Source organism: Oryza brachyantha, chromosome 6 (genome assembly GCF_000231095.2).
Source record: "Oryza brachyantha chromosome 6, ObraRS2, whole genome shotgun sequence".
Classification (NCBI taxonomy): domain Eukaryota; kingdom Viridiplantae; phylum Streptophyta; class Magnoliopsida; order Poales; family Poaceae; genus Oryza; species Oryza brachyantha.
Window position 1 is genome coordinate 10,822,423 of NC_023168.2, and position 68,462 is coordinate 10,890,884.

The window sequence follows — 68,462 nt, forward strand, 5'->3', positions numbered from 1 at the left end:
TGGGCCTATAATGTTACATATAGATTTAGGAATAATCAGAGTCCTTGTAATTTAATAATTTAATTTTATCTATTAGTTAGAGTTAGTTTAGATTTTTCCTTTATCTTTAAGAGAGTTAGAGTCCAATCCGGACTTGTGTGTTAGAGATAGAGTCCAAATAGGAGTTTGTTATTTCTTTTTATCTATTAGGAGTTGTATGTCATGTCCAACACGGCCTACCCTCCACCCGAGAGTATAAATATGTATGCCGGGGTCATTGTAAATCATCTACACATCAATAGAACAACTACTTTTGGTGCATCACCACCCTCCTAACCGAGGTTTCAACTCCGGTGGAACTTGGCACTTGACGCGGGGCTTCATCGTCTCGATCTCCGGCAGAGGGGTAAGTCCTACTTTCCGCTGGGCCAAGGTAATCGTATCGGCTAGATTAGAACTGTCTTGATTTGGTTCGATCTTCTAATCTGGTTGTGCGATTACTAGTCATCGTATCAGTTTCAGCGTAGATCACTTTCATGTTTTGAATTGATCTGGTCGACCACCATGGGCGATCTACGTTGGTTTGATATTTGCTATTTGACATATTCAATCTAATACTGTCTCGGTTCGGTCCGATCTAGTAGATTGCGTTTATCAGATGGTTTATATCAGATCAATGTATTTTGTTCATTGTTTTATCGGAGTACCAGCCGATAAGTTATCAGTCATCGGCTCACTAGCTTGATAGCAATCTATATTTGTTTAGTATCTAGTCTGACATTGCTAGGCATAAACTTGAACTGTCTCGGTTGGGTCCGATCTTCTATGATTATTCTTAGCAATCTGGGCTTGATATTTTATAGATCTTGGTCATTTGTCAGTCATTTATAGCCGATGATCTTTGTCGATCTACATGTTCATTATATTACATCTAGCCGATTGCCTTACAGCATTATTTTTACACCGGTCGACTTGATTTACTTAGATTGGCATTTATTCTGTGTTGCATCGGCTTATGAGAATCACACGCAAATTGGTTTTAGCCGATCGTAGCAAAGCATTCACTGTTTATTTATTCCAAGTAATTTATCGGTTTATTTATTAGCCTTATCGATCTTCATGTTTCCTATAATCATATCATGCTCGATTGCATACTGTCTTGGTTAAGTCTGATCTATGTATGTTTGGTTCGATTTGGTTATAGGGGCTCGTCCGATCGACTAAGATTAATACGTAACTTGGCGGATTACGTTGGTCTAATATTTAATTCAAGTCTATTTCTATCAAGTTTCTAGCCAATCCAAGCCTCCAACAGTCTGTCGTTCATCCTATCGGCTAGATTTTTTGTTACCTATCGGCTCGATATCCGATCGGCTTGTTTTATTGTCTATCTTGTCAGTTGCAGGATCAAACTAACTGGCACGCCCGCATAATCTAAAAATTTAGGTCCTGCACTGGAGTTGTCTAAGATTGACTCCCTGGCCTTTGTGTATTACACGTCAATGTTCACATTTCGACATCAACAACGACTCTCAAAATCATGCACCCACAGCCTGCCTACCATAAGCAATATTTTAATTGTACTAATCCACATTGGGAAATTAATCATGATCACAACCATTAAAGGTCTATCAAAGTATAAGAATAATTAATTAAAAACATGTTGTAGGATCGAACAAGATCAAACAAACCTACCAGAGAGGGTGAATGGTAGGGAAAACCAAATCCAAAAATCTTTCGCGAAATAAAAGATTACCTCTGTTGAAGAAATTAACGAAAGCTTGATACCCATATTGCGCCACTCCTATGCCACCGATTAGATCGTCGGAATCCAGAAAATCACCAGTAGATGAAAGCCAAAAACGTAGATTGAATGATCTTCACTTTATTTCATCAACTAGAATTTACAAAGCGCATCGACAGCACTCCTCTCAAAATTGTCAATCTAGAATCAACAACTATTCTAAACTCTAATTTTCTAATTCTAAATCTTACATAAAGCACACCGGGGGCAAATCCCTCGGTCTCTATTTATATCAAAAAGTCCATCACTAAATAGGAGTACGACTCCTTATACTAATAGGACACAATCTCTTTATTTCCTAAACTAATTCAATTTACCAAAATTATCTCCAAAGCTCACGGACGCACGTAGTTGTTGCCAAATCAAGAACCAGCCTTCCAACCGTGTACGAGTACAACCCGTAGCGCACGCACTGTAGAGCTCTTTTTTATCTTTTTTTTCTTCATCCGTTAATCTCTAATTTTCTTCAGGCGCTTTCACACACAATCTGTGTAGTCCGTTACGATTCCATCTCACACAGTGCTCCTCCATCATGTACCACCTTGTATTCAACATCGTCACCGGGCATCCTCGATCGTCTGGACCTCAGCTCCTCCCTAAGCCTAGTCACGATACCACCGCGGTTGACCGATATTGATCTTCGAGAATCACGACTTTAGTCCAACCATGTCACATGACATCTCGACCATCCAGACCTCGGTTACTCCCTGAACCTAGTCATGGTTCTCACCATTGACCACAGTTGACCTCAAGCCACCTGCACACATAGAGACAACCACCGTTTCCGGGCACAGATTTTGCAACCTGGCCCACATTAATTACACACACCGACACCAACACTATAACTGTTTCCAAACCAAATTATATCAATTTACAAGCCAATTGTTCATCACAAAATATAGATCATGACAATGATCTTACAATCTCCCCCTTGATAAACACATTTAGCAATAACTCCAAAATGCAAATATGTTTTTGAAAAATAAAAACAAATAAATATTTCAAAAAAACACAAAATCGACTATTTTAAAATCGAAGAAAATATTTTTCCTCCCCCTTTCGAGATGCATTTTGTATATTTCTCCCCCTTTGACAATGATTCATCAAGAATTTCAAAAGGAAAAATATACCAAAAGTATTTCAAGAGCATGTATTGCAATAACAAGGTAGATAAACTGACTACTTAGCTAATAAGCATGCATTCAAGTTTAAACATGAATAATATCTATTACAATTAAGATCAAATCAACATTAAAGATTCATGATTTCAATGATTTATAATGCAACATGTCTACTAGCCTAATAAAGAAGAATGACAATCACATATAGACCAGAAGGTTATAACACTCTTTCTCAATAAGACGTGTTCATTGTCAAGACAAACATATTTCGGGTACGTCCTTGTCGTAAAAATTGTTTCCAAGGATTCGGTACCCATTATTTTTCTCATCTCGGATACGTCCTTGTCGTGATTACTGTTTCCAAGGATTCGGTATCCATTTTTTTCTTTCTCTTTTTTCTCTTTTTTTCACCACTTGAGACATTAAAAGAGCATATGAGGAATGAAAAAACCAACAAGCATATATATGAACGCCAATCATCCAAATTAGTGCTAGTATCAACATTACATATTTACTTAATTCAAGCAAAAGAACTATATGCCACTTAAATGTAAAAGCAATAACTCATATCAAAACTAAAATACATACAAGCGACACTAGTAGCCACAAAACCTAACAAGTATTGCTAGCAAGCACAAGAATATACTTAAAGTATAGAACAAATCAAAATCAAAAGAAGAAAACAAAACATAAACACAACAAAGAACCAAAAACTCCCCCTCAATTGATCCCAAAAAGGATAAATAGCTCCACATTCTCCATGAAAATAGGCAAATCGAAAAGCCTACTACAAAATCAGATGTCAAAGCCTAAGTACTTGGGTTAGACAATAAAAATTTAGGAACCCAGTACTGAGACACACGAGCAGAACCAACAGAAGCAAAACCAGTGGACAATTCAACATGTTTTCGGTTGGAAGAAACTGTTTGAAGCCGGTCATACCGTGGGTGTACATTCGGTCTAACCGGTAGTCGGTCTGACCATTGTTACAATATTGGTCTGATCGTAATTCGATTTGTGCCATTTTGATTTTGCAAAAGCAATTTCTCTTTCCTTTTTCTGTTTCGAGCAAGTCTAAAACAAAAACCAAACAAGTGTCCATCTTTTCCAGAAAAAGGGCATGTATACTTCTCACGATGAGTTGAAGCACAAGATGATATGGCAGTTTTAGCATTAACAACCGATTTAGTACTAAAGACAGGTTTAGAATTCACAATAGATTTAGTGCTAAAAAGAGGTTTAGCATTCACAACATGTTTAGCACTCACAACTTTTGATGAAGAAGCACTCAAGGAAGACATGATGCCAGCAGATTTAAACACAGTGGTCTTAGGTTCAGGTTCAGTCAAAATTTTACCATTCTTAGTAATACATAAAATAGTAGGAGGATGTCGAGGAAAGTGAACATGAGGATCAAAACCTAAACCACGATTTTGTGTGCTAACTTTAGATTGATCAAGAATCATGTTGAGGTTCTTTTTACCATCAAAAAATCTTTGCAACGAATGTTTTAAATAAGAAACCTCTTGAGTTAAACTAGCACAATTTTTGCAAGACATCACTTCATCTCTTTTAACAATTTCCTCCATTTGTTTAACACATTCCAAAGCATGTTTAGCTTTCATCTCATTAACAGGGCATGTCAAGCAAGGTTTAGCACTAGATTGCTTGATTCTTTTAGAGCTAATCAAGTTAAACATAGAGCTAGCAAACAAGGCAACTCGATTTTTGTTTAAAGCCCTCTTAGTCAAAAACAATTCATCAACCAATCTAGTGTTCATGGTAAAGATAAGAGCATGACAAGATTCAAGTTTTCTAGATTTCTTAGTTTCAACATCAAGTTTTTTCCAATTGTTCTAATTAACTTCTCTTACAGCATTCACCTCAACGAATAAAACCTCACAAGATTTGCATTCATCATCATCATAAATAAGAGATTTTAATTTGCTATTTTCAGTATTAAGAGAATCAATAGTAACTTCATGTTTACTAATCTTTTTCTCAAATTTAGAAATCTTGTAACCAAGTCTAGCAATCACTTCTTGAAAGTAATCAACGCTAGGAGTGTGATTTACCTCATTGTCATCTTCAAACTCATCGTTGCTTCGAGCCATAAGACACATACCGGCGATATTATTTGTCTCAATGTCTTCGTCACTTTCGAAATCAATATTGGTTGATCCTTCGATGTCTGCAAAAGCTTGATCAATTGCTTTCTGGTAGAATTTCTTTATCTTCAAGTTCTTGAGCTGCTTCTTATTCAGCTTTGCCTCTTTTGATGCATCTTGAGGTTTAGTTTCTTCTTGTTTACCTCTTCCAAGCTTGGGGCATTGATATATGATATGATTTGGTTGACCACAGCCAAAGCACCGAATTGCTCGTCCTCTTCTCCTGAACCTAATATTACTGATCTCTTCCAGTTGATCATCGGATAAGGTGGTAAAAGCAGAAAAAGCTGCCAAAGAAAAAGACTCGGACGAAGATCTAGATGAGGACACTAAAGCAGTAGATTTCGAATCAGTTCTTTTTGAAAGAATATTCAGCTCATATGTTTTCAATTTGGTATAAATAATATCCAAAGTTAAAGCATTCGTATCAACAGACTCTTGAATTGAATTAACTTTAACATCCCAAAATTTCATATCAAGCCCCTTCATAAAGTGACGAGCGATCTCAGATTGAGAATAATTAGTATCATAAGAAGCATCAATAGATCTAAGATTACTCAAAACTTTATTAAAACGAGCCAGATAGTCATCCAAAGATTCTCCAAGATTCATCTCAAATTTTATGTACTCCTTTTTGAAAACATATTTTCGCAGCTCTTTTATATTTGAAGATCCATTATGAAAATCATTTAAAGCTTTCAAAATCTCATTAGCGTTGCAAGATGCGAAACACGATCAAAATCAGAGCGAGAAATTCCATTGAGAATAATATTGTGTGTTTTGCAATTATTTTCAAAATCTAATTTTAAAGCAGTTGTGCTAATGTGGTCAGGGATCTCATAAGGTTTATGAACTTTATGCCAAATATCATAACCCTGAGATGTAATATAGGATTCCATCTTTTTCTTCCAATAATCAAAATCAGATCCATTACAGATGTGAGGTTTGTTTGAAAACTTTTCAGCCATGGCAAATAAATCTAAAGATTGACAAAGATCGAATAAAAAAACGAGGCTCCGATACCACTTGTATAATCGAACAAGATCAACCAAACCTACCAGAGTGGGTGAATGGTAGGGAAAGCCAAATCCAAAAATCTTTCGCGGAACAAAAGATTACCTCTGTCGAAGAAATCAACGAATGCTTGCTACCTTGATCGCGTCGCTCCTGTGCCGTCGATCCGATCGTCAGCATCCAGAAAATCACTAGTAGATGAAAGCCGAAAACGTAGATTGAATGATCTTGACTTTATTTTATCAACTAGAATTTACGAAGCGCATCGACAACAATCATCTCAAAATTGTCGATCTAAAATCAACAACTATTCTAAATTCTAATTTTCCAATTCTAAATCTCACATGAAGCACACCAGGGGCATATCCCTTGGTCTCTATTTATATCGAAAAGTCCATCACCAAATAGGAGTAGGACTCCTTATAATAATAGGACTCAATCTCTCGATTTCCTAAACTAATTCATTTTACCAAAATTATCTCCAAAGCTCACGGACGCACGTAGTTGTTGCCAAATCAAGAACCTGCCTTCCAACCGTGTACCAAAATTATCTTTTTTTTCTTTTTTTTTCTTGATCCATTAATCTCCAATTTTCTTCCTAATTTCTTCAGGCGCTTTCAGACACAATCTATGTAGCCCATTACGATACTATCCCACACGGTGCTCCTCCACAATGTACCATCTCGTATTCAACATTGTCACCCGACATCCTCGATAGTCTGGACCTCAGCTCCTCCCTGAGCCTGGTCACGATCCCACCGCGGTTGACCGATATTGACCTCCGAGAATCATGACTTTGGTCCAACCATAACGCATGACATTCGACTATCTAGATCTCGGTTCCTCCCTGAACCTAGTCATGGTCCTCATCATTGACCACAGTTGACCTCAAGACACCTGCACACATACAGACAACCAACCGTTTCTGGACACAGATATCGCAACCTGACCCACATTAATTACACACACCGACACCAACACTATAACATTTCCAAACCAAATTTTATCAATTTACAAGCCAATTGTTCATCACAAAATATAGATCATGACTATGATCTTACACATGTGAGCTAGTTGGACTAAGCATGGCTAAGCATTGCCTAAGCCTATTTCTAGTCAAATTAACCCTGGGATGATAATAATAATGAGTGGGAACCAATGGATAAATAAAAGTAAATGCCCAATAGATAAATACAATAAATAGATTTGCATAAACAATGCATGTTTGAATGTAAACCAGTGAAATTTTATAAAACACAGGTCAATATGATCAAACAAGGGTGCTACTTGCCTTGCTCAGATCCACAAGAAACTTCGGTGATGACTTCAAGAACGATTGAGGCTTCGACGGGGTCAAAACCTACAACACACAAGGCAAAGCAAGCAAAAGCAGAGTATAAAACAACTTAAACAAAGAAAGAACCTATTTTTAATGGATTCTTGACATTTTTTTGGATTTAATGAAATTTCAATGGACTAAAACGGAGACTAGATGAATTAGTTATAAATTTTAGAAGTTCAACTGTGTTTTTAAACTAAGCAGAAAATCTTAATGCATTATTGCGCAATTGTTGACGTCAAAATGTGAACATTGCGTGTCACACACGAATGCCTAGGAGTCGATCTTAGACAGCTCAAGTGCAAGACCTAAATTCTTAGAATGCACGGGCGTGCCAGTCAGTTTGATCCTGCAACTGACAAGATGAACAGTAAAACAAGCCGACCAAATATCGAGACGATAGGTAACTAATAATCCAACCGATCAAATGTTGATGTTGCAACGATTAGTCGATGGGATAAACGATCGGTTGTAAAAAGCATGGATCGGCTAGAAACTTGATAAAAATATAGTTAAATATTTAGACTAACGTAATCTGCTAAGTTACTTATTAATCTTAGTCGATCGGACGAGCCCCTATCACCAGATCGAACTAGATGTACACATATTGGACTTAACCAAGACAGTTTGCAGTCGAGCACGATATGATTATAGGAAACATGAAGATCAATAAGGCTAATAAATAAACCAACAAATTACTTGGAATAAACAATGAATCATGTGTTACGATCGGCTAAGCCCAACTTGCATGTAATTCTCATAAGCCGATGCAACATAAATAACTATCGATCTAACTAAATCGAGTCGATTGGTATAGAAATAATGCAGTAAGGCAATCGACTACTCTATGGATGTAAATGTGATAAGCATATAGATCGGCAAAGATCATCGGCTATAGACGGCAGACAAACAACCAAGATCTATAAAATACCTAGCCTAGATTGCTAAGAATAATCATAGAAGAGCGGACTCAACCTAGATAGTTCGAGATTAAACCTAACAATGTCATGATAGATACTAAACGGATCTAGATTACTATCAAGCCAATGAGTCGATGGCTGGTAACTTATCGGCTGGTACTCCGATAAAATAATGAACAAAATACATCGATCTGATATAAACCATCCGACAAACGTAATCTAATAGATTGAATCTAACCGAGACAGTACTAGATTGAATATGTCAAACAGCAAATATCAAACCCACGTAGATCGTCCAAAGTGCTCGACCAGATCAACTCAAGATACAGAAGTAACTCAAGTTGAAACTAATACGATAAGTAGCAATAGCACGACCAAATTAGAAGATCGGACCGAACCGAGACAGTCCTAATCTAGCAGATACGATTACCGTGGCCTGGCGGAACGTAGGACTTACCCCTCCACCGGAGATCGAAGCAATGCAGCCCTACGTCAGGTGCCAAGTTCCACCGGAGTTGAAACCTCGATTAGGAGGGTGGCGATGAGCCGAGAGTAATTGATCTATTGATGTGTAGATAGTTTACAATGACCCCGAGCTTACATATTTATACCCTCGGGTAGAGGCTAGTCCGCGTTGGCCACGGCATACAACTCCTAATAGATAAAAAGAAATAACAAACTCTATCTCTAACACAACACATTGTTTCTAATAGATAAAAGAAAACAAACAAGTCCCGATCAGACTCTAACTCCTTAGAGATAAAATTAAAATCCTAACTAACTTTAATTAACAGATAAATTTACACCGCCAAGCCTTGGTCTTCATGATTTCCTCTTAAATTCGATCTCTTCCAGATAAAATCTCTACGGCGATTGCACCTTTTCTTATCCGAATCCAATACGAAAATTTACCAAATTTTGGTGTTAACACATGCCCCCCAGTTTTGAAATATGAGAACTCATGTTTCAAAATTATCTTCTCGACGCCAGCTTTGGCGACTCCAAAATATTTCCTCTTGTAATCGGCTTTATGAAAGCCGACACCGTTTGAATGAGATGGGCCAAGCTTGCAAACTCATGGCAAAAGAATTTGTCTTTGATAGGCTCCAGCAGCCCTCCGAATGCAAGCTCTACCAACTGTTTATCACTTAAGCTCAATTTATAGCATCGGCTGCGAACATTACGAAACATTTGTATGTATTCCATAGCCAATTCTTCTTCATGCAGCTTAACCAGAATTAAATCTGTAAGTCTCATCTCATCTGTGCCAGCAAAGAAGTGTCTGTGAAACTGTTTCTCCAAATTGGCCTAGCTTCCGATAGAATTTGGAGGTAATGATGCAAACCGTGAGAAAGCCGATCTAGAAAGTGACAGCGAGAACAACCTAACCTTCAAGGAATCATGAGCCGATGCCTCTCCACATTGTGCTAGGAATCGGCTGACATGCTCAATTGTAGAAACATCATCTTGCCCTGAAAATAAGGAGAATTCTGGTATCATATATCGGCGTGGCAATGGAAATCTATCGAACCACTCAGGATACGGTCGCCAATACAAATCTATTTGCTTTTTTGGTCTGATTCCGAATTGTTCCCTCCTTACATCAACAACTCTATCGGCCAACTCATCTTCCCTTGCATTGTCTTCATTGTGCCAATACCGATGAGATTCCTCTGGCCGATGCTGCCCCCCGAGTCAAATTCCTTGAGTGTTGTATTCATTGAATGTTGTCTTGATCAAATCTTGCAACGTATCATCAAAACTCCAGAGTGATCGAACAAGGCATGACAAACCGATTCATCAACTGTATCTTGAAGTGTCTTGACCATCGGCTTGGGGAGTTGAATCTTCTGAACTGGCCCCTCTAGTGTCATGACGAAAGATTGAAGACAACACCATTGAAAATCTGCCACAGATTGCTCCACCAGTTGTTTTTGCTCTTCCGTCAAATCTTCCATAGTGACCAAGTTGTTGACATTGACTTCTTCGAAAGACATCTTCGACTTCTGCTCAGACAATCGCTTGTGAGTAAAATTAGCACGTTGTCCCACTGGGCGTGCCAAAAATGTGTTGACGTCAAAATGTGAACGTTGACGTGTCACACACGAAGGCCTGGGAGTCAATCTTAGACAGCTCCAGTGCAGCACCTAAAATCTTAGAATGCGCGGTCGTGCCAGTCAGTTTGATCCTATAACTGACAAGATGAACAGTAAAACAAGCCGATCGGCTATCGAGCCGATAGGTAACTAATAATCCAACCGATCAGATGTTGATGCTGCAACGGTTAGCCGATGGGATAAACGATCGACTGTAAAAAGCTTGGATCAGCTAGAAACTTGATAGAAATAGAGTTAAATATTAGACCAACGTAATCCGCCAAGTTACTTATTAATCTTAGTCGATCGGACGAGCCCCTATAACCAGATCGAACTAGACGTACAAAGATTGGACTTAACCAAGACAGTATGAAGTCAAGCATGATATGATTATAGAAAACATGAAGATCAATAAGGCTAATAAGCAAACCGACGAATTACTTGGAATAAACAATGAATCGTGTGTTACGATCGGCTAACCCAACTTGCATGTAATTCTCATAAGCTGATGCAACATAAATAACTATCGATCTAACTAAATCGAGTCGATTGGTATAGAAATAATGCAGTAAGGCAATCGACTACTCTATTGCTGTAAATATGATAAGCATATAGATCGGCAAAGTTCATCGGCTATAGACGTCGGACAAACAACCAAGATCTATAAAATACCTAGCCTAGATTGCTAAGAATAATAATAGAAGATCAGACTCAACCGAAACAGTTCGAGATTAAACCTATCAATGTCAGGATACATACTAAACGGATCTAGATTGCTACCAAACCAATAAACCGATGGCTGCTAACTTATCGACTAGTACTCCGATAAAACAATGAGCAAAATACATCGATCTGATATAAACCATCCGACAAACGCAATCTACTAGATCGGACCTAACCGAGACAGTACTAGATTGAATGTGTCAAACAGCAAATATCAAACTCATGTAGATCATCCAAAGTGCTCGACCAGATCAACTCAAGATACAGAAGTAAATCAAGTTGAAACTGATATGATAACTAGCAATCGCATGACCAAATTAGAAGATCGGACCGAGCCGAGACAGTCCTAATCTAGCAGATGCGATTACCGTGGCCCGGCGGAACGTAGGACATACCCCTCCACCAGAGATCGAAGCAATGCAGCCCCGCGTCAGGTGCCAAGTTCCGCCGGAGTTGAAACCTCGATTAGGAGGGTGGCGATGCACCTAGAGTAATTGATTTATTGATGTGTAGATAGTTTACAACAACCCCGGATATACATATTTATACCCTCGGGAAAAGGCTAGTCCGTTTTGGACACGACATACAACTCCTAATAGATAAAAAGAAATAACAAACTATATCTCTAACACGACACATGGTTTCTAATGGATAAAAGAAAACAAACAAGTCCCAATCGGACTCTAACTCCTTAGAGATAAAATAAAAATCCTATCTTACTCTAATTAACAGATAAATTTACGCCGCCAAGCTTTGGTCTTTCACAATTCCCTCTTGAATTCAGTCTCTTCTGGATAAAATCTCTATCGGCGTTTGCACCTTTCCTTATGCAAATCCAATACGGAAATTTACCAAATTTTGATGTTAACAGCAATTAATAGGAGGCGATGACATCAGTGGAGGAAAAGCTGGCGCCGACAGCTTGGTCCCACTTGGTGGTAGGACAGAGAGAATGACAAAGGGGGCTTACTCGGAGAGGGAGGCTGTCACGCCCGGAGTTTTATCCCAAGCCTAAAATCGTAAAAAGAAATTCGTAAATAACAATTGGCTTAATTAACTCAGGAAAAATCCCTCTAAAAGGAATTAATTTAATTAAATCGAGGTCCCAAATCAATTAACTGGATTTAAATTCAAATTGCAGGAGTATAAAATTTGGCCAAACAAATTAATTTAAAATTCGGCAAAAGTGGGGCTTTCCTTTTTCCCTCCTTTTTCCTTTTTTTCCCTTCCTTCTCAAATTGGGCCGAAGTCCAATTTTCCTCCCCTCCTTTTCTTTTTCCTTTTTCTTTTTCCTCTCCTCCTTCCCGCCTTTTTCTTTTTCCTCTCCTCCTTCCCGGGCCGGCCCAGCCGAGCCAGTCCAACCGAGCCGGCCCATCTTCCCCGCTCGGCCGGCCCAGCCGACCGGCCTCCTCTGCCCGCGCGCGCCTCCCCTCCGCCTGGGCCGTCGGCCCAGCTCGCCCGCTCGTGCACCCGCGCCGCGGCGAAGTCCGCCTCGCCTCCTTCCTCTCTTGCGCCACTGACAGGTGGGGCCCACCTGTCAGCGACCGCACCAGCTCGCCCGCGCCCGTGCCGGCCGCGTCCGAGCCGGTCGCCGCGCCGCCGCTGCAACCATCGCCGCAACCGCCGCCGCCGAGTCCTCACCGCGCCTGACTCGGTCTCCACCGGCCATCCCGCCCTAGCCGGCGCCGCCACCCTATAAAATCCCCATGCCTCTGCCCCACCGCCACTTTCCCCCTCTTCGCCCGAAGCTTTCCTTTGTCACCGTCGCCGCACGGTCGCCAAGCCTCCGCTGCCGGCGTCCATCATCGTCTCTCCCTCCCGCCGCTCGTCGCCGCTCCGAGGCACGCAACCCCGTCGCCGTCTCCGCCTCCTCCGCGCCGACTCATCGTCGCCATTCTCGTCGTCATCCCTTCGCCCGTCACCACCTTCTCCTTCGCCGCCGGCCGTCACCACTTCTCCTCGACCCTCGCCGGACCCCGCCACCGTCGCTGGTTGCCGACCGCCGCCGCTCAGCCGCCCTCTCCCTCCTCCGCTCTAGCCGAAGCCGAGTACGCCGTCTCCGTCACGCCGTCGCGCCGCTCGCTGCCAGCCGCGCTCTCCTCCCCCTTTCTGTTTCCCTCTCACTGGCCAGCGGGTCCCACCCGCCAGCCCCTCCCTCCCGGTCGGGCCCGCGTGTCAGCCGCCCACTTCCCCTCTCTCCCACTGACAGGCGGCCCCCACCTGTCAGCCGTCAGCTCCTCTCTCCTCGCTGACGTCAGCAGCCCCATTAATTGCGCAATAAATCAATAAGGTTTTTCTGTTTAGTTAAAAAACCCAGAAAACTTCTAAAATTCATAAGTAATTCATCTAGTCTCCGTTTAGGTCCACTCAAGTTACATTAAATCCAGAAAAATGCCAAGAATCCATTAAAAATAATTTCTTTCTCTGTTTCAGTAGTTTTTTAGCCTGTTTTGTTTGTTTTGCCTTGTTTGTCGTAGGTTTTGACCCCGTCGCAGCGCCGTTCGTTCTCGAAGTCGTCGCCGAAGTTCCTCGTGGGTCTAAGCAAGGCAAGTGGCACCCTTCTTTGATCATATTGAACCTATGTTTATAAAATCCCTCGCTTTACATTCAAACATGCATTGCCTTATGCAAATCTATTTATTATATTTATCTATTGGGCAATTACCTGTATATCCGTTGATCCCCATTTACTATTATTGTCATCACAGGGTTAATTTGACTAGAATTAGGGTTAGTCAATGCTTAGCCTTGCTTAGTTCAACTAGCTCACCAATTCTTATTTGATTATTGATTAAACTTTGATAGACCTTTAATGGTTGTAATCATTATTAATATCCCGTTGAGGATTAATACAACTAAAATATTGCTTATGGTGGGTTGTGGGTGCATGGTTTTGAGAGTCGTGCCCATCGCAGTTAAGGACCGGTTCTCAGGAAACCCTAAAGGTCTTACACGTACTAACCACAAGCCAGAATGGGCAACGGTGAGACTCGTAATCTAGCTTGTCCCTATTGGACGTACCGAGGCAAGGGTAGGCGTGATGGAGTATGGACAGGCAATCGTGGTGTAACGAAAGCCTCTGCTGCTTCCGGATCTACCAAGGCACAAGAGGGGACTGCCCGACTTGGTGTAAAGGAGGGGGTGAAACCTGAAGTGTGGTGCGATTGTCTAGGGAGGGTTAGGTGAAAGGTCTTATCATGGTTTCCGTACTGAGGTATCGTGGTGATACGTTGGGGCATGGTAACATCCTTGGCAGCCATGTCTTGTGGGTAAAGTTGTACACCTCTGCAGAGTAAAACTATTCGAATAGCCGTGCCCGCAGTTATTGGGCGAACTGACAGACTCACTGGGATTAGTTGAACCCCTTTAATAATTTTATTAATCTTGGAACTGGTTTGACCCTGCGTAATGTGGTGTAACGTTGGCAGTGGTTTGGGTCTGTCACAACGTGGTTTAATGTTGGATAGAGGGTTGACCCTGTTGCAGTGTTGTCACGCCCGGAGTTTTATCCCAAGCCTAAATCGTAAAAAGAAATCCGTAAATAACAATTGGCTTAATTAACTCAGGAAAAATCCCTCTAAAAGGAATTAATTCACTTAAATCGAGGCTCGCAAATCGACTAACAGGATTTAAATTTAAATTGCAGAGGTATAAAATTTGGCCAAACAAAATAATTTAAAATTCGGCAAAAGTGGGGTTTTCCTTTTTCCCTCATTTTTCCTTTCTTTTTCCCTTCCTTCTCAAATTGGGCCGAAGTCCAATTTTCCTCCCTTCCTTTTCTTTTTCCTTTTTCTTTTTCCTCTCCTCCTTCCCGGGCCGGCCCAGCCGAGCCAGCCCGTCTTCCCGCTCGGCCGGCCCAGCCGCGCCGGCCGCTCCCTCCGCCCCCCAGCGCGCGCCCGCCTGGGCCGCCGCCCGGCCCAGCTCGCCCGCTCGCTCGCTCGCCCGCGCTCGCCGCGAAGTCCGTCTCGCCTCCCTCCTCTCTCTCGCGCCACTGACAGGTGGGGCCCACCTGTCAGCGAACGAAACCCCGCCTGTCAGCGACCAGGCTTCGCCCGCGCCCGCGCCGCGCCGTGCCAGCCGACTCCGCCGCCGCCCCGAGTCCTCCGCCGCACCACCGCTGCAACCACCGCCGCAACCGCCGCCGCCGAGTTCGCCGCGTCGTCGACTCGGTCTCCACAGGCCGCTCCGCCCTAGCCAGCGCCACCACCTATAAAATCCTCGCGCCGCCGCCCCGCCGCCACTTTCCCCTCTCCGCCCGAAGCTCCCCTCCGTCGCCGTCAGCCGCCGATTTCCCCGTCGGCCGTTGGACGTCGCCGCCCACCCGCGTCACCACCTCCGCCTCGGCTTCGCCGACCTTCCGCCGGCCCTCGTCGCCACCGGTGGTCGCCGAGCGTCGTCGCCGCCCCTTGGTCCCTCCCGCCGCCGTGCCCGTCGTCTCGACGCCGTCGGCCGATCTCGTCACCGCGCGTCGCCAGCCGCCGCGCGTCTGCGTCACCACCTCCGCCTCGCCCTCGCCGACGCGCCGCCTTCATTGTCGCCGCCGGTGAGCGTTTCCCCTCTCCCTCTCCCGTTTCCTCCATCATCGCCTCCGAGCTCACCCCCGCGCCGTCGTCGTCAGACTCCGCCGGTCGCCGGCGGCCCCTGCCAGACCGTCGCCCAGCTCCGCCATTGTCACGTGTCCTCGCGCCACCCGCGCCTTCCCGCATGGCCGCTTCCCGCGCCCGCCCACCGTCGCCGTGCCGCTGTGCCGTCGTCGCCGTGCGCCGCGCTCGGTCGCGCGCCACGCGCTGTAGTCGGACGCCGGTCGTCGTCGTCGCGCCGTCGTCGTCGTCGCGCCGTCGTCGCCGTCGCCGCCCGCTTGTCGCCGCCCGACGTCGTCGCCGACGCCGCCTCCCCGGCTGAATGCCACATCTCATCCCCCTCTCCCTCGCGACGTCGTCGCTGAGCTCCTCCGCCCGCCGCGCTGCTGGCTGACTCACCGCCGCGCCGCCCCGATCCCTCTCCCTCTCGGCCGTGTCTCCACGCCGTCGTTCCCCACTTCGTCGCAATCGTCATCTTTGCGTCGCGTCGCCCCTCCGCCCACCACCACCTTCATCTCTGCCCTTCGTCACCGTCGTCGCACGGTCGCCAAGTCCCGCTGCCGGCGTCCGTCACCGTCTTTCCCTCCCGCCGCTCGTCGCCGCTCCGAGCCGCGCCACCCCATCGCTGTCTCTGCCTCCTCCGCGTCGACTCGTCGTCGCCGTTCTCGTCACCACCTTCGCCATCGCCGCCTTCCCCGTCGCCTCGCGCCAGCGCTCGCCGACGCCGTCGTCGCCCTTCTGTCGCGCCGTCGTCGTCGTCCTCCTCGAGGCGCCGCTGTTCTCCCTTCGGTGTCGCCGCTCCTAGCGCCGTCGCCAGCTCTCGCGTGGCCACCCACTGGGTCGCCGCCGTCCGCCGCATACCCGCCGGTCCGCGTCGCCGTCCGCCGGTCGCCGCCCGCCGCGCCGTCGCGCCGCGAGCCGCGCGCTCTGCTCCCTTCCTCTCTGTTCCTCTCCCGCTGACGAGTGGGCCCCACCCGTCAGTCGCCACCCCGCCAGCCCCTTCCTCTCTCTCCTCCCCGGGCCCGCGTGTCAGCCACCCACTTCCCCTCTCTCCCACTGACAGGTGGTCCCCACCTGTCAGCCGTCAGCCTCCTCTCTCCTCGTTGACGTCAGCAGCCCCATTAATTGCGCAATAATTGATTTAGGACTTTTCTGTTTAGCTAAAAAACCCAGAAAACTTCTAAAATTCATAAGTAATTCATCTAGTCTCCGTTTAGGTCCAGTCAAGTTTCATTAAATCCAGAAAATTGCCAAGAATCCATTAAAAATAGTTTCTTTCTCTGTTTCAGTAGTTTTTTAGCCTGTTTTTCTTGTTTTGCCTTGTTTGTCGTAGGTTTTGACCCCGTCGAAGCGCCGTTCGTTCTCGAAGTCGTCGCCGAAGTTCCTCGTGGGTCTAAGCAAGGCAAGTGGCACCCTTCTTTGATCATATTGAACCTATGATTATAAAATCCCCCGCTTTTACATTCAAACATGCATTATTTTATGCAAATCTATTTACTTTATTTATCTAATGGGCAATTACCTCTATATCCGTTGATTCCCATTTATTATTGTCATCCCAGGGTTAATTTGACTAGAATTAGGGTTAGTCAATGCTTAGCCATGCTTAGTTCAACTAGCTCACCAATTCTTATTTTGATTATTGATTAAACTTTGGTACACCTTCAATGGTTGTTATCATTATTCATTTCCCGAGGTGGATTAATACAACTAAAATATTGCTTATGGTGGGCTGTGGGTGCATGGTTTTGAGAGTCGTGCCCATGGCAATTAAGGACCGGTTCTTAGGAAACCCTGAAGGTCTTACACGTACTAACCACAAGCCAGAATGGGCAACGGTGAGACTCGTAATCTAGCTTGTCCCTATTCGACGTACCCAGGCAAGGGTAGGCGTGATGGAGTATGGACGGGCAATCGTGGTGTAACGAAAGCTTCTCCTGCTTCCGGATCTACCAAGGCACAAGAGGGGACTGCCCGACTTGGTGTAAAGGAGGGGGTGAAACCTGAAGTGTTGTGCGATTGTCTAGGGAGGGCTGGGTGAAAGGTCTTATCATGGTTTCCGTACTGAGGTATCGTGGTGATACGTTGGGGCATGGTAACATGCTTGGCAGCCATGTCTTGTGGGTAAAGTTGTACACCTCTGCAGAGTAAAACTATTCGAATAGCCGTGCCCGCGGTTATTGGGCGAACTGACAGACTCACTGGGATTAGTTGAACCCCTTTAATAATTTCACGAATCTTGGAACTGGTTTGACCCTGCGCGACGTGGTGTAACGTTGGCAGTGGTTTGGGTCTGTCGCAACGTGGTTTAACGTTGGGCAGAGGGTTGACCCTGTCGCTACGTGGTGTAACGTTCGACAGTGGTTTGGGCCTGTTGCAACGTGGTGTAACGTTGGACAGTGGATGTTTATTTTAAATGCTTACTTTACCTTTATTTCACTTTATTTTATTTACTGTTTTGCTAAATTACTACAGCTTTGTGCAATTTAACCTTAGCCTATCCCTTGATTCCCTATTGCATTCATTATTCTTCCTCTCTTGGGTGTTACTTGTTGAGTACGGTGGTTTGTACTCAGCCTTGCTTACTTTTTCCCCCACCAGAGCAAGTGTCAGAGCCTGTGTCAGAAGAAGGTTGTTCCGAAGGTTGAAGTAAGGTTCAGTCCGCCGTCGAGAGTGCCTGTGGTGTGGAGCCGTCTTCGCTAGCTGAAGCTGAAGATTAGATGGTTTAGTTTGTTTTCTTTTTCCGCTGCATTTCGATAGATAATTGTTTTTATTTGTTTTTAAGTCGTGGAACTGTGTATTAATTTATCATAGTGTGTACTCGGGCTGATGCCTGGACCGAGATTTAATACATGCTATTGTTCAGAAATTTGGTGTAAATTTCTGGGCGTGACAAGTGTGGTGTAACGCTAGACAGTGGTTTGGGCCTGTTGCAACGTGGTGTAACATTGGACAGTGGATGATTATTTTAAATGTTTACTTTACTTTTATTTCAGTCTATTTTATCTACTGTTTTGTTAAATTACTGCAACATTGTGCAATTTAACCTTAGCCTATGCTTGATACCCTGTTGCATTCATTATTCTCCCTCTCTCGGGTGTTACATGTTGAGTACGGTGGTTTGTACTCAGCCTTGCTTAATTTTTCCCCCACCAGAGCAAGTGCCAGAGCCTGTGTCAGAAGAAGGTTGTTCTGAAGGTTGAAGTGAGGTTCAGTCCGCTGTCGAGAATGCCTGTGGTGTGGAGCCGTCATCGCCAGCTGAAACTGAAGATTAGATGGTTTATTTTGTTTTCTTTTTCCGCTGCATTTCGATAGATAATTGTTTTTATTTGTTTTTAAGTCGTGTTACTGTGTATTAATTTGTCGTAGTGTGTACTCGGGCTGATTCCTGGACCGAGATTTAATGCATGCTATTGTTCAGAAATTTGGTGTAAATTTCTGGGCGTGACAGAGGCTGGCCATGGGCCCACTGCTCAGTGACAAGGAGAGAGAGGAAAGCCGCTGACGGGCAAGACCAACAAGGAGAGAGCATGACAGAGCGGGCCCACGGGGCAGTGGGACAAAGCAGGGGCGGGGAGCGGACAGCTCTGCCTCGGCCGGAGGGGAGCATGGAGAGGGTGATCGAGCAGCGATGGTTGCGGGGGTGATGGCCAGCGGCAGCGCATGGCTGGCGAAGGCAGTGATGGCGGCATGAGCGGGTGAGCGGCGCATGACGACGCAACGCCACGCGGGACGGGATGCGATGTCAGCGACGGTGACGCGCGATGGGTAGAGGCGGAGTGCGCATGCACGCGTGGTGGCTAAGCTACAGCGTGGCTAGCGGCGGCGAGGCGACAGCGGTGCGTGGCACCGGCGGCGAGGCGACAGCGGTGCGTGGGCGACGGTGGCGCGCAGCACCGGCGGCGACAAAGTGCCGAGAGAGAGGGAGAGGAGGATGGTGCGGGGCAATGGCGCAGGCGGTGGCTTGGCCCGACGTTGGCATGATGACATGCACCGAGAGGGGGAGACGTAGGAGGAAGGTGGTGGCAAGGCGACGGCGACCGGGAAGCGGCGGAAGGCGATGGCGGACGGCAACGGTGCGAGGAAACAGAGGAGGAGAGGAGGAAGGGAGAAGAGGAGGAAGGGAGAAGAGCAGCTCACCGGCAGAGCAGGGAGGAGCAGCGCCTGGTGAAGATCGGCGGTGGCGGCAAATGGCGGTGTCGCTCGGGTTGTGAGAAAAACGGGTGGCAGTGTCGCTCGGGATGTGGGAAAAACGAGTGGCGGGATGTGGGAAAAACGGCACGGGGCAGAGGCGACACAAGGAATACGGAGAGGGCGCGGCGCGACGACACGGCGAGGTGACGTCCTGGCATGACTAGCTTTGGTTTTGGCTTGTTCTCCTCCACTCTTCAGGATTGCATTCCGAATAGTCTTCGGTAGAGGGCCGTCGGATGCCTTCTTCCCAGCAGTATTGAAAGAAGTGGCAATCCTAGCGTTCATCATAGCGAGGCGCTCTTCCCGCTCCTGGCTTCTTTCCTACCGACGATGGTACTTGTCTATCATGAGCGTGCACCATGTTCATTGGGAATAGGTGCCCATCTATCTTCTTTGGCTTCTTGGTTTCCTCACACTTGATTCGGTCATGCTACACAGCCGATTGGACCTACTGCCTGAAGATGTGGCTCTCGCTTGTATGGTGCGATACCAAGTTGTGCCACTTGTAGTACCTCTTCTTTTTTAGCTCTTCAGCCGATGGGATTTTATGCCCAGTGGGCAACTGTATATGTTTCTTCTTGGAGCAGAAGGTCGAATATTTTATTGGCTTTGTTGATGTCGAAGTCGAATTTTTCCTCCTTGCCTCCTTTCACCCATGGGCATGTGACCGGCTTCTTGTTCCATTCCATTCAGCCAGGTCGATCTCAGCTTCATCTAAGTCTGAGTTCGATGAGCCTTCGATGAAGTAAGCCACCCTTCATTGGAATTTCTCCTTCCTGGCTTCATGATATCAAATCTCGTGGGTCGATGCCTTTTTCACCAAGTGAGATGGACTCTCGAACTCTTGAGCCGAGAATTTATCCCATATCTGCCTGAGCAGTCCCTGGAATGCTAACTCGTCTAGTTGTTGATCACTGAGATTCAAGCTATAGCATTAGCTTCGAATGTCCCTGAACCTCTGGATGTAGTCTTGGACCGACTCATCCATCTTCTGTTGGACAGTAGTGAGATCGATCAAGCTCATGTCGTGTACTCCTATGAAGAAGTACTTATGAAATTGCTTCTCCAGATCGGCCCAACTCCTCACTAAGTTTGGAGGCAGTGAAGAAACCAGGTAAAGGCCAATCCGGACATTGGTAGTGGAAAGAACCGCACTTTGAGCGCGTCCTCAGTCGATGCTTCTCCACATTGGGCCAAGAATCGGCTAACATGTTCTATCATGGGAGATGTCGTCTTGCCTAGAGAATTTGGAGAAGTCTGGTACCTTGTAGCGATCTAGCAATGGCACTCTCGCAAACCACTCCGGATATGGGTGCTGATACATCACTGTTTGTTCTTTTGGTCTCAAGCCGAACTGATCTCTCATCACCTCGGCTATACGAATAGTCCAGTCTTCACCCTTGAACTACCCCCCGAGTGCTTGATGCGGTTGAGGAGGCTGATTATAGTGCATGACTCTTCTCTTGTATGTGGCCATATCGGTGGAGCCTGGTATGGGCTGTTGTTATTGTATCAATGTGACTGTTGATACCTTGGTGGGGTCACCTTCCGATAACGTTGCCTTGGTATCTCTAGGGATGCATCATAAGTGTGAACCGGGATTCTAGGTATCGGCTCCTCTTCTCTGACCACGTCTCTTGGGTCTTCATTCCTCACTTGCCTATACTTTAGTGGCTTCCCTCTTGGCAGATATATCGGCCCCTTTGGTGGCTCCTAGTCAGCGGTGCCATCAGCCACCTTCCTGATCAACCTGGCCAGTGTGTTGACAGTACCCCTGATTAGTTATTCAGGGCATGGCGGACAGCCGAGTCAATCATCTCCTACAATGTAGGTTGGTTCTCAGGAGGTGGGTGACTCGGTTGTCCTTCTTCCAGGGACGGCCTCGGTAGCTGAGCTTTCTGGACTGGGCCACCCCTAGTCATGCTGAAGGACTCCAGGCACAACTTTTCATAACTATCAAGGTGTTGCTACACGAGGGCCTTCTGTTCTTCGGTCAGCTTTTCCAATGTGACCGGTATAATGTTGTGAGAGTTGATCTCCTTGGCTGCCATCTTCCAATATGACTTTGATGTCACTGGTTTCTTGACTTGAATTGGGTCTTCTTAGCACAAGTCCCGATGTGACTGGTAAAATCTGTTGATGTAGAAAATGATCTGACGTGTCACACACGAAGCCCTGGGAGTCGTTCTTAGAATACTCCAGTGCAGGACCTAAATCTTAGAAAGCAACCGTGCCTGTCAGTTTAATTTTGTAACTGACAAGATATGAAAAAGACAGGAAAACTATTAAACCTAAAGTCGCTATTGGGCGGATAGCCGATATCTCTTCTGGACCCTAGCCGATACATTATACAATTGGCTTTACAAGAATTTCATGATATCATGTGAAAATATGCCCTATCGGGTAAATTATGGGTAGGATAACCACTAAATAGTTCAACCAACTAACTTATCTTAAAAGATCAAACTAAACCGAGACAGTTTTAAGATTAATCAGCCGATCGGACCAATCTAGCACTTAACACACATGCAGTTAGCAGCCAATACGATGTTAAATGTGTAAATTAAATTAAAACTAGATTGCTATACTAATTACCGGCATAAAACAATAATAAATAATCGCACACATGCTCATGCTAGACTTAGAAGATCAGACTAAACCAAGACAAATATTGTGATATAACCATACATAAAATCAATGCAATATTGTGCTATACAGGCAATTAACTATCAAACCAGCGTTAGATCAGACAAGCTTTTATAAGTCGATCGAACTAAACTTACATAGATCGGACCAAACCGAGACAATATGCAGTCGGATTCGATATAGCCATAAAAAACATGAAGATCAGACTCGAATTACTAAAGATAATGCTGGCTAGAACTCCAGCGATAAGCTCTCACAAGTACTCGATCCGATTTGCTAATACAAACCCAGCTGACTAGATTGATCGGACTAAACCAAGGTAGAATCAAGTTGACCAGATTCATATTGACAAACCGAACAAAGAATTCATGAGATCTTGATCAAGAACCTATCACTACTTTAAATCAAGAACAAATCAAAAGTAACAATAAGCCTTAGGAAAATTGTCAAACAACTAAGCAGGAGATCGAACTAAATCAAGACAGTCCTATCTAGTCGATCGATGAGTTGACAATTACGAACTACATTGTGAAGCTGACAAACCTCGTGCCGAGAGTTTGCTCCTGTCAAAAAGGTTGGCAATGCGTCGAAGATATATGTATTGAATTGCTGATTGATTTTACAAAGCTACGGGATACTCTATTTATATCCCCGGAAATAACTAACTTAACCGGATATGGATCCGTATCTAATAACTAATTTATTACACACGAACTCTAATTAGATATAAAATCCTAAACGAACTCTAATATATAGATAAATTAATTTACACGGACTCTAATTACTTCTGAATCCATCTGCATGATTCTAGGCCTAATCGGACATTGTCTCCCATCCAAGTCAAACTCTATCGGGTGAATCTGAGTCACATTCCAACTAATTTCTGTCTGATTGCCTTGCTTCCTGTCTGATTTGGTCTTTCATCACGGTTTAATCTTCAACGGTAATTATCCAAAATCTGGTGTTAACAGCAGCTCTGTGGGCCCATGAGTCAAAATCCCTAGAAGGGGAGGCCGGGCCCCGGAGAACTGCGTACCCCCAAAGGATCGGGCCCGAAAGATTAACGGGCGGCTGAGCGCCGAAGGGGTTGGGCCACCCCTGAAGCCCTCGGCAAGAGGGCTGCGCATGCGGGGCCCACCATCCGTCAGACGCAACATACCCTCAACACCCAACCACCACATTTATGGCGATGGGAGGGCGCCTAGCGCGCGCCATGCCACACTCATGATGGGCGCAGGCACGCGCTGGGTGTATTAAATGTGGTTGCAGGCACACGCCCAATCTGCGCCCCTCCCCAAGAAAAAGCGATGGGAGGCAGCTATCTCGGACCGTGCAATGACATCCCTGTCACCGCAGGGATGACGTGTCTCCCTCACGTCGTCGTCGCATAAAATGCGACGACCGACCGTGTGAGAGAAGAGGCGGCTTCCCGTTCGGACCGCTAGGTGTAAGGGACACCACCCACTCCTCCACCTACTGATCGATGGGACCCAACAGTGATGCCATGGCGACATGTTGACCAGCGGCAGCCTCCGTAGTAGTCTGAAGAAGGATGATCTCCTGCACGCCGTAGGTGAGAAAAACCATGGCCTTGGTGGTGTCCCCTTACAGTATAAACGGAGACCCTGGCCAATGGAAAGAAGGAGAACATAAGACAAGTAGAACATTCTTGCACAAGCTTGTAATGCATTTACTCTCATAGTGCACAAGCGACAGGAGTAGGGTGTTACGCCTTATGGCAGCCTAAACCTGTATAATTGCTCTGAGGGGCCCTAGCTCGCATTTTATGGCTCTTTGTTTTTACACTCTCTCACGTTGACAAGGCTTTCAGGCCCTAGCTCGCATCCTTGGGCCGAACTCAAAAGGGGTCCCAAGGTCCCCCGCTTGATGAGCTCATGCTCTGGCACACGTGTTCAGATTTACAAATAGGTAATAGTGAGCGTTTTTTTCACAACTCAAGGAATTTCCTTATTTGACATAGGTCGCATTTGGCCACTGCAGTAAGTTATCTAACCCCTCTTATTTTCCACACGCACGCTTCCCGAACTACTAAACGGTGTACCTTTTTACAAAAAAATTCTATAGGAAAGTTGTTTTAAAAATCATTTTAATCTATTTTATTGTTTTTTAATAATTAATAATTAACTAATCATTGTTAACACCAAAAATTGGTAAATTTCCATATTGGATTCGGATAAGGAAAGGTGCAATCGCCGATAGATATTTTATCCAGAAGAGTTCGAATTCATTAGGGAATCGTGAATACCAAGGCTTGACCGCGTAAATTTATCTACTAATTATAGTTACTTAGAATTTTTATTTTATCTCTAAGAGAGTTAGAGTCTGATTGGGACTTGTTTGTTTTCTTTTATTTGTTAGAAACCGTGTCGTGTTAGAGATAGAGTTTGTTATTTCTTTTTATCTATTAGGAGTCGTGTCCAACACAAACTAGCCTCTACCCGAGGGTATAAATATGTATGCACGGGGTCATTGTAAACCATCTACACATCAATTAGATAAATTACCTTTGGCGCATTGCCACCTTCCTAGCCAAGGTTTCAACTCCGGCGGAACTTGGCACCTGACGTGGGGCTACATCGCTTTGATCTCCGGTGGAGAGGTAAGTCCTACGTTCCGCCGAGCCACGGTAATCGCATTTGCTAGATTAGGATTGTCTCGGTTCAGTCCGATCTTCTAATTTGGTTGTGCAATTGCTAGTTATCGTATCAGTTTCAGCTTAAATCACTTTCGTGTTTTGAGTTGATCTGGTCGACCACTTTGGGCGATCTATGTTGGTTTGATATTCGCTGTTTGACATATTCAATCTAGTACTGTCTCGGTTTGGTCCGATCTAGTAGATTGTGTTTATCAGATGGTTTATATTAGATCGATGTATTTTGCTCATCATTTTATCAGAGTACCAGCCAATAACTTATCGGTCATCGGCTCGTTGGCTTGATAGCAATCTAGATTTGTTTATATCTAGCCTAACATTGCTAGGTGTAATCTTGAACTGTCTCGGTTGGGTCCGATCTTCTATGATTATTCTTAGCAATCTGGGCTAGGTATTTTATAGATCTTGGTTGTTTGTTAGTCGTCTATAGCCGATGATCTTTGCCGATCTACATGTTCATTATATTTACATCAATAGAGTAGTCGATTGCCTTACTGCATTATTATTATACCAATCGGCTTGATTTAGTTAGATCGGCAGTTATTTATGTTGCATCGGCTTGTGAGAATCATATGCAAATTTGGTTTAGCCGATCGTAACATATGATTAATTGTTTATTCCAAGTAATTCGTCGGTTTATTTATTAGCCTTATTGATCTTCATGTTTCCTATATCATATCGTGCTCGACTGCATACTGTCTTGGTTGAGTCTAATCTCTGTACGTCTAGTTTGATCTGGTTATAGGGGCTCGTCCGATCGACTAAGATTAATAAAGTAACTTGGCAGATTACATTGGTCTAATATTTAATTTAATTCTATTTCTATCAAGTTTCAAGCCGATCCAAGTTTTTTACAGCCGATCGTTTATCCTATCGGCTAACCGTTGCAGCATCAACATCTGATCGGCTAGATTAATAGTTACTTATTGGCTCGATAGCCGTTCGGTCTGTTTTATCGTTCATCTTGTCAGTTGCAGAATCAAACTAACTAACACGCACGCGCACCTTCTAAGAATTTAGGTCCTGCATTGGAGTTGTCTAAGATTGACTCCCAGGCCTTCATGTGTGACATGTTAGATCACATTTTTGATGTCAACAATCATGTACTAATGTATTACTACGATTTCCATGCCGCATAACTAACCCCTTCCCCCCTTCTACTGAACGCACCCATAAAAGATCGGGTCAACAAGAAATATTTCTAGAAGCCAAATACTAATTCCTATTTAAGAAAGATTTATTTCTAATGTTATTCTTAATGATTTTACAATTAGGGCTTCCTAAGATGGTGAACTATAGAAACTTTAATTCTAAAATGCATGGTCATAGAAACTTTATGATTGAAACGTCTCTACATTTATCTTTATATAAAGTCTCTAACATATAAAAAAAATGTTTGCTTTGTTTTTAGTTGGAAAAATAATTTTTAGCACATGAAAACTCTATAATTCATAAGATCAATTTCTATTTACAGAGTCTTTAATATATATAGAAAGTGTGTGCAATAAGATGGGAGAATTTAACTATTTGCCACTATTAAAAGTGGCAACTCTTAAAATGCCATTCTTACATTTGATCTTACATTTTTGCCATCGGAGAGAGAAAATTGCTTAATATTTTGTCACTTTTGCCTACCTGGCATGCCACATCACAATGCCAACGTGGACATGATGCCTAAAAAGTCCATTTTGCCCATGGTCCCTGTGGAATACCTGTACTAGGGGTATCCATAGACTACATGTATACATACAGTCGTAGGGGTGCCGAATAGGAAGGGGATTATATCTGTATGGTATCAACCGGAGTTTGGTTACGGCTGGGTTTCACGCCACCTATACCGGATCTGAGTTGTAACCGAATTAGGGTAGATCTTAGTCTCGTCAGATTAGGACTCTATCTATAAGCCCTATCCCCCATATAAGGGGATAGGGGCACCCCTTATGGGGACGGTGAGACAGACGGCATATTCAGATCGGCTATCTTTTAGTTGATCTGCCCACAATCCAATACAATCACCAAGTAAGAGTAGGGTATTATCTCGCTAGTCGAGAGCCTAAACCTGGGTAACCTTGTGTCTTCATCCTAACCATTGATCTTTACGCCTCGCTAGCCACCCCATATATATTGCCGACATCCAAATCGTCGACAGTTGGCGCGCCAGGTAGGGGAAGCTACTCCGAGGTCTTCAACGAGATCAATGGACCCAAATTCGAAGATCATGAAGACAAAGTTTGTCTTAGGGCAAACCTTCAAGTTTGGCGGCATCAGATTCATGGCTGATCAGGGTGGCACGCTCTCCTATACGTGTTTAGATTCATCTGGGCCCGAGGAGGAAGTGTATCGCTTCGGACCAGACAACTCGGCGCTGCTTCAAGATGAGATCCAATTTAGATCTCACCACACCGAGCTACAGCCTCCTAAGTCGGCACTTCCGCCACTCGGGATCAGGGTCATTGCAAAGCCGACTACTCAAGTCGTCGCATCAAACACCTACAGCAGCTCAGGAAGCTCCATTTCACCCAAAGGGGTCTTCACCATCACTCGGGCAACAACGAACGAGGCTGAGAAGAAGCGCCAAGAGAAGCAAACAGCCAAGCTGGCTGAAGAACGGCGGCAGGAAGACGAACGCCATCAACTTGAAGACGAAGCCGGACGCCAACGTGAGAATCAACCTCATGAACATCTAACGATCAACTTGAAGACGAAGACAGTCGCATGAAGTGCAGCGCGATCTACTCCACACTCAGGTTGAGGGGCATGCAGTCTTTAAGAATCCTCAACAAAACGTCCAAGCGACGACGGATCTACTCGGCGACGTCGTTCAGCAGCTACTTCAACAAGATCTACCGATGGTTGAAACCATCAACAAGATCAAGGCAATGGTAACAACAGCTGTGATCCAATACTCGTTGTAACGCAACTCGGGAACACCACCGGTACGGTCGGAGGCTCAGTCATCTAGATCACCTCGATCTAGATCGAACGTTTCCAAACGACCATCCGGATCAAGGCCGCCAACTGATAACAGATCGCACCGAGCATCTCCCGACCCTGAGCAGAGGAAAGACACAGCCAGTAAGCAACGCCGCCTCAATGACGAAATCTACCGACTGGATAAACAACGCCAAGACCTTGAGGCCGAGAAGAAGCGTGTCCACCAGGAAGATAGCTTCAACCTCTGTCGAAAGATCAAACGCCAACGTCAATCCTGCCAGGAAGGTCATTGTTGACCGCGAACATCAGAGCCATTGCCGGGGGTCTAGACATCGGTCACCCGAGAGCTCAGACACCGACATGGTCGATGGTGTAGTGGCCTTCACCAAAAACTTGAGCCAGCTTACTTGGCTGACTGGTTTCAGGCCAACTGGTATCAAGAAGTATGACGGCTCCACCGACCCCAAGGCTTGGCTAAAGGTGTACACCATGGCTATCCGAGCAGCCGGCAGCGACACTAAAGCGATGGTCAACTATCTACCAGTCGCTCTGGATGACTCGGCTAGACATTGGTTGCTAGGGCTCCCCAAACAGTCTATTGACTCCCGGGCAGAACTCCACAATTGGTTCGTAGCCAACTTTTAGGGTACTTACGATAGGCCACGGCCCAAATACGACCTATACCAGGTCCAACAGAAGAAGAACGAATCTCTCCGGGCCTATGTCAAACGGTTCTTTGAGGTTCGCAATTCCACCCTCAACGTCAAGGATGATATGGTCATCGCCGTCTTCCGCAAAGGCGTGAAAGATGAGTCATTCATTGCGAAATTCACTCGCAAAGAGCCAACTACGGTCAAGGATCTCTTTGACATGGCTAACTCCTATGCCGCATCGGCGGATGCAGTCTCTGCATCTCGTTCCGACCGGCATGACGACTCGGACGACAAGAATTAGGAAAGTTAAATCTACTGCTCTTGAGCTCTTCATCTGTTTATTGAATCGACGTTTGGATGCGGTTATACGACTTCGTGGCTACACCCTACTTACTGTACTAAACCGGGTAAACAACGGTACGCCCCGCGCTGGCTAAGTCCGCCCGAGGGCTGTCGGGATGGGCACACGCTGCGAAGCCAACTCATCTCACGACTAAGAAACATACAACAGTAAAAGAATACTAACAAACAGATTGCCACCCAACATGATTGAAGTCCGTCGAGTGCTCAAGATGAAACGAGTGGTCATCAATGACCCTAGTTTCCAACAGAAGGTCGTAGGTTCTTCGTCAACTTCGTCATCGCCGAGATTATCGTCGCCGAATGGAGATCACTTCGCCAAGTCGGCCACACCCGACTTCATCCTCGCCGAGTGATGAGATCTCATCACCACACCGAATGCAGGCACCGCCACCGTGTCGGACGCATCAAATTCATCGCCGCTGAGTGGTAATCTATTTACCATGTCAGCCACATCTCCTTTCGACATCAGAATCATCACCACCAAATCGTGATCGCATCCGTATGTCGGCCGTCATCATCGCCATCAACGAGAGAACTCGTGGAATATCGAACAGCTAAGTTCCCTTCATACTTAGTACTTTTTTCTATAAAGGTTTCCTCTTTCTTCATCCGTCGACTGCCCACGCCGAGTGGTTTTCACCCTCAGCAAGCCAGTCGGGGGCTACACCGTATCATGTCATATGATTCTTTTGAAATCTGTTGTTTAAAAGCTCTTTTTCAATCACGAGATCAATATCTGAATAAAGCTAAACAAACTTTGCGGCTACACCCTACTTACCGTACCAAACCGAGTAATACGCTACGCTCTGCGCTGGCTAATTCTACTCGGGGGCTGTCGGGATGGGTACACATCACAAGTTTACATAGCCAATTTCAGATTGCGAGATCTAAATCAGAATAAAGACTTAAAGCAATAGCAAAACAATTTACATTACAGACAAACAAATGTCTTGCAAAAGACAGGTTACTGCTAATGGCCATATTTCCTATTTGCAGGTCAAAGGTCTGAACTATGGAGTCAGCACCGGCTTCAGCCTCCTCCACTAGTGCCAACACCTTCTCCGAGTCGCAATCGGCTATAAAACCTTTGATAGTGGCTAGAAAGACTACCCAGGGGCAAAGGGACTTCATTATGACAAAGGCTTGATGAGCTGCAATAATCGCCATGTCCCTTACCTCCTCGGCCATACGCCCGGGTACCTCTTTAAAGCCTCTCAAGGATTTTACTGGGTGGCACGGAGCTGAAGCTGGTCACCATAGTCTCGAACGACCCAAAGATCACCAAAAGCCGCAACAGCAAACCGGTCCCGAGTAACTTGGACTACATTAAGTTGGGTCTCGAGATCGGTTACTGCGACACGGGTGCTCTATCGCACCAAATCTCCAAAATAGCCAAACTAAAACGGTTCAACGGCTCCAAATCTCCAAAAACGACTAAGTGTTACTATGTCCCTCAGTGGGCCTGGCGGACCGATGCGTAAAACTCGGTGCTGGCATAGTTGACACCATGTCGACGAGAATGTTGCAAGTTTATGTTTTGCCCAAACGGTGACATAAAATTCGTGATTTCTCACAAATCGGGAATCAATGGTACGCCTATGTTATGGGCCCATGGCCGTACTCGGGCAGGCGTCGGTAGATATCGCCCATGGCACTTAATTGTGCTTTTCAGCCTGTGCCTAAACTTTGAGTAAACCTGAATAAACTCGGTACTAACTACTCGGCTGTAACGGTTAAGCTAGTTGGCGTAACCTACCCATGGGCAGAACATAGCCGAAGGCTGTATGTCTGGGGAAACACGGCAGAAAAACCATCTCCAAACCACTCAGGTTCAAATCGCTTGGAGAGAGCAACCAGAGCTGGGTACCACTCGGGTCCGAAAGCACTCAGAACAGTGTTGCTCGAGTCGGAAAACTCAAAAACTTCGAGAAACATCTCTTGGGTAACGGTCTATAGAAGACTCTATGTTTAATTGTTACACATTTAAGCATAGAGTCGAGGGCTACACCTGTTAGGTGCATCAGAGCTTTTTTTATACAGTCTCCAAAAGACTCTGTGTTTAATTGTTACGCATTTAAGCATAGAGCCGGGGGCTACACCTAATAGGTGCATCTTCGCCTTACTTCCATTCGGAGCAATCCACAGCCTCTACAATCATCAGGGTACTCGGGATCACTCGGGAAGTACTCGGGGAGCGCCTGGGAAGCACTCGGATAACGTCAAGCATACTGTGTGAAGATACGCCTGATAATCAATAATCTACATGGATGATTTGCGCGGCTATGTACGACTCCGGGGGCTGCTGTGGAATACCTGTACTAGGGGTATCTGTACACTACATGTATACATACAGTCATAGAGGTACCGAATAGGAAGGGGATTATATCTGTATGGTATCAACCGGAGTTTGGTTACGGCTGGGTTGCACGCCACCTATACCGGATCTGAGTTGTAACTGAATTAGGGTAGATCTTAGTCTCGTCAGATTAGAACTCTATCTGTAAGCCCTATCCCCCACTATATAAGGGGGATAGGGGCACCCCTCATGGGGATGGTGAGATAAACAATATATTCAGATCGGCTATCTTCTAGTTAATTTGACCACATTCCAATACAATCACCAAGTAGTAGCAGGGTATTATCTCGCTAGTCGAGAGCCTGAACCTGGGTAACCTTGTGTCTTCATCCTAATCATTGATCTTTACACATCGCTAGCCACCCCATATATATTGCCGACATCCAAATCGTCAACAGTCCCATATACGTATGCTGTTTGATTTCCCTCTCTCCGTAGTGGCGGATCCAGGATTTTTATTCCGGTGATTCAACTTATATAATTTTTTAATTGTCACAAATATAACATAGAATTATATAATTGTAACATAAAATTGATCAAAAAATTATTTTACATATGTAAATAAGTAATATTTTTATTTTATATTTATTATATATATATGCACTTATGTTAGGAATTTTTGGGTGGTCCCGGTACCACCAGGACCATCCCTTGTCTCTGCCCATGCCTCTCCTCTGTCTTTCTCTTCCTGCATTTCATGGTTATGCATGCCATTGGTATTGATTTTGCACGATTATTAGTGGTGTTTAGCGGTGGCGCGAACGATAAGCTTTGAGAAGGAGTAGTATGGTGCATCCAACAATTTTGCCTCCATGCTGAAAAAAAAACAAGATAGCGAAGGACATGAATCGGGAGAAGAAGGAACCCTGGGCAAAAGGGACTTTTCAAGTATCGTGTCCAAGTTGGCTTTGTGATGTGTCATGTCATGTAGACGAAAGTGGCAAAATATTAAGGCCCTCTTTGTTTCATAGGAATTTTACAGAAATTTTAGAGAAAACAGTTCAATTCCTCCAGTTTTTCTGTAAAAATCCTTTGAGACGAAGATACCCTAAGCAATCTCCTCTCTTCGGTGGCAAAAATATAAGATCAAATTTTAGAGTGGCATTTGAAGAGCTGTGTCACTTTTAAGAGTGGCAAATAGTTAAATTTCCTAATAAGATTTGTAGTCCTTTATTAGAGGGATTTGAAAATGAATGGAGGACATATAAGGAATAAAATCATTTGAACTGTAGCTTGGAAGATCAAGCAAACATGTTCTAAACAGCTTCGATAACTCGCGCTAAACCCTAGTTCCTACAGCCGGCTTGTACGCTGCAGAGGGGAAATACGAGATGTGCGGCAGGGTCCGCTGCACCCTCAGCCCGTCCCAGGCCGCCAGGGCTTTCGGCTTCCCGACCAGGACCTGTGCGGCAGGCAGTACGATTGCTCGCGGCGGCGGCGGAGGAGACGTCATCCCCACGGTGCCAACGCTCCAGATGGACCGGTAGGTGGGAGGTTTGAAGGTATGGGGGTCATCCTGCGCAGCTGTATTTCCCCAATCGTGAGATTTGTAGTTGTGAGATGCAGGTATCGGCCGTCGTACAACGTTTCGCCGGGGGCATACCTGCCGGTGGGAACCATGCGGCCGTTGCCGGCAGGGTGTGATGGTGGAGGGGGCGTCGACAGGGAGGTGCCGGTAATCCAGTGCATGAAGTGGGGACTTGTGCCCAGCTTCACCGGCAAGAACGAGAAACCAGATCATTTCAGGATAGTATGGACTGTCTGCTCTTTCTATACAGTCTAATTTATAAATTTGACCCCTTGAATATCTTTTTTGGAGTCTGCAACTTCCAATTGTTAATACATCTCTTAAAAGGTCATCTTTATGAGAAAGTAAAGTGAAATAGAGCTCAGACAATTTTATGTAGGCTATATACAACTAATGTTGACTAATTGAAGCATTGTGTAAGTGTTATCAAGTTGTCTGACCATACAAGGCACATCATTATTGATGCAATGTTTTGATCTGAAGTCAACCAAAGTTGCTGCCTGATCTGCCACCCTTAGGCTGCCCTTCCAGTTCCAGAGATAGCTCTGTGATTCTCTTCCGCTTGCTTAGCCTGAGCTTCCTGCTTCCTTGGGTGGAGTGTTGCCTGAACTGAACTTTGGCTCATTCCTTGTAGATGGAGTCATCAGCTTTCTTTGATCCTTTTTTTTTTCATCAGCTTCTTGTTTTGTGTTTTCTTATTTGCTTTCAAAAATTGAATTCTGACTTTCTAGAAGAGAAGCCTCTAAGGAAAGCCACTCCACATAAAGAGTCCATTTTCCTTTCCAGTCTACGTTGACCATTCTACACAGGCTTTGAACCCCATACCCCTATAATGATGGATTAATGATAGAGTCAGGGCGTGTCACCAAAGCACACACGATAAATGAGTAGTAACACAAAAATGCGTATCAAACTAAATGAACCAAATATATTGACGAATACACCCTCTGACCATAACATCCTCAATAGCCTACAACAATGCAGAATAAAAACATGTTAACTTTCAACCAAAAACTATATAAAAGTCTTGTGCATTGGACTGTGCCTGTTGTAGAGCTTGCTCTACATTTTGTCATGCCCCATTACTCTGCTTCTTTAAATTGATTTAATCACCGAAATGATTTTATTGTGCAGTTCAATGCACGGTCAGAGTCTATAAAAGAAAAGGCATCCTTTCGGCGACTTATATCATATAATAGGTGTCTTGTGGCAGTAGAAGGGTATGAACAAATACATGTTTCTTTCTATTTAGATGCTTTGTTTATGTTTTGCATGAACACACTGTGACATACCCCTTTAAGTTGGTATACTATGCAGGTTTGTACTGTTCAACATTGCTTTCATTTAAAGTTACTATAAAGGCTAAAGAATGATTTGGACCTTCATGTAAAATTTACCCCTCTGGATTTATAGTAGTTTGATGTACCTTTTGTCCTGCTGTTCTTGCTTTCCATGCCTCTCCATCCTTCTGACATATAGTGCTGCTAATTGATGATTGACCTTTCAACTGTAGGATTTGACATAGACTGTAGGTTTTGATGTGCTTGATATTCCTTGTTTCATCCAGAGAATGAGGTTTCTTCTTAGAGTTATTGATCATATAAATCCTGGGGCACAGATTGCATGACTTATTAGCATCCTTGTTTTATCTGCTGTTTTTCTTGTTTTTGTCTCAGGAATTGAGGTAACTAGTGTTTTCGGCTGAACAAATTTCTTGTATTGAAACCTTTGGCCAAAGGCAAATCACCGAGAAATCAATTATCACCTTCACCGAACACAAACTGGGGGCTTTGCACATTGAATTGACAATTCTAAACTAGTAATCACACTACATAGGAACATGATGCAAGTCATGAATATATCAAGAACATATCAAACTTATAATCATAGATTGGCTACAAAAATTGGTAGCTCTGATTACATTTATTAGCCAGCTAGATTCAAATCCAAAGTTATGTAACACAGCTAAATAAGCTGTTCTACTTGGATTGCTGGTTGTATAAAAACCAGTTACGTTCCTGGGTTTCATGGCCGTTCCAGATGCAGGCTTGCTTGACAGCCATTTGGCTGAAAGAAACACTGGAGAGGCAATGCGTTGGAATATGTAATATTATTCCTTTAAGTTAGCTCTTGTATCATATCAGTACTGCTTTGTCAGTTTGATCAGTAGGTCATCTACAGCACCATTGCGGAGTAAGCTAAGAGTTAAGAGATTACCTCTCTCCCTCACATTGTCTCCTATTATCCCTGCTAGTCCTCATCTGTATCCTTGCTATTCCCATGTAATCTACTGGTATTTCTTTCCATTCCTAACCCAACAATCCTTCTCAAATCCTCTCATGTGACACTGGGCTTGACTTTGTCCTGACCAATCTGAGTTGTCTGAGTTGAAGTGGTCAAAACTAGTGTTAATAATGTGTTATATTCCAGTTGTTTTATACATGTGGAGCACAATTTGACATCTTTCTTGTTCAAAATGTGTATGTTCTTCTTTGTAGCACAATGTCTTGGCCTGTATTAGTTATACTTTGGGTGTGTTTTGAATGTAGTTTTAGTACTTTATTTAGTACTTGGAAGATGACTGTATTTTTGTATTAATTATGCATTAATGTTTTATATAAACTCAGTTTCTACGAATGGAAAAAGGATGGGTCAAAAAAGGTGCCATATTACATTCATTTCCAAGATCAGAAGCCCCTTGTGTTTGCTGCTCTCTTTGACACTTCTACAAACTCGGAAGGTTAGAATGTTATGATTCAATTCTATATGTAGCACAACATTTGGAGATATATTAGGCATAATCGTTTTCTAAGTGCCATGATCAGGGGTGGTAATGGGCCCAACCATTTTGCCTACAATAAGGGCCGGGTTCAAAACAGGTTGAAAATAAAATTGTATAGAGTTTTGAGCTAATATTTTTTTAAGAATTAAATAGGGTTGTGAAAGAACCCACGGGCCTTGGTCCATTCCCACCCCTAGCCATGATTGTAGTTTGGAGATAAAGATGTTCTGAGATGCTTTGCTTTATTATGTTCTTGTTGATGTGGTTCAAATTTTGGGTGTACCTGCAAAAAAATTGTCATTCTGTTAATGTTGCACCTTATTTATTACAATATCTATGGTTATATTAATTTTAATTCTGCTTCGTAAAAGGCTTTATCTGCATCTTAAACATATTGTAAATAAAAGGTGATATATTTGTACTGGTTGTCATGTTTGTGAAGATTTGACCTTATTAGTTATGCTTTATGCCTGCATTGTCTGTACATGCTTTTTAACAATAGTGTAACAATGTTTGTTGCATCCACAATCAGTGCGACAAGTCCTGTGATCTAAATTGCAAAATTCATGAATTTGACAGTGAACATTTGCAGGCATGTACTAGACTTGAAGTAATGCTGTCATAAAGTATTTCACATTTTTTTATCTAATTTATGTCATGTGCTGCGCATTAACCATTAAATGCCCAAGGTTAGTAAGACCACAATTGCATTCTGAATATTACGATATGCATATTATTGTGATAGGGAAGTGCTTTCAGGTATGAATACCACAGTACAGTGTGCCAGAACTGCATGTTTGACTTTATTTTTGTCAAAAAATTACAATATTTGGCTTTACAAATGTTAGACAAATTTAGTACATAAAAAGTCTAGCATGCACTCACAGACTCGCACTACCAACTCTTATCTACTTTTTAAGGTTACAATTTATTATCGCATATTTTGTTGAGCGGAATTATTGATGCATATTTCAAATCAGTTTCTACTATTCACAGTCAGTTTGTGACATGTTCTGATTAATTTATTATGCCCCTGTTAGATTGTTGCCACTCAAATTTACTAGTTTGGGTCTTAATATTACCTACTATTTTCCCAGGAGAGACCATCAATACATTTACTATTTTGACTACTCGAGCTTCAACTTCTCTGAAATGGCTCCATGGTTAGCTACTACTTTCTGCCCCCATAATACATATATTTACTGTTTCAATACTTGTGTGATAAACTGCTTCGAATTTGGCTTCATGGTTGTAGAGTTATTAGCAAACCCTGTTCTTTTACATTATATCAAGCTGTCATTTATTTTTACATGCCTACTTTAGAACAATTCTGTAGTTAGTACCACTACTGGAAGATTGTAACGCCTGTAAATGCACTATTCGCATTAATTTTCGCTTTACAATGTCTCATTTGGAGGTAGGTAAGGAGCAAGTTAGCTGATTTGAAAAAATAATGTGTTGATGATAATACAATATTGCCTCATAATTTCATAATACTGATGCATCTATATTTTTACTTTATATGGTAAGTTGTTCTTGTAGTTTGATTTAATTGAGAAAACAGGTTATGCCCCTTTTTGGTAATGGATGTATCATGTTTGAAATATGCTTTTGATAAGTCTATCAGGTTTTTGACTTATTATACTATTGCACATGATGCTTTTATGACTTGCTTCCTTTGATTTGTTTCGGCACCATCTGAGACTGCATATGACTTAACAGACAGAATGCCAGTAATCTTGGGTGACGAATACTCCATCAATACTTGGTTGAACAGTGCATCTTTGAAACTTGAAGAAATTACAGTACCCTATGAAGGAGCAGATCTTGTAAGTTCATGCTTGTGCTTCCATCATTGTATTGGCATTTCCATGATATGGCCGATATTCTTTTTAGACACTATTATTTGCAATCCTTTTTTTTTTCTGAATACACATGAGCTCTGCATATCATTTCATTAAGCAAGAAATAAAAGGAGCAAGGTATAGAGCCCAGCCGAAAAACCCCTCTCCAGAAACAACAAAGACACCACACACACACCCTGACCTCCTAAGGTGCAGCGGCTCCAAAACTTGAGAACAACTGTTTAGGATTTGAGGCTCCCACACCGCACCAAAGGGCACTTTCATTGGCTATGGCTTGAATTACCACAACTACATTAGGGATAGCCCCATTGAAAACACAATCTATGTTTCCAAATCTTCCAAGCAGTCAGGATGACAAGTGAGTTGAGCCCCTTCTCATTCTTTCGTTGGCCCTTCACAACCCTTGACTACCAGTTTGAGAAATTACGTGTATACTGATTTAGAAATGTAGAGGAGAAACCAAGCCTTTGCAAGATTATGGAGCACACTTGTCGGTTGAACACACATGACACCAAGATGTTTTGTATCGTTTCATCAACCTGGTCACATAGCGGGCAAGTGTCTGGACAAGGTAACCCATGCCTTGCATGGTGGTCACCGTCCAACATCGGATTTAGGCTGCTTTCGGCATTGGGTAGGATGAGGGTTAGTTATCCATCCCGAAAAACATAGTAATAGATTAGTACATGATTAATTAATTATTAATTATAAAAAAATATAAAATAGATTAATATGATTTTTAAAGCAACTTTCCTATAGCAAATTTTCTCAAAAATACACCGTTTAGCAGTTCGGGAAGTGTGCACGTAAAAAACGAGGGAACCTGAGATTAGTAGTAGCCTTGCCGAACACGGCCTTAGAGGGTCCTAGCTCTTCCAAATCATTCACTAGGGATCAAATTGGAGGCTTCCCACAAAAAATGTCCCATAGGCGGATTTTGAAGTGTAAATTCCAGATTCTGCGAGCTTCCAAACATGCTATTCTGGAACTTCTTCCTGCAGTGCCACCCCATTGACCATGTCCCATACCTGGACCTCAACAATTACTTTGACAGTCAAGGGGCCCCTGATGTCAGAGACCCATTTCCTGTTATAGATAGCTTGAGCCACTTTGTACTACTTGACCACTCTCTTAGTGACCAACAGACATAAACGAGGGGCCAAATCAGCAATAGCTCTTCCTTGCAGCCATTTGTCAGTCCAAACAAGCATAGATATCCCATTTCCCACTCGAGATTCAATATCCGTATTGAAGAGATAGCGTGACATACTAGGAACCTGAACCGGTAGACCATGCCAAGCACGGTTAATATCTGTTTTCTGAAGCCATAGCCATCGATACGAAGTGCCCAATTCATATCTTCCATGTTAAGGATACCGAGTCCCCCAATGGGGCGGCAAACTCTATCCCAAGCTACCAGGCAATTGCCGCTGTTGGCCTTCTCCTGCCCTGACCAAAGAAAACCCATTCTCTTATCAATGGCTTTAGTAACCCATTTTGGAAGATCCATTGCAATCATAAGATTACTAGGGATTGCTAAAAGGACTGCCTGAACCAAGATGAGATGACCGGCCTTATTCATGAGAGATGCCTTCCACATTGGGAGATAATCTGACACCCTGGCTACCAAAACTTGTAGCTCAGCTTTGGTAGGTTTCTTCATATTCAGTAGCAAACCCAAATAAGAGCATGGGAAATCCTTCACCTCACAAGGCAACGTGTTGGATATCACTTCCAAATTCTCCATATTATACCTTATGGGAGTTACTGAGCTTTTCGGCATGTTAGTCATGAGCCCTGAAGCATGGCCAAATATGTCAAGAATATGGGAGATAATGGAGAGACCCTCAATATTGGCCTGGAGAACAGGATAACATCATCGGCCTAGAAAGAGCACCGCTGCTGCGTATGCTGAATAGCAAGAGGCTGCAGCCATCCATCTAGGGCTGCCTGGTCAATGGGAGAATTCAGTACATCCATCACTATAATGAATAACATCAGGGATAAAGCATCACCTTGCCACAGCCTCGAGTAGAGGATGTAGAGAGCAATAAGCATAATAGGTTGCACCAAGAACAACCAAAACACAAATTTTCCAGGACTTCAAAAAGAGATGTCCAGTTTCAGCATAACATGTGGTTCTTTCCTGGCATGCAACCCCTTGGCCATTTGTTGCACCAGGAAGAAATTATTCTGAATTCTGCGCCCCGTGATAAAAGCATTTTGGTTGATAGAAACCATACTAGGGAGCAACAGAGCAAGGAGATTTGCCATAAATTTTGTTACCAGTTTTGCAAAACTGTGAATGCGGCTTATTGGGCGAAAATCCCTGACTGTACATGCATCCACTTTTTTGGGCAAAAGGGTGATAAAAGCTGAGTTCAGCAATCTGAATTTTGACACATGCCTTGCTGAATTGCCACAGAAGCCAGTAGTATGTCGCTCTTGATAATGCCCCAATAATTCTTGTAGAAACAATTGGTAAAACCATCTGAACCCGGTGCTTTATCAGAAGGTAAGGTTTTCACTGACTCCTAAATCTCCACGGTTAAATGCTTTTCCAAAGCCGCTAGAATAAAATTACGATTATGAAAGGCCGGGCAGGGAGGCGCGGTGGCTGCACGGCGTGATGGGAGGTGGAGGCGCGAGGGCGGCGTGGGCAGGAGGCACTGAGGCTACGCGGTGGAGGCGAGGTGGCCGGGGGGTGGAGGCATTAGAGCGGAAGCAGGGGAAGGAGGGGATAGAACTTGGAAGCTGCTACCATGTAGAATGGAATGGGATTACACATCGCACCAATTGGGGGGGTGGCCATGTATTGATATAGTATTGACGGGGTACTGAAGTCCCACGGAGACAACCTACAGGAGAGGGGGGGTGGGGGGTGAATAGGTGTCCTAAAAAAAATTCTTCAATCGCAGCGATCAGTAGGGCCGGACCGTTCGGGCTCAGGGGCCGGACCGTCCGGTCGGGGCTCTCGGGTTGGGCCGAGGGCTCTGGTCGAACCATCCAACTATGAACACCGGACCGTCCGGTCAGTGAAAGGAGAGACTTTTAAGTCCTTTCTCAGTGAAGTTCCTGTGAACGTGCAGTGTATGTGTGCAAAAGATGAACACGAAAGATCACACGAGCAACGAGAAACTAAGAAACTCACAAGAGTGGACATGAGAGATTTTATCCCGAAGTTCGGATCCTTCGATCCTACTCTCCGTTGAGGCGCTCCTCTGAATGGGATCCCTCTCGATCCTTTTCCTCTCTTGGCTTCCTCCCACAAGGCCAAGACGGGTCTCCGAATTTACTCCTAGGCGCTAGCAAGCCCTTGATCGACCACCAAGGTCAAGATCAAGGCGCTTCGCCTAGCCCTAAGGTCAAGATCAAGGAAGCACAAGAATCCACTAGAGATCTTACCTATTTCCTTGCGGAGCTTAGGCACCAACCTTCTCAAACTTGATCCCGGGCGATCCACAAAGCTTCGAGGCTCGCGGGCGACGCCTATCCGTCTAGGAGCACGGACTCCAAGAGTAATAGGCCTCCACGTCTCCGCATGCATCCATCCATCGCTCAAGATCAATCAACAATGCTCATGATCACTCACTAATCCCTAATCTCACCACTTAGGCTTGATCCTCGCCTTAATCACTCTAGAAAGTGTTAGGATTAGTGGGGGAGGCTTGGTAGGGGCTAGAACACACCTAGTAACCCTAGAGTTTGAACTGGGAGCCTCACCAATGACTAGAATCCCGAGGTGGCTTATATAAGGTTGTCAAACATCAACTAGCCGTTGGATAAAGTTACTTGGGCCGGACTGTTCAGGCCCAAGGGCCAGACCGTCCGGCCAGCACTTATGCTCTGGATACTGCCTGCGACCGGACTGTCCGGTCCTCACCGGATTGTCCGGTCCAGGCTCTTGAAATTCTCTCCTACAAGCCTCAAACACTCATCACTGTCTAACGGATGCATGTAGCTACTTGATGACCCCTCTTAATAGTACGGATTGTCCTATGACTCAATGCGAAAAAGAAAAACGCCTTTGATCGTCTTGACTTTGTTTGCCTTTCGCCTTTTTGGATCACTTCTCGCTTTAATCAAATTCGCGCATTTCGTACGTGAGTCAAACTTCTCTACTTCTCGGCAACCACAACTTGTTAGCGCACACATGCTTTGACTATGATTGTCATTAATCATCCAAAACCCGCTTTAGGGGCTAGATGCATTTTCAAGTACAAGATCCTCAATTAGAGGAGAATACAAGGAATACACCCGCCCGCAGTCATAGCGGGAGTATCACGAAAGCAAAGGCTCGACCAGAAATCAGCGAACAACAACACAGGTGTTAACGTCGGATTTTGGCAAATCACCTTTATGGATTGAAACGCGATTAAAGACTGAATCGGACAAGAAAGGGCGAATCGGCTGGAAACAGAAGATTGGAGACGACACGATGCAGCCGATAGAGTTTGAATCGGACAAGGAGCTGAGTCCAACTAGGCCCGAGAGTTAAAGATAGATTCGGTGTTGATCAAGAGTCCATGTAAATTAGTTAGCTTTTATCTTAGAGTTTGTTTAGGATTTTATGGCTAATTAGAGTCCGAACACAACAGGCTAGTTATTGATTCGGGTCCTTATACGGTCAAGTTAGTTAAACCCGAGGGTACAAATATGTGTGCCCGGGGTCATTGTAGATCATCAACCAGATCATCTATTCAACTTCAGCGCTTCGCTAACCTTCTCGACTTGCTTGAGCTCTCGGCGCGAGGTTTGTCAGCTTCGCAATGTAAGTTTCAAGTTCGTCAAACCCGTCGATCGGCTAGATAGAACTGTTTCGATTAAGTTCGATCTCCTACCTAAGTGATCGGCGGTTTGAGTTCTATTTCTGCTTTAATCTATTCGTAGTTTGGAGTAGCGGTAGATCTCAATCAAGTCCTCACGAGTTCCTTTAATCGATCTGTTAGTATGAGTTTGATCAGCTAGATTCTGTCTTGGTTTGGTCCGATCAATCTGGTTGAATAGGTTTATATTGTCAGGTTGAATCGAGTGCTCGTGAGGGCTTGTCGCTAAAGTTCTAGCCAGCATTATCCCAAGTAGTTTACTGGTCTACTCGTTAAAATTACCGATCTTCATGTTCTTATAATTATATCGTACTTGATCGCATACCCAGTGGTATAGAGCCCTTGACATAACATAGAATGTGTTTGACCAACGCAAGGTGAGGCTCGCGAGGTGCATGCATGAAGAGACCTATGGACGGCATATGCAAGCTCAGGACGAGTCAAGGTGAGATATTGGAGTGCAGCAACAAGACTCCGGTACTCAGTCGCGCCGGCGGTAGGGGCACTATTAGATGTGGAGAGCTTGGCACGAGCATCGATAGTTGTAGCCGCGGGGTGGCACTCTGACATGCCAGCTCGCTGAAGAAGATCGATGACATACTGTCCTTAGAAAAGGTCCATCAGGCAAGTGACGAATAAAGATGTTGAGGAAGAAGCGAAGGTCGCCAAGATCTGCCATTGCAAACTCAAAGTGGGGCTGAGATGTAATGTGTTGCAGGAGATCCGTGGTGGAGGCCTTGAGGATGTCGTCGATGTGGAGTAGCAAGTAGGCAAGGCGGTTCCTGTCGCGGAAGACGAAGAGCAATGTGTCGGAAGCAGATGGCGTGAACCCTAGCTGACAAATGTATGTGGTGAATCGATGGTACCATGCTCGTGGTGTTGGCTTCAAGCCGTAGAGGGAACGCTGCAACAAGCACATGGCATGAGGAGCAGAAGGGTCGACGAAGCCAGATGGTTGCTGGCAGTACACCGTTTCATTCAGTGTGCCGTGAAGGAAGGCGTTCTTGACGTTGAGTTGATGGATCGACCATGAACTAGAGGTGGAGAGGTTGAGGACGACACGAGTCGTGGCGGGCTTGACGACGGGGCTAAATGTCTCGTTGTAGTCGATGCCATGCTGCTGGGAATAGCCACAAACAACCCAACGGGCCTTGTGGCGAGAGTGGGAGCCGTCATAGTGGAACTTGTGCTTGAAGATCCACTTGCCAAAGACAACGTTGGCACTATGTGGGCAAGGGACTAGTCGTGTGCCATTGTTGATCAACACCCTGTGTATCCACCATCGCAGCACGCCTGTTGGGGTCGGTGAGGGCACTACGATAATTAGCCGGAAGAGGAGAGGGGGCGTTGTCAGATGCCGAGAGCACCAGTCGATTCATAAGCCTCAAGGAGCCAGTCTTGGAGCGAGTTATCATGGGTTGGCCTGGAGGTGCCACTTGAGGAGGCGAAGACCTCGAAGGTGACGCAGGGGCGGTGACATGGGGTGAATTACTCGGTGCCATTGAACGGCAATGGTAGTGGTACGGGAAGGAATCAAGCGTGCGAGCCAGACAACCAATCAGCCGGCTGGTAGGTGGTTGATGGAGGCCCGCCTATAGGAGGTGGTGGCTCAGCATTGGGGAGGCTCCACCGGGCATGGATGATGTAGGGCAAGAGCGTGGGCTTGACCTTGGCTGAGGGAGCATTCGCCGGAAACAGTCGCTGCTCGATAGACGCATGGGACAGACCCGTAGCGAGGTTGAGGACATCGTCGGCAACCAAGCCGAAGAGCCAGCTACGAATGTGGTGTAAGGATTGGCGGCATGGAGCGGTGTTGAGATTGTCTAGAAGACCAAATCTGCCACACAGTGAGCGGAAGAAGGCCTTCCACTTGTTGAAGTTGGGGTTGCGTAGTTCTAGGGAGATCGGGGTTGTTAGGGTATATGGTAGTTAGAGTCATATTAGGATAGGATTGATTTATATGGACTCCTATATCTGTAATCCTTCCTTATGTCCTCCATATGTACTCCTATATATATCGCCCCCCTGAGGCTCAATGCAATAGATCCAATATTCGCAGTATTCTCAATCCTCTACTATCCAACATGGTATCAGAGCGGGTGATCTAGAGTCACCGCTCACGCTTTTGCCGCCATTGCCCCCGGGAGCGATCTAATCTCCCAGGGATGGCCACCGTTTTTTTTTTGTCGTTCTACTTCGCCGCTAAGAGATCGATCTCGATCTATCCATGTGGTTGTTTTTTTTCTTTTCCTTCCCGATTAGAGATCAGGTTTGCATCGCCCACCGCCTCGTCGACATGCGTGTCTCCAACATCGGCATTGACTCTGCTTCAACTACATCGTCCCGCCCACCGCATCGACGGATTGATCACCTGTTCAAGCACCCGGTTACGACGACACCTTGCCACCGATCGTCTTCGACTACGCATCTACGCCTTCAAGCTTTGGGTTGCCGCTACGTCTCCCTCCTTGGGTTGTAGCGTCGTTGCATATGGTCCACACATCCACTGGTTGTTGCAGTGCTGAGAGGCGTCCTCCTTAGCATGGCTACATTACCCGTGGACTTCTTGTCGCTGCATCGACATAGAGCTGCAGCTGTGTTGTCCTCTTGGACCTTAGCTTCGCCGCTTTTGTCGTCTTCATCGTTGTTCGCGCGTCGACATCCTCGTCATCCGCACTGGTTATCGTTAGCCACTCAAGATCTTCGAGCATCGCCACGTGTCCAACTATCTCTACATGGCTACGGACTTTACCGTCCGGGCCGTTGGTCCCGCTATTTCACATTCTTCTTCGTCCAACATGATTCATCGCTAGCGTTGCCATATCTTCCTCGACTATACTTTGTTCTTCTCCGCCAACTGCGTGTTGCTTCGGCAATTCTCCCTCTACGCCGTTCTTGCGCCGCGACCGTCCCGGAGGGCTTCTCTTCTAGTCTCCTCCGACATTGGCATATGATTCATGGTGGTCCCCTGCCTCGCCTACGTGGTATTGGCAACACCGTTGGGCGCGTTCTTCCCAAGTTATCCTCAGGTCTAGCAACCCGGCTTGACGTCTCGTCCTTCACGGTTCGACTACATCGGCTCTTCGGTGTCGTCTTCCTCAACAACCGCCGCGACTGTGTCACCGTCATCGTCTTCAGCGCATCCTCGCGTACCTCGGTCCATGACGCCCTCCCATGCGTCTACGACCACTCTACGGCGCCCCATGCACACCATGTGGCTCAGCTACCTCGACATTAGCTTCCCGACTTCGGCTACATCGACCACGACTACTCTACGCATGGCTTCATCGACCACGGCTCTCGCACCCATCGCTTTGGCTACATCAACAATGGCTACCCGTATTGAGTACTCTTGCTGGTTTCTTCTCCAGTCCCAAGTGTCCGCGCTGCTCACGCTTGGACTGCGGGGGGATGTTAGAGTACATGGTAGTTAGAGTTATATTAGGATAGGATTGATTGATGTGGACTCCTATATGTGTAATCCTTCCTTATCTTCTCCCAGTGTACTCTTATATATACCGCCCCCTTGAGGCTCAATACAATAGATCCAATATTGGCAGTATTCTCTCTCCTCTACTATCCAAAAGGGGCATGGGTCTTGACGGCGACGATCGCGTAGGAGGTGACGATGACCTAGGCGACAGTGGTGGCAGAGGCCGATGTCGAGGGAAAGTCGCTGGTGGCCGAGGTGGCTGACGTGGTCAACATCGACACTGGGAAGCGGTGGCGCTAGGGAGTAGTGGCACTGGTGAGGCACGGCGTGAGGAGACGGTGCTGGGGAGGCGTGTCGGCCAGAGAGGCGGCGGCGCAAGGGATGCGGCGATGCGGCATGATTTGAGGTGGAGGCGTGAGGGCGGCGTGGGCAGTGAGGTGCGGAGGCTACGCGGTGGAGGCATTACAGCGGAATCAGGGGAAGGAGGGGATAGAACTTGGAAGCTCTTCTACCACGTAGAATGGAATGGTATAACACCTCACACCAATTGGGGGTGGCCATGTATTGATATAGCATAGATAGGGTACAGAATCATCAATTAGAGGAGAATACAAGGATGCCAGGTCAAGACAATGTAATTTCAGCCTTTTCTCATAGGCCAAAGGGAGACCTACAGTCCCGTGCTATCTCTAAGACGATGGAGAATCTCCTTAGCCATAGCAAGCTGGATCTTGACATTTCCCACTTCTTCTTTTTGGCTCCAACTTTGCAAACCCTTGCTTAACTGCTGTAGGTTGACATACGGACATTCCACTGGACAACTTGCCTGCAAAGGTATTTTCCCCAATTCTGCTGTACATCATCACTGAAACCCTGTACTTTGGGTCAAAAACACTCAAAATGGAACCTTCTCTTTCCTCGGATATTAGTGTGAAGACCCAACAGCAGAGGACAATGACCAGAAACAACTGATGCGGAGCTTTGTAGGAGCGACTCAGGAAAATCTCCTCCCATTCTGAGCAACAGAAAGCTCTATCAAGCCTGACCAGCGTAGGGACTTCACGTTCATTTGACCAAGTAAATTTGCAGCCATGAAGAGGGATCTTCTTGTTAGCTTTAGCCTTTTTAGATTTCTGTATTTAGATAATGATCAAACTGTTGAACTTTTGTATGAATCAAATAGAGATCGCGCTGGTGTACTTCTTCATGAACATATAACAAATTTCACTATACTAGCATTATCTGATTTCATCTTAGCTTGTGGATTAAGAACTTCTTTATACTTTTCATTTCAACTCTCAGCTTTGTTTGCTTGTTTCAATGTAATATCCATGGTTTTTCTTAGAAACTCTTTGGACTTCATTTAATGTCAATGTTACCTGAGTGACTCCTAACAATGTGTGGCTGCCTACATAGGTGCAACTCATCCATGTTGCATGCTGCTTGTACAAAAAATCTTCTTTGTTTTTGTGGTGGTAGTGTTTCATTTTGGGTTGGGGGGATTAACTTCTTTCTCTTTCACTTTATATTTGGTTTGTTTAAGATTAGTTGAGGTTATTAAGAAGTCTGTTAAAGGAAAGTCCTATAAATTGAAATAGGATATATAATGCAATATTTATTTATTTTTATCAAGAAGTGTGTTTCCATTATCTTCTGTCCACTCTTCGCATTTCCATAAAATGGCTCCTGGGCGGTGAGGCATTAAGCCTCACCCTGTTGTCGAGTACTCATTCACCCTGCGTTGTATGGGTCAACCGCCAAGGCACAAGCCCACAACACAAATTCTCTTTCGGCATGTTAGACATGAATGTTGGTGAGCTTGTGCATACTTGAATCAATAGTTCCATGTGAGGATGGCATGCTACTTAAAGGGCCAATTTGACTTGAATTTTAAATTTCTAAGACCTATCTTACACATTTGAAACCAAAGAGACAAAAGGTCATTGTCCAAAATGCTCAGTAATGATCAAACCAATATTATGAATTTATTTAATCATTTCCTTCTGCAGGTTTGGTATCCTGTGACAGCTGCAATAGGCAAAACATCTTTTGATGGGCCTGAGTGCATGAAAGAGGTATAAGGTTCTGCTTTGTTCAATTAAATAATTGTTTTGTTGAAGTTCAAGAATCTGAGCATTTACTGAATGCTTAGAGTAAATTATACTGAATTTTCTCGTTTATCTCTGCTCAAACTTGTATACAGCCTTGGTTCTTGGTAACTGAAACTTTCTAGGACAACTGTAATTGTTGTATTTGTTCAGTATTCATGTGATAATCAACTGCAGCTGGTAGGGGCATTGAGCCAGGAGACTAAGGCCCAACCCAAGGTAAACAGTGCCCTTGAACAGCATGCACGTGTTACTGTAGCATCGATTAGGTTAATGGTTTGTAGAGATAAGGTTGGATTGAGTTTCTTAAGTTTCAAGTTGGTCCATCTATTTAAGGACAACCTCTATCAAGGAATCAAGCAATGAATCTGATTTGAGTCTAATCTCCGAAGTTCTCTTCCCAACCAAGCTGACACCGTTTGTCTATTCTCCCAGTGGTATCTAACCCCAATGAATCATAACTTAGAACGGCAACATACTCAATATTTATTATAGATGTGTTATAAATTTATAAACTTATAATCTGCTGCTGATATACAAACAATCATGTCTTTTTCAACTGGACTTTCAATAGTCATTAGGACCACATGAGCACCTCAATGATTCCTCGGTGTTTCCACTCTTGTATCCAATGGACTGACGGGGATAACATGCAAATGTGTTTCCCCATGCTGTACCTTTAAAACCTCCATTAAAAATGAAATGCTCATATTGTTATGCACTGATAACAGTGAAATATCCACAGGTTTTCACTGCTAAAATTAGATACTTGACAATTATATGTTATTGTTGTATGTCAAGTCGACAGATATGAACGTCGAAATCCAGTCTTCATTAATATTTAGGGGTGATCTTTGGCTTTTTCAGATAAAAAGTCAAACTATAATAAATATTGATGAAAAAGTCAAGGCTGAAAACTTTTATATATGTGTTCTTAGCGATTCAAAAGTCAAGGCTGAAAATAAACTATGATAAAAAAGCTTTAAAATTAAGTTCAAATTTAAGGTTGAAAATTTAAATTTGGCTTATAAACATAAGAAGATGTGAAAAGATGAGTCTTGCTAGCCCATTAGGATGTACTCCCTCCATATTTTTATGTATAACACCGTTGACTTTTAAAATTACGTTTGATCATTTGTCTTATTCAAAATTTATATCCAAATATGCAAAATTACAATGCATACTTAAAGTTTCTATAATAATAAATCATATTATAACAAAATAATTAATAATTATATAATTTTTTGAATAAGACGAATGGTCAAACGTGGACCTAAAAGTCAACAACGTCATATAAAAAAATATGGAGGGAGTATTTGGTTTCAAGGATGTGATGGGTTGGGATAGAGCCAACCCATCCCTGACTTTATTTGTTTGGTTGGTGGATCGGTGAGATGAGTTAGACCTAGGAGAGGAATATTCCTTTTAGATTTATGTCTAATCTATCCCACCTAAATGGTGGGACGGATCCATGAGCACGACGCATAGAGGGGGTGTCCATTTTATTTATTAAATTTATTTAAAATAAATTGCTTGCATAAATATATATCTATTAGGTTATTCATATATTAATCCTAGTATTCAATATTTTATTTTGGATATGAGAGGTAACATCTATCCCATCTCATCTCATCTCATCCCTTCAACCAAACGAAAAGCAGGTCCAATCTATTCCATCTCATCCCTCCCACCAAATAAAAAACAGGGTTCAACCGATCCATTCAATCAAACAGAAAAATAGAACCAATCCATCGTATAATACAGGGATGGATTCAATCTAACCCACCTAACCACCTTATTCATGAACCAAAGGCATCCTAGTGTTGTTTTCAGCCAAGTATCAATTAATGCTGTTGACACTCTGAAAAGATTCTTTTATAGGGATATAGGCCTAGAGGTTGTCCAACCTCTGTTTGACTGCCCTAGGAGCTTGCCAGCAGTTTAATACTTTTAATATTCAATACTACGAACTGATGTGCCTTGTGGTGCTTGGTTGGATCTTCAAAGCTCCACGAGTTAAGGCTGCTTTCGGGAGGATGGGTTGGGGAACCTTCCCTTCGACACAAAAACAGAGTGACTTGTTAGTTCATGATTAATTAAGTATTATCTATAAAAAAGTGAAAAATGGATTAATATGCTTTTTGAAAACAATTTTCCTATATATATTTTTTTAAAAAAACATACCCTTTAGCATTTCAGGAAACATGCACATGGATTCTTGTTGGGAGGCTGGACTGCCGAACGATCAGAATAGGTCCCTAACCCTTGTGGTTGTGATCATTTTATATCTTGTAAAGGGAAGTCTAGTTTGTACTTAGTTTTTGCGGATGTGCGTGGGGTGGGGTGGGGGAGGGGGGGTTGCCCCCCTTCATGTGTTTTTTTTCTCTTATTGAAACGATATGCAGCTCTCCTGCCTGTTCGTGAAAAAAAATAGTAGGAGCTGATTAAAATGCTGAGAGCTATCAAAGAGTACATGTGAAGTAGCTGTTTCCTGTTTTCTGTTGTTGGCTGCATTGATAGATACTGCCATGTTATTACGTGGTACCTATCAGTTTTAGGTTTAGCTGGTAATTTGTAAACTTTTTCACTTTTTGTGTTGCAAGATGTGCACTTATTTGTTTTGTAATGCTCTAAAATGCAGGTACAAATGAGACCCAATGAAAATCCAATCTCGACATTCTTTGCGAGGAAACCAGTGAAACTGGAGAAGATAGATCAGGATTTCGCAGAAACAAAAGCCCTTCGAGCTGCAAAAGAAGAATGCTATGAAACAGCAGAAAACCAACTGGAGAAAACGTACCAGGCTCAGATGGAAGAGAAGCAAGATGCTTCTACTATAGTAGATCAACCCATCACTTTGGAACATGATGTTGAGAAGGCTGAAACCATGAAGCATGACGACCTTATATTTAAAGCAACACGGAAACAGGATGCTTTATGCTTGAAGAGGAAGATCGAGGATGCTGAAGTTCATTCGGACAGAGTGATCGGGAACAGTGCCAGGTCTCCTGTTAACCATGTGAAAAAGAAGGAAAAAAGCTCCAAATCTGTTTTGGTTGGACAAGCATCACTGCTTTCGTATTTTACAAAGTAGTTTTTCACGTAATGTACCTTCGGAAGGACATCACCTTACCGAGCAGCTATCTTCAGTGTCAAGTAGAGTTTCAAATCTTTTGCTAATGATGTAGCCAAGTATAGAAATGTTCACTTTTAGCTTGTTCTGTTACGCACTTTCCGGGTGCAGAATGCGGATACTTGTTGAAAAATTGGCATTGATATAAGGGAATGAGAAACGAAGAAACCATAAACCTTTGAATACTTGTTGAAAAATTGGCATTGATACTTCTTGAAAAATTAAGTTTAAACTTAAAACCTGGATGCTATTTAAATCTAAATTATTGCAACCATTCACTTTTCATCTGCATCAAAATTAAGGATGGTTTTTAGGACTTGTTACAGGTTAACGGTTTAACTACAACCTTGATTTTATTGTGTTGTCTCTGTTTTATACTATAGGATTTATTACAGAATGTTTTTGTCCTCTTTAGGCTTATATCCAAGTAATAAATCTATCCATATATATATATAAGATATTACCGTGTTTGTACATCAGATCGGCTGGTCAAAACTGATGAGATCATCACTTCTTCCTATGCTCATTCCTATGTTCTTCTTTGTATGATTTGGAGAATAGATTGCTACCTAATAACTGTATTATGATTAGGAATCATGGAGAGGACATGAAGACATTTAGAAAGATGCTTGGAGGTGTAGAGGATCATGAAGGACGTCCAAGTCAAGTTGGAGGCCCAAACCAATTCGACTTCGACCACGGTTTGGAGTCCACGACCAGTCTGCACTAAAATGGACGTCCAGGTCGCATACGTGCTCGGATTGAGGCGTTCTTTATATGGATGGAAAGCTAAGAAGATCACCTTTCCAATGGATCTGGTCCTACGTCCAAATTCTTTCCGAGTCAATGGCAATCGATCGAACAATTTGGCATCCAGAATCTGATTCGGTGTTGCATCGCCATCTTTGGGCCTGTTGGGCCATGTATCGAGTCCGAGTCCATTAGGGACGCGTCCAGGGGGTCTTGCACGACTCTAGCCTTTATATATCGGTAGTCATCGCCTAGGTTAGGGTTGTGTTTTTCTTAGATTAATCTGTCAAGAACAGTTTCGCCGCTAGATCGGTTTGTAAGACCCCAACTCGTGAGTGTAATCATTGATCTGCAATTTTGGTTGCTTTCTTTCTTGTTTTTGTTTGTGTTCTTCGATTCGCAAACAGGGATTAGCCTTCTCGGCGAGGCCATCTGTGTTCCGGCACGATGATAACCAGAGGAGACGTGGTGCTGCGATTGCGGGGCTCAAGAAGCCGGATCGACGTGTGTCGCGACTCAGCCCAAATCAATTATTTATCAGAACCTTTCGGAAGATCGGGAACCCTAGTCCACATCAAAAACATCAACAATCGACCCAAATGCTCATTGGCTCGGTAAATTAAAGCTATGTTGGCTCCTTGTCAATTAAACCCTTGACTGGCACGCTTCAAAATAAAGAATTTAGGATGAAGCAGATCTGCTTGTGTCAAGTGTCAATGTGACTTTGCATCACACTTGTATGGATTTTGCATCAATATGCCTCTTGGCACGCTTGGTGGGACCTTTTCCTTCGGCACAACTCACAATGTCTAGAAGGAAATGATTGAACACTCTTAGATATTATCAAATATTGTGTCTAAAATCATTAACTATAACTAGGCAAGGGTCAATTCAGAAAACTCAATAGCCAAAACCAACCTTCCGGGAAATTGGCTAGTCAAGTCAACAACAACCTGTATCTTCTAGCCTAGAAAGAATGTTTTAAGAGTCTGTTAACGAATTTGTTCATCGTGCCCTAACTAAGCAGTTTGGGGTCCTAGTCAATAAATTGCATAATCTGATCAAGAAGATGGTTGATGGAACAATTGCTGATGAACTAGAGAGAGGGCATATATATTCTCCCATGAAGGACCTCTGGTTACTTATGGAGTGGAAAACATGTCATAATAGTGTTAACGGCAAAAATTGAATTTTAGCCGTTAGTGGCAAGGCTGTAAAATCAAAGACTGAATCAGACTGTTAGACTTATCAGACTATTGACTGGGAGTTGGATTGGAATGTGAATGAATCCGAGTGATAGTAGAATCGGATGGAAGAAGAGGAGTCCGATTGGAATACGAGACAAATAGAGATTGATTCGGGTAAAAAATAGAGTCTGCATGGAGAAGGGTATATGTAATATAATAGTTTATTTTCGTTATTTATTCTGTTAGAAAAAATAGAGTTTATATTTGTTAAGATTATTTAAGAGATATGTCTTGAGTCGGTTTTAGGGGTATAAATACAAAGCCCGATAGTTTTGTAACAAATCATCATACATAGATCAATGAACTCGTTTTCGGCGCATCGCCACCTATTTCGACAGAGTGAGCTGTTGATGCAAGGTTAGTCGACTTTGCAATATAAGTTCGTATTTGTCAACCCATCGAATAGATTAGGTAGGATTTTCTCGATTTGGTCTGACGTACTATCTAATTTATTCGATGATTTATCTGAGGTTCTATGATTGCTTCGAATAATGACTTACCATCGATCATGGATTATGCTTGAATTTGATTTGGTTTATTAGTATGAACTGAGTAAATATGATTATGTCTCAATTTAGTACGATCAATTGTGTTCATCTAAGTTCATGTTCGTAGATTAGATCGAATGACTGCGTGTTCTTTTTACTGAAGTTCTGGCCAGTAGTTATTAGTGTTTCATCAACTAGTTTATTGAGCTTACAGATCGTTGATTCGTTTATAGTTATATCAGCTTCAATTACATAATATCTCGATTCATTCTGAACTATGTTAATTAAATCCGATCTGGTTATAGAAGCACTCCTGATCTGTTAGGTTTAATAAAATAAGTTGATAACCACGCTGGATTAGTGAGTAATCATTAGTGATGTGCAATACTATTCTAAATTCATCTATAGACATGTTTAAGCCTAAACTGCCTTGGTTTAGTCCAATCTTGTAGGTTTGATCTGAATATATATGGGTTTGTTTGATATTGCCTAGCGATGGTTATTAAGTTAGTAATTCAAATTATCATGGCTAATTTGTGACAAGCTCTATCGAGTGCAGATCGTAAATGTAATAATCATTAAACGAATCGATTGGCTGGTCAATCCTAGAACTGTCTCGGTTAGGTCCGATCTTCTAGGGTTGATTGGTGATCAACTAGTTATTTGATTATTATATGAATAATTCAGCTGATACAACACATTTATATTTATCTATCATAAAATTCTTACGGAGTCGATCGGTGTCATCAATCGGCTAGGTCCTCAAGCGATATGGACTAGCTGGTCGATAGAGTGTTTATGGTTAATATTTTCACTATGTTTTCATATATTGTCAGTTGTAGGGTCATACTGACTGGCACGTTTGTTTCCATTTATAGATTATAAGAACTTAGGTCCTACACTAAAGAGCGATCTAGAAGACTTCCAGGCCTACATGTGTAACATGTCGGGGAATCAACTTTTGGCATCAACAAATACCCAAAGGATAGAATCGTACAACATATTATGGGTGCATCAGCCTAAACGATATCAACCTAGGGTATCAACCTGAGTGGAATCCTAGGAGAGAAGCGCACGAATGAAATCGGCCACCAATGGATATGCGTAAATGAAATGTGCATTGGAGAGAACATCAACCCTTACAGAACCATCCGTTGGAAAATATGCAGAAAGATGTTGGTAGACAAGATTGCTGAAATTATGACGGAGAAATTTGGTCTAAAACCGAAGGAGCAAACATTCATGTATAAGTGACCATATCCCAAGTAGATTGATAGGATTTTGTTGTCACACTGTTAACACCAGATTTTAGAAAATTGCCATTATAGGTTAATGCATGATTAGAGACCGAATCGGATAGGAAAAGGGAAATCGATTGGAAGAATAGACTGAAGACAATACGAATTCAGCTGGATAGAACATGAATTGGAGTCCGATTGGGCCCAAAAGCTTAGAGATAGATTCGGTACTAATCAGAGTCTATGTAAATTAGTTTTATTTTTATCTTAGAGTTTGTTTGGGATTTTATATGTAATTAGAGTCTGAGTGTAATAGGTTAGTTGTTAGTACGAATCCATATCCGGTTAGGTTAGTTAGATTTCGTGGTATAAATAGACTATCCCGCAGCCTTGTAAAAATAACAATCAGTTCACCTATTCATCTTCGGCGCATCGTCAACCTTTTCGACAGAGCGAGGGCTCTACTCTCAGCGCGAGGTTAGTCAGCTTCGTAATGTAAGTTCGTGTTCGTCAATCCGTCAGGTGAAATTCTTAGAATAGTATTTTTAACATCAACATATTTTTGGCACGCCCAGTAGGACTCGTGCTAAGAAGACTCGACTCGAACCAGCAAACCGGCGGATCGGTGAACACTCAAGACAGAAAGATGACGGCTAAAGAAGTCACCGTAGAAAACATCGTCCCCGTAACACTTGACAAGCTAACTGAAGAGCAGAAGGCCCTAGTACAACAACACATGTAGAATTATCAGAAGTTGTGCCTAGAATCGTTCAATATGACTAGGGGCGGTCCAGTCTAGAAATCCCAGCCCCCAACGCCAACCTTGGAACTAGGACAATGCAGTAATCCATCTCCCGAGAACCAGCCGACTCTATGGGACATGGTCGACTCGGCTGTCCATCACGCACTGATTAACCAGTCGGAAGTACTGGTCAATACACTGTCTGGGCTGATCAAGCAGGTGGCCTATCGATGGTTCTGCTGACCAGGAATCTCAGAAAGGATCAACGTACTTCCCAGGAGGGGAGATGCCATGGTATTGGCTGCATAGTAACATGAGAGACCCACCAAGGGTGGTGGAGCCGATACCAGAAGTCCCTCCATTCAACCTTGAGCGGTCCCCAGAGAGGCCAAGGCAACCATATTAGGAACTGACGCCACCAAGATATGTGAGGCAGGCCAAACCATATCACAACATCGGCACCCCATATTAGCCACCACCAGTGTGGCCACGTAGAGAGGAGCCGATATACAAAAATTCACCTCAGCAACCTAACCCAATGCTTTGGAGGCAGTTTAGGGATGAGGATTGGACTGATCACATAGCCGAGGTAATGAGGGAGCAATTCAGCTTAAGGCCTAAAGAGCAGACAGTAACTAGAGTGGTTCGAGAGGGTGACGTCCCACACCAGTACGGGGTGCCGGACTTCTCGAAATTCTTAGGACAAGATGGCATCTCCACAATAGAACACGTCAACCGGTTCCTAGCCTAGAGCAGTGAAGCATTGGCTGAAGACGCTTTGAAGGTGTTGTTTTTCTCGCTCTCACTATCTGGATCAGCCTTCACCTGGTTCTCATCACTGCCCCCAAACTCGGTGAGAAGCTGGGCCGACCTAGAAAAACAGTTCTATAAGTACTTCTTTGCGTGGTATAGGAGATGACTCTAATCAATCTCACCACGGTCTGACAAAAGATGGACCAGTTGGAGGTTTAGGGACATTAGAAACCGCTGCTACAGCCTAAACCTGAGCGATCAACAATTGGCCGAGATGGCGTTCTAGGGGCTACTCGCCAGATAAAAGAAAAATTCTCAGCACAGGAGTTCGAGAGTTTGGCATACCTGGTACAGAAGGTATTGTCCCATGAGATCTGATACCAGGTAGCGAGAAAAGAAAAGTTCCAACGAAGGGTAGCCTACCTCAGTGGAGATTCCTCGGACTCAGACCCCGATGAGGCAGACATCGGCTTAATTAGCAGAATGGACCAGAAACAAGAAGTCGGTTACGTGCCCGTGGGTCAAAGGAGGGAAGAAAGAAGAGAGGTTCGACTTTGACATCAATAATGCTGATAAAATATTCGACCTCCTCCTACAAGAAAAACACATACAACTACTCGCGAGATATGTCATCCCATCGGCTGAGATGTTGAAGAAGAAAAGATACTGCAAGTGGCATAACTCTATCTCACATCACACGAATGACTGCCACATCTTCAGGCAGCAGGTCCAGTCGGTGGTAGAACATGGCCAGATCAAGTTCGAAGAGATCAAGAAGCCGATGAAGATCGACGGGCGTCCGTTCCCAGTGAACATGGTGAATGCCGACATCGGCTATGAGCCAAGCCGACCAAGGAGGCGTGAAGGTACGTTGAGCATAACTTCCACCTCCATGATCAACAAATACAACCGTCAGTAGGAAAGGAGCCAGGAGAACAAAGAACGGAGTAGCTATGATGAACACTGGGATGGCCCATTCTTCCAGTATTGCTGGGAGGAAAGAATTCAGCTATCGTCCAGAGAAGATTGTCCTGAATGCAACCCTGAAGAGTGGGGGGAAACCAGCCGACGGTTAACCTACAGGAGGCCAATAGCGCTAGCAAGAGAAGTTAGACACCGCACCCCAGTGCATGACAGGCTAGGCCCGATGAACCAAGAGGAAGACGATGAAGACATCGGGCAGTACTATGAAGACTGGGACCCGCACCAACCGATGAGGCCTAAGCAGTGGTGTCCTAGTGGCCTGTTCACTAAAAACCAGAATAGGAGGCTGCAAAGGCTTCGTAACTATGAACTCCAACAGCAACAAGCAGAAGAACAACAAGCAGGAGGCTCCAAAGAAAACACGCAAAGAATGGAGGGTGAAGTCTGAAGTGCACAAAGCCTCGGTAGACATCAACATGGTGATACTACTACCAGCAGAGTAAAGGGCCTACTGGTCCGATGACGAGGTGCAGGAGGCGACCGTCGAGCTGGTGCTGCCACCATGTCACGCCCGGAGTTTTATCCCAAGCCTAAATTTGTAAAAGAAATTCGTAAATAATAATTGACTTAATTAACTTAGGAAAAATCCCTCTAAATGAATTAATTTAATTAAATCGTGTTTCCAAATCGATTAACAAGATTTAAACTTAAATTGAAGAAGTATAAAATTTGGCCAAACAAATTAATTTAAAATTCAGCAAAAGTGGGGCTTCCCTTTTTCCCTCCTTTTTCTTTCTTTTTCCCTTCATACCCAAATTGGGCCGAAGTCCAATTTTCCTCCTTTCTTCTTCTTTTTCTTTTTCCTTTTTCCTCCCCTCTCCCTTTTTCTTCTTTTTCTTTTTCCTTTCCTCCCTCCTTGGGCTGGCCCAGCCAGCCAGCCAGCTAGCCAGCCCAGCCGAGCCGGCCCATCCCCTCTCCTCCCCTCCACGCGCGCTCCCCCTCCTCCTCCTGGGCCGCCGGCCCATTTGCTCGTGCGTCGCGCCCGCCCACGCAAGTCTGCCTCGCCTCCCTCGACCGGCCGGACCGAGCCCGTGCCGCCGCCGCCGACTCCAACTCCGCCGCCCGCAACGGCCGCCGCCGAATTCGGCTGTCGCCGACTCGGTCTCCTCCCCAACCGCCGCCTCCGCCCTAGCCGGCGCCACCTCCCCTATAAATTCCCCTCCCGCACGCCGCCTCGCCACCTTTCGCCCGTCGCTCGAGCCGCCGCCGCGCCCCGTCGTCTCACCGTTGTCGAACGCCGCAAGTCGCCGCTCGACCACATCATTACCTCCGCCTCGCCCTCGCCGACGCGCCGCCGTCTCCGTCGCCGGCGGTGAGCGCTTCCCCTCCTCCCTCTCCCGTTCCCTCCGCCATCGCCGCCGTGCCCTCGCCGTGTCGCCGACGCCGGGCACCGCGAGTCGCCGGTCGTCGCCGCCGCGTCATCACCCACCATCCTCGTCGCCTCGCCGTCACCGCCGCGTTGCCGCCGTTCGCCGTCGGAGCACGCCCGCCATCCGTTGCGCCGCCGTCGCCGCCATGCGGAAGAGCGTCGTCGCGCCTTGATGCCGGCTGTCCGCCGTCGTCGCCCCTCCCCGTCGCTCGTTCCCACCGTCGATGCCCTCGCGCCGCCGGCCATCGCCGTCGCCGTCGCCGCCCTCCACCACTCGCTCAGCCGGTCGTCGCCTCCCTCCTCTGCCGGCCGAACTCCTCTCCCCCTCCCCTGCTTTCGTCATCTGCCGTGCGGGCCCCAGCCGCTAGCCAGCTGACTCTCCCCCCTCTCTCCTCTCTCCTCCCCTCGAGCCCGCCGGTCAACCTTTCCTCCCCTCTCCCCATCACTGACAGGTGGACCCCACCTGTCAGCCGTCTGCGCCTCCCTCTCTCCTCGCTGACATCAGCGCCCCATTTAATTGCGCAATAATTGATTTAGGACTTCTCTGTTTAGTTAAAAAACCCAAAAAACTTCTAAAATTCATAAGTAATTCATCTAGTCTCCATTTAGGTCCATACAAATTTCATTAAATTCATAAAATTGTCAAGAATCCATTAAAAATACTTTCTTTTGCTGTTTTAGTAAAGTTTGTGCCTGTTTTATTTATTTTTGTGCTTTATCGCTTAGATTCGGACCTCACCGAAGAGCCGGTTTATTTCGAGATCATTGCCGAAGTTTCCCAAGGACCAGAGCAAGGCAAGTGGCACTCATCTTTGATCATATTGAACCTATTATTGCAAATTCCCCGCTTTATTTATTCACACATGCATTGTTTTAATTAAAGTATTTACTGTATTTATTTTTCGGGTAATCCTTATTATTATGCCGTTGTTTATCCAACTTTATTCATGCCAGACCAGGGGTAACTTGACTAGAGTTAGGCCTAGGTTAATGCTTAGCCATGCTTAGATCAAGTAGCTCATGGGATCATTTAATAATCATCATTAGCTCTGAATAGTTGTAATAAGGATTCATTGCCTAGTTCGGGTTAATGCCAACTAAAATATTGCTAATGGTGGGCCGTGGGTGCATGGTTTTGAGAGTCGCGTCCATGGTAAGTAAGGACCGGTTCGCAGGAAACCCTGGAAGTTATTTCCGTGCTAACCACAAGCCAGAATGGGCAACGGTGGGATTTGGGGCGTAATTACGAACTATTCGACGTACCCAGGCAAGGGTGAGCGTGATGGAGTATGGATGAGAGTCGTGGTGTAACGATGGCCTATGCTGCTTCCGGATTCACCTAGGCACAAGAGGGGGCTGCCCGACTTGGTTTAAAGGAGGGGGCGAAACCTGAAGTGTGGTGCGATTGAATAGGGAGGGTTATGCGACGGGTCCTATCATAGTTCCCTTTCCGGTATGCCATGTGTCACGCCCGGAGTTTTATCCCAAGCCTAAATATGTAAAAGAAATTCGTAAATAACAATTGGTTTAATTAACTCAGGAAGAATCCCTCTAAAAGAACCTAATTTAATTAAATCGAGGCCTGCAAATCGACTAACTGGATTTAAATTCAAATTGCAGAAGTATAAAATTTGGCCAAACAAATTAATTTAAAACTCGGCAAAAATGGGGTTTTCCTTTTTCCCTCCTTTTTCCTTTCTTTTTCCCTTCCTTCTCAAATTGGGGCGAAGTCCAATTTTCCTCCCTTTTCTTTTTTTCCCTTTTTTCTTTTCCCTCTCCTCCTTCCCGGGCCGGCCCAGCCGAGCCGGCCCATCGCTTCCTCCTCGGCCGGCCCAGCCGAGCCAGCCTTCTCCGCCCGCGCGCGCCCCCGCCTGGGCCGCTGCTCCCGCCCAGCTCCCGCGCCGCGCCCGCGTCGTGAGTCCGCGCCGCCTCCCCCCCTCTCTCGCGCCACTGACAGGTGGGGCCCACCTGTCAGTGACTGTTTCGCCGCCTCCGCGCCAGCCCGCGCCACGCCGCGCCGCGTCCGAGCCGGACTCCGCACCGCCGCCGCAACCACCGCCGCCGCAACCGCCGCCGCCAAGACCGCGTCGTCCCCAACTCGGTCTCCAACCTCCGCCCGCCCTAGCCGGCGCCGCCACCCTTTAAATCCCGAGCCGCCGCGCGCCGTCGCTCACTTTCCGTCGTCGCTCGAGCCGCCGCCGCGCTGCCGCCTCTCGCTGCCGCCGCGCAATCTCGTCGCCGCCGCTTTGTTGCGTCACCACCTCCGTCCCGCTGTCGCCGACCGGTTGCCACCCTCGTCGTCGCCGGTGAGCGTCCCCGCGCTGCGCATTCCTCCGTCGTGCCATCGCCGTCGCGCCCGGTCGCCTCACCGCCGCCAAGTCACGCGCCGTCGCCGGACGTGTGCGAAGCTCGGCCCTCCTGCCGGCCGCTACGGTCGTCGTCGCCTTTGCATCGCCGACGTCTAGCCGCCGTCGCTTGCGTCCGCGCGTGCCACGCTCGCCGCTCGCCAGTCGCCGCTCGCCAGTCGCTGTCGCCGCTGTTCTGCCGGGTGCGCCCGTGCGTCGCCGCCTCGGCCGTCGTCGCCGTCGTGCCGTCGCCGGACGCCGGTCGTCGTCGTCGCGCCGTCGCCATCGTGTCGCCACCGCCGTCGCCGCCGCCGCGTCGCCCGCCGCTCCCGCCGTCCGCCCGAGCCACGCTCTGCTCCCCTCCTCTCTGTTCCCCTCTCGCTGACGAGCGGGCCCCACCCGTCAGTCGCCCGCGCCTCTCTCCTCTCTCTCCTCCCGTGGGACCCAGCTGTCAGTCTCTCCCTCCCCCTCTCTCTCACCGACAGGTGGTCCCCACCTGTCAGCGTCAGCTTCCTCTCTCCTCGCTGACGTCAGCAGCTCCATTAATTGCGCAATAATTGATTTAGGACTTTTCTGTTTAGTTAAAAAACCCAGAAAACTTCTAAAATTCATAAATAATTCATCTAGTCTCCGTTTAGGTCCAGACAAGTTTCATTAAATTCAGAAAAGTGCCAAGAATCCATTAAAAATAGTTTCTTTCTCTGTTTCAGTAGTTTTTTAGCCTGTTTTTCTTGTTTTGCCTTGTTTGTTGTAGGTTTTGACCCCGTCGCAGCGCCGTTCGTTCTCGAAGTCATCGCCGAAGTTCCTCGTGGGTCTAAGCAAGGCAAGTGGCACCCTTCTTTGATCATATTGAACCTATGTTTATAAAATTCCCCGCTTTTACATTCAAACATGCAGTGTATTCAAATCTATTTGCTTTACTTATCTATTGGGAATTTACCAATACATCCGTTGATTCCCATCTATTATTGTCATCCCAGGGTTAATTTGACTAGAATTAGGGTTAGTCAATGCTTAGCTATGCTTAGTTCAACTAGCTCACCAATTATTATTTAATTACTGTTACACTTTAATAGACCTTTAATGGTTGTAATCATTTTTATTTTCCCGCTGTGGATTAATACAACTAAAATATTGCTTGTGGTGGGCTGTGGGTGTATGGTTTTGAGAGTCGTGCCCATGGCAATTAAGGACCGGTTCTCAGGAAACCCTGAAGGTCTTACACGTACTAACCACAAGCCAGAATGGGCAACGGTGAGACTCGTAATCTAGCTTGTCCCTATTCGACGTACCCAGGCAAGGGTAGGCGTGATGGAGTATGGACGGGCAATCGTGGTGTAACGAAAGCTTCTCCTGCTTCCGGATCTACCAAGGCACAAGAGGGGACTGCCCGACTTGGTGTAAAGGAGGGGGTGAAACCTGAAGTGTGGTGCGATTGTCTAGGGAGGGTTAGGTGAAAGGTCTTATCATGGTTTCCGTACTGAGGTATCGTGGTGATACGTTGGGGCATGGTGACATGCTTGGCAGCCATGTCTTGTGGGTAAAGTTGTACACCTCTGCAGAGTAAAACTATTCGAATAGCCGTGCCCGCGGTTATTGGGCGAACTGATAGACTCACTGGGATTAGATGAACCTCTTTAATAATTTTCTTAATCTTGGAACTAGTTTGACCCTGCACAATGTGGTGTAACGTTGGCAGTGGTTTGGGTCTGTCGCAACGTGTTTTAACGTTGGGCAGAGGGTTGACCCTGTCGTTACGTGGTGTAACGTTCGACAGTGGTTTTGGCCTGTTGCAACGTGGTGTAACGTTGGACAGTGGATGTTTATTTTAAATGTTACTTTACTTTTATTTCAGTTTATTTTATCTACTGTTTTGCTAAATTACTGCAGCTTTGTGCAATTTAACCTTAGCCTATCCCTTGGAACCCTATTGCATTCATTATTCTCCCTCTCTTGGGTGTTACTTGTTGAGTACGGTGGTTTGTACTCAGCCTTGCTTAATTTTTCCCCCACCAGAGCAAGTGCCAGAGCCTGAGTCAGAAGGTTGTTCCGAAGGTTGAAGTAAGGTTCAGTCCGCCGTCAAGAGTGCCTGTGGTGTGGAGCCGTCTTCGCCAGCTGAAGCTGAAGATTAGATGGTTTAGTTTGTTTTCCTTTTCCGCTGCATTTCGATAGATAATTGTTTTTATTTGTTTTTAAGACGTGGAACTGTGTATTAATTTGTCATAGTGTGTACTCGGGCTGATGCCTGGACCGAGATTTAATACATGCTATTGTTCAGAAATTTGGTGTAAATTTCTGGGCGTGACACCATGGTGGTATGTCGGTGCACGTTCAAGTGTAGTGGGACTATGTTTTGTGGGTACAGTAGTACACCTCTGATCAGAGTAAATCTATTCGAATAGCCGTGCCCAGGGCGAACTCCTAGCTTCACTGTGATTAGTGAACCTTTAATAACTTGGGTAAACTGGTTTTCACTTGGGACTACCACAACGTGGTGTAACGTTGAGGAGTGTTTGGGCCTGTCACAACGTGGTGTAACGTTGGACATTGTTGTGGTATTTTACAATTGTTATTTACTTATTCTTTAAGTTATTTAGTTGCCTTTATTCAATTTTAGTCTCTGTTATTTATTTAAATACTGCTTTATTGCAACTAACCCTAGCCCGACCTTTATTATCCCTATGCACCATTTGTTACCCTCGTTTCCGTGCTGCTTGTTGAGTACGGTGGTTTGTACTCAGCCTTGCTTAAATTTTCCCCCACTAGAGCAAGTGCCAGAGCCTGAGTCAGAAGGTTGTTCCAAAGGTTGAAGTGAGGTTCAGTCCGCCGTCAAGAATGCCTATGGTGTGGAGTCGTCATCGCCAGCTGAAGCTGAAGATTAGATGGTTTAGTTTGTTTTCCTTTTCTGCTGCATTTCGATAGATAAATGTTTTTATTTGTTTTTAAGTCATGGAACTGTGTATTAATTTGTCATAGTGTGTATTCGGGCTGATTCCTGGACCGAGATTTAATACATGCTATTGTTCAGAAATTTGGTGTAAATTTCTGGGCATGACACACCAAAACAGGGCATTTTTGAGAAGTCAGAAGAAAAAGACCATCGGCATTTGAAGCCACTGTACATCCAAGGACACGTAGATGGCAAGCCGATGGCCAAGATCCGAGTCGATGGGGGAGCGACCGTCAATCTCATGCCTTATTCCACATACAGAAAACTGGGCAAGACTCATGAAAAACCAATCAAAACCAACATGGTCCTAAAAGACTTCGGAGGCAACTCATCCAAGGCCAAGGGCTGCCTCAACGTGGAGCTTATGGTCGGAAGCAAGATGCTGCTGACCACTTTCTTCGTAATCGACGGCAAAGGACCATACAGTCTGTTGCTGGGAAGAGACTGGATACATGCCAACTGCTACATACCATCCATGATGCATCAAAGCCGAACACAGTGGCAAGGGGACCAAGTGGAGGTAATTGCTGTAGACAGATCAGTCAGCGTGGCCACAACAGATCTACCCGCATGGGAGTTGGAAGTCTACGAGTGCCTCTGAGGAAAACCCTAGTCGGGGGAATTCCTGCTTGTATCGGCCTCTAGGATTGAGTCGATACGTGACCAAGAGTCCCAGTAAACACCCTGACTAGGGCAGTGGATGACTTAAATGGAAAACTGGGTCAAGGTTTTATGTCGGCTGATAAGTGGGAGGAAATAGATATAGGGCCAGGAGATAAGCCAAGGCTGACATATATTAGTGCAAATCTACCTCCCGATTTTAGGGATTAATTAATAAAGTTATTAAAGGAATACGTCGACTATTTTTCTTGGGAATACCATGAGATGCCAGGACTAAGTCGATCCATTGTCGAGCACCGGCTGCCGATTAAACTAGGATATTGGCCATTTAGGCAACCACCATGGAGATGCAAGGCAGACATGTATGAACCGATCAAGGCCTAAATCACCAGGTTGTATGATGCAAAGTTTATCAGACCTTGTCGGTATGCTGAGTGGGTCTCCAAAATAGTACTAGTGCTCAAGAAGAACAGCAAACTCAGTGTGTGTGTGGACTTTAGAGATCTAAATAAAGCTACCCCCAAGGATCAGTACCCAATGCCAGTAGCCGATCTGCTAGTAGATGTAGCCTCGGGACATAAGATGATCAGTTTCATGGATGACAATGCAGGCTACAATCAGATATTCATGGCTGAGGAAGACATACACAAGACCACATTCAGGTGTCTGGGGGCAATTGGCTTATTCGAATGGGTCGTCATGACATTCGTACTGAAGTGCACTGGAGCAACATACAAGAGGGCTATGAACTACATAATTCATGATTTAATCGGCACTTTGGTGGAGATCTACATAGAAGACATGGTGGTTTAAGTCAGATAGAGTGGACGATCATCTAAATAACCTTCGGCATGTGCTGAAAAGAACAAGACAATACAGGCTGAAGATGAATCCAACTAAGTGTGCATTCATTGTATCAACTGGAGAATTCGTGGGGTTCATGGTGCACGAGAGAGATCGAAGTAACACAAAGAAGCTTAAATGCCATAAATGAAACCATGACAGAGCTACAATCCTTGATCGGCAAGATAAATTTCATCGAGAGGTTCATATCAAACTTGTCCGGGAGGATTGAGCCATTTCCCCTCTTCTGAAATTAAAAGCCGATCGAGAATTCTCAGGGGGAAGATCACCAGAAGACCTTCGACAAAATCAAAGAGTATTTGAAGAACCCTCCAGTCAGAATGCCACCGAAAAAAGGGGGTACCATTCAAACTTTATTTATCAGCTGATGAAAAAACAATCGACTCAGTATCGATACAAGAAATCGATGACAAAGAAAGGGTGGTAATCTACCCGAGCAGGAAACTGCTAGATGCCGAAACCAGATATCCAGAAGTTGAATGATTGTGCCTGTGCCTATATTTTTCATGCATGAAATTGAGGCACTACTTGTTGGTGGCAGAGTGCACAGCGCTATGCGAAGCCGATGTAATCAAATACATGTTATCGGCGCCAGTGCTAAAAGGAAAGATGGGTAAATGGATTCTGGCACTTACAGAATACGACCTCAAATATGAGTCGGCCAAGGCAGTGAAGGGAGAAGTTATAGCTGATTTCATAGTCCAACATCACAAAGAAGCCGATTACGTCGAAGTTGTGCCCTGGACTGTTTTATTTGATGAATCTGTATGTAGGCATGGGTGTGGAATCGGTTTAATGATAATTTCTCCTCGAGGGGCATGCTCCGAGTTTGCCTACATGATAAAGCTGTATTGGAGCAATAATCAGGCCGAGTACGAGGCATTAATCATTAGAACTGCTAAAAGAGATAGGTGCTGAGGTAGTTGAAGTCATGGGAGATTCACAGCTGGTAATCAAGCAATTATCCGTAGAATATGAATGCAGAGACGACATACTTAGGACCTACTATGAAGCATGCAAAGAATTGACAGAAAGCTTCAAGCAAGTCACATTGACACACATCCCTAGAGAGCAGAATATTGAAGCAAATTCTCTTGCCCAAGGAGCTTCAGGGCACAAGCCGATGGTCCCATGAAACGAGGCCGAGATTGCACAAGTTGAACAGACCAAAGGAGCAGACGCTAGTATAACCTACATAGAAGCCGATGACTAGCGACAAGAGATTATAGAATATTTGGAAAACCCTTCGTCAACGGCTAACAGAAAAGTTAAATATAAAGCTCTCAAATACGTTCTGCTAGAAGCTCTGCTATATTACAGGGCGATCGATGGTGTGCTACTGAGGTGCCTGGACAAGGGAAGTGGCCAAAGTGGTAATGTGTGAAGTACACGATGGAATATGTGGCACCCATCACCAGCGTCGGCTATGAATCCGATCATCGAGCCATGGCCATTCAGAGGATGTGGTATCGATATGATTAGACAAATTTATCCTCCATCAAGCAAAGACACAAGTTCATACTGGCAGCGATAGACTATTTCACCAAATGGGTTGAAGCCATACCATTGAACAAGGTGACTTCAGCCGATGCTATCAATTTTGTCATGGAACATATAGTCTATAGATTTGGGATTCCATAAACAATCACCATCCTCAACTACTCAACTTGTCTCCTTGTATGGGAATCAAACTACTCAAGGTGACTTCAGGGATCGATATTCGTCTCGGAGGAGTTCTAGCAATTCATCCCTGGTATGGGAATCAAACTACTCAACTTGTCTCCTTACTATGCTCAGGCTAATGGACGGGCAGAGGCATCAAACAAGAGCTTGAGTAAGCTGATAAAGAGAAAGATAGCCGAACAACCTAGGAGATGGCATACCTCGCTAGTTGATTCACTTTGGGCATATCGGATGGCGTGTCATGGGTCAATACAAGTACCGCCCTACCAGTTGGTGTATGGGCATGAGGCAGTACTACCATAGGAAAACAACATCGGCAAGGAGATTGGATCTGCAAGATCAATTGACAGCTTATGAATATTACAACCTTATGGTGGATGAACTAGAGGATGTTGCACAGTCCCGGTTGAGAGCACTTGAGAAGATAAAAGAGAATAAAGCTAGAGTATGAAGACACTACAATAAGAAAGTTATATCTAAAACTTTTGAAGAAGGTAAATTGGTATGGAAGCTAGTTCTACCGATAGGGTCTAGAGATAACATTTTTCGCAAGCGGTTGCCTAATTGGGAAGGGCCCTATCGGATTCACAAGTGCGCACTAGGGAACGCCTATATGCTAGAAGGTTTGGATGCAGAACTATTCGAGAGAGCGCTGAATGACAAGTATCTAAAAAAGTACTAGCCAAGAGTGTGGATAAATCCGTGATCGACTAACCCAATGAAAGCAAAAGCCGATATAGCTAAATATCACCTCAAGATGGTCGATGCTGATACATCGTCCTTAGACAAAAAATATCATCATACATCAAGACAAAGGCAACAGTGGAGCAATCGTGGCAGTAAAGATGATAGTTATATTGCTAACAGCCAGGAGTTGACATAAGCTTTGTGTTATATTACAAGTCGACATAAAGGAAAATTCAAGTGATTACAAGCCCAGGTATTTCTTAAGGGTTGCTATCACGCGTAGGCAAACGTCATCGGCTTTATTGATAATTCCCAAGTCGTCGGCGTCCGTACCTAGAATTGTCTGCAGTGACTTATGGCTAAGGAGGGTCTTCTAGATCGCTGACTTGAGAACTTGCTCTTGTGCACTGATAGCCGATGGTAGCGCCGACAGCCATTGCTCCTCTGCTGATATATCTTGGAAGGACTTGGGTGAGCTGGGCTTTCAGATCGGCTTTCTTCT

General features: G+C 44.9%; 1 protein-coding gene across 2 annotated transcripts; it reads left to right on the plus strand.

The window, feature by feature from the left end:
- Window positions 1-32,778: 32,778 nt before the first annotated feature.
- LOC102717441 (abasic site processing protein HMCES) lies at window positions 32,779-51,384 on the plus strand. 2 transcript variants are annotated; one of them, XM_015838949.2, is made up of 9 exons: window positions 32,779-33,047; window positions 33,131-33,314; window positions 34,227-34,312; window positions 35,720-35,832; window positions 36,972-37,037; window positions 37,597-37,703; window positions 48,008-48,073; window positions 48,260-48,325; window positions 50,748-51,384. In XM_015838949.2, exons 1-9 carry the CDS (start codon window positions 32,896-32,898, stop codon window positions 51,198-51,200), a joined length of 1,293 nt encoding a protein of 430 aa, XP_015694435.1. In that variant the 5' UTR covers window positions 32,779-32,895; the 3' UTR covers window positions 51,201-51,384. The 2 variants fall into 2 exon arrangements, with proteins under 2 accessions (XP_015694435.1, XP_015694436.1); XM_015838950.2 differs by lacking the exon at window positions 48,260-48,325 and having other exon boundaries at window positions 32,783-33,047.
- The last annotated feature ends 17,078 nt before the right edge of the window (window positions 51,385-68,462 follow it).

Coding starts and splice junctions, on each gene's coding strand:
- LOC102717441 (XM_015838949.2), top strand. CDS start 32,896: ATGTGCGGCAGGGTCCGCTGCACCCTCAGCCCGTCCCAGGCCGCCAGG. Junction 33,315..34,226: donor AACCAGATCATTTCAGGATA/GTATGGACTGTC, acceptor TTTATTGTGCAG/TTCAATGCACGGTCAGAGTC. Junction 34,313..35,719: donor TGTCTTGTGGCAGTAGAAGG/GTATGAACAAAT, acceptor ATATAAACTCAG/TTTCTACGAATGGAAAAAGG.